This window comes from Chenopodium quinoa, unplaced genomic scaffold (assembly GCF_001683475.1).
Source record: "Chenopodium quinoa cultivar QQ74 unplaced genomic scaffold, ASM168347v1, whole genome shotgun sequence".
Taxonomy (NCBI): domain Eukaryota; kingdom Viridiplantae; phylum Streptophyta; class Magnoliopsida; order Caryophyllales; family Amaranthaceae; genus Chenopodium; species Chenopodium quinoa.
In genome coordinates this window covers 826,206-898,294 of record NW_018744620.1, presented here as the reverse complement: position 1 = coordinate 898,294, position 72,089 = coordinate 826,206, and the positions used below count along the sequence as shown (strand labels likewise).

Below are 72,089 nucleotides of genomic sequence, written 5' to 3'. Positions count from 1 at the left end.
GCACACACTCTCGCATAGCCACACGCATCAGCCCCGGCACTGTGCACCCACAACAAGAAAACAACTAATTTACGAGGGACAAATTCCGTCGGAAAACATTAAAAATCCGTCGGAAAATCCAGTTTCCGACGGAATTCCGTCGGAACTCACTGTCGGAGACCCCTTTGTAGGAAATTTGGGTAATACCGAGGGATTTTCCGTCGGAAACATCATTACCAAGGGAATTTCCGACGGAATTTAGTTTCTCGGAACCTTAGTTTGACCAGAATTTGAAGTCCGTCGCAAGCTTCCGACGGATTGGAATCCCTCGGAATTTTCCCCTTTTCCGACGGAAATTTCCGTCGGAAGGCCCCATGTTTCCGAGGGTAAATTCCGTCTGAAAAGGGGAAAGTTACGAGGGATAATTTCCGTCGGAAGGTCCCCTTTTCCGAGGGAAAACTATTCCGTCGGAAGGTAACTTGTTCCGAGGGATTTAATTTCCGACGGAAGCTCAAATTTTCCGAGGGATTAGAATTCCGTCGGAACTTTTCTTTTTTGGTATGAGATAAATTTCTATATTTGGCTATATATTTTCCTCCGGGGCAAACCTGAATTTCCTGCTTCGTATATTATATTACTCATTAAATAATTTGTGCAAAAATATATATATATATATAGATACTAATTCCAATATTTACAATAAACACTAAGTTAATGGGCTATACAACAGCGAGAGAGCCCTGGCCAGCTCCACCAAATCCCGGGTCGTCGTCCCTGGGATCTTGAAATGGAGGTCGCACGTTGGAACATGGGTCATTGGCGTAACGACCCGTCATCCTTTCTTCCAGCCTCTTCTCCATTTCTTCCATTTGGGCTTGTAGTTGGGCTTGAACTTGAGCTTGAACTTGGGAGTCTAAGGGGTACATGCCTTGAAATGCCAAAAAAAATACAACTCCCTAAGGTTTGGGACGCATTTTGGAGCCAAATTGAGCTAACTATGGCCTATATGACCTATTCCTTGCCCATTTTCTATGTTTTTGACCAAATGAACTATTTCTCTAAACATCTCTATTACAGGTAGTCTAAGGGGTACATGCCTTGAAATGCCAAAAAAATACAACTCCCTAAGGTTTGGGACGCATTTTGGAGCCAAATTGAGCCAACTATGGCCTATATGACCTATTCCTTGCCCATTTTCTATGTTTTTGACCAAATGAACTATTTATTTCTCTAAACATGCATATTTTAGGTATTATAAGGGGTACAGGCTGTGAAATCACGAAAAACTACAAGTCCCTAAGGTTTGGGACGCATTTTGAGCCAAATTGAGCCAACTATGGCCTATATGACGTATTCCATGCCCATTTTCTATGTTTTTGACCAAATGAACTATTTCATTCTCTAAACATACATATATTAGGTATTATAAGGGGTACAGGCCGTGAAATCAGAAAAACTACAAGTCCCTAAGGTTTGGGACGCATTTTGAGCCAACTATGGCCTATTCCTTGCCCATTTTCTATGTTTTTGACCAAATGAACTATTTCTTTCTCTAAACATGAATATTTTAGGTATCATAAGGGGTACAGGCCGTGAAATCACAAAAAACTACAAGTCCCTAAGGTTTGGGACGCATTTTGAGCCAAATTGAGCCAGCTATGGCCTATATGACCAATTCCTTGCCCATTTTCTATGTTTTTGATCAAATGAACTATTTATTTCTCTAAACATGCATATTTTAGGTGTTATAAGGGGTACAGGCCGTGAAATCACAAAAAACTACAAGTCCCTAAGGTTTGGGACGCATTTTGAGCCAAATTGAGCCAACTATGGCCTATATGACCTATTCCTTGCCCATTTTCTATTTTTTTGACCAAATGAACTATTACTTTCTCTAAACATCTCTATTACAGGTAGTCTAAGGAGTACATGCCTTGAAATGCCAAAAAAATACAACTCCCTATGGTTTGGGACGCATTTTGGAGCCAAATTGAGCCAACTATGGCCTATATGACCTATTCCTTGCCCATTTTCTATGTTTTTGACCAAATGAACTATTTATTTCTCTAAACATGCATATTTTAGGTATTATAAGGGGTACAGGCCGTGAAATCACAAAAAACTACAAGTCCCTAAGGTTTGGGACGCATTTTGAGCCAAATTGAGCCAACTATGGCCTATATGACATATTACTTACCCATTTTCTATGTTTTTGACCAAATGAACTATTTCTTTCTCTAAAAATGCATATTTTAGGTATTATAAGGGGTACAGGCCGTGAAATCACAAAAAAATACAAGTCCCTAAGGTTTGGGACGCATTTTGAGCCAAATTGAGCCAACTATGGCCTATATGACATATTACTTTCCCATTTTCTATGTTTTTGACCAAATGAACTATTTATTTCTCTAAAAATGCATATTTTAGGTATTATAAGGGTTTCATGACTTGAAATCACAAAAAACTACAAGTCCCTACGTTTTGGGACGCATTTGGAGCCAAATTGAACCAACTATGAAGTATATGACCTATTCTTAGCCCATTTACTACGTTTTCGACCAAATGACCTATTTCTTTCTCTAAACATGCATATTTTAGGCATTCTAAGGGGTTCATGACTTGAAATCACAAAAAAATACAAGTCCATACGTTTTGGGAGGCATTTGGAGCCAAATTGAACCAACTATGAAGTATATGACCTATTCTTAGCCCATTTACTACGTTTTCGACCAAATGACCTATTTCTTTCTCTAAACATGCATATTTTAGGCATTCTAAGGGGTTCATGACTTGAAATCACAAAAAAATACAAGTCCATACGTTTTGGGACGCATTTCGAGCCAAATTGAACCAACTATGAAGTATATGACCTATTCTTAGCCCATTTACTACATTTTCGACCAAATGACCTATTTCTTTCTCTAAACATGCATATTTTAGGCATTCTAAGGGGTTCATGACTTTAAATCACAAAAAAATACAAGTCCATACGTTTTGGAACGCATTTCGAGCCAAATTGAACCAACTATGAAGTATATGACCTAGTCTTAGCCCATTTACTACGTTTCGGCCAAATGACCTATTTATTTCTCTAATCATGCATATTTTAGGCATTCTAAGGGGTTCATGACTTGAATCACAAAAAAATACAAGTCCATACGTTTTGGGACGCATTTCGAGCCAAATTGAACTTAATGAACTATTTCTTTATCTACACCTATTCATGAATAATGAACCAAGGAAAAAAGTTTAGGGAATTTGTTACCTCCATCTGCTGAGCTGTGGGGTTTACTGGCACTGTGCCTTTCCCAGGCAATTCCTTGAAGTGTGTCTTCAGAAACAGCTCAGGAGCTGTTGGTAGCTGGCCCTTGTTCTTCGCCGCCTTTGATACAAAAAAAAAGGAATAATCGTTAACCATGTCAAACCCTTGTTACATTGAAATCACAAATATCTTGTAATATAAGATATTTTTAAACAAACTTACCATCCTTTTTGCATGTTGGGTAGCTGCCAACGAACCCTGAAAGTGGGTCCCTCGGAGGGGATTTTCCATAAAAACCGCCCCTTCTGTTCTTCTGGTTCTGCGCCGACCTCTCCTTGTAAGTTGTATCGTTAGCAACAATGTCCATCATCTGCTTGTGGAGCTCCGCACTCAGCCAACTTGGCCTGGCGCTTTTCATCTTGTGCGTGATGGTGTGGAACATGTCACGCTGGCGTGTGGCTACCCTCCTCCGGAATGTGATCCTCACTAGCTCGTCCATCTGAGGTGCCCATCTGTATTGTGCCTGCAAATGATAAAATACAAAAGTTATACACAAAACTAAATCAACTTAATAGCTAAAACATGTATTAACCAAGACCCAAAAATATCATACGTCGAACAAGTTCCACCAGTGTTCCTTCGTAGCTGGAGGAACTTCAGAGAAGTTCCTCCAAGGGCCTCGGTAGTATCCAGTAATCGTACCGGATACCGCACTCTGAACCTTAGGATCATCGAACCTATCACAAACGGGAAACAACAATGTTAAACAAGTTCGAAATATGTAATATAAAACAAATGTATTTGATCTTCCATATCATGATATTTACTTACCACAGCGTAGTAGGGTCCAAAAACGGGAGCTGTGACTCATCCCGTGGCTCGTCCTCCAACTCATCGCGATGCCCATCATCTACAGGAGTGGATGGGGACGTTTGATCATCAGCCAAATCGGCTGCCTCCGCATCGAACATCTCCTCATCCTGGTCGTCGGTGAACAGGGCGCGGGCGGTCTCTTTCTCTTTCCCCCTTGCCGTTATATGTTACTTAACTCCACACCTTCAATTACATGATACTTCGTACAGTGTAGAGCTTACATTTTAGGAATATGTTTCAATGTTCACCCTTCACTTCCCTCGACCAATAAACTACACTTGTAAATTGTAATAGAGAAATCGAGAATTACATGGACTGAAGGAAATTGGGAATATAACCCTCTCTTTTACAAAGGTCTTCAATTGACAATCTAAATACTACGTATCTAAACTGTAAATAGAGTCTTGATCTATAATGATACACAATCACTAAGGCTGTTTCAGCTTAATTGCTTCAATGCCCTCCATTATCATTCATGGATTAGGAATATAATGCGACGGGATATTGTTGAGATAGATCTTCAATTATTAGATGAGGGAATACTACCATCAGAGCGATCAGATACATCTTTGTAATGCTTAAGAACTCGATTGGAAAGTTCAACATCAGGTGGAATACAATATGCCAAATTGGGGTTATGATCAACCTCCTAACTTCTACAATGTCACACAATAGGCCTCAGTTTGTGGCTTAAAACCAGCACTTAACATTATGGCTTGAAACTTATTCAGAAATGTTGAGCATGTTGCATTGTTCAGCTTGACAGAATACGAATCAGGATCCAGATCGCCTGAGGGCTACAATAACAACAGCTTCTACTGAATTATACAAATTATGCATGGTAAGCAAAATGGTACAGCAAATTACAAACACAATAACTGCAGCATGCTCATCATTTCTAAACTGAAGAGATTCACCTCATGTTTACGGATAAATTTTTGGAGCGCTATACCCCGCTCTTGGCACTGTCGAGACGTGATTTGGTCATTACCAATCTTTTCACTGCAAAATTATGATGTCGTTGATGATGTTTTGAAAGTGTTCATAATTTTACTGCAAAATTATAACCATTGAGAAATTCATCACATTTTTAGCAAAGCAAAAATAGAAGCGAAATAGATGGCTAACATACAACATTTTGTAAATGCTTCTAGGGGTAACAATCTGCAAATCCTCTCGATTACCAGCTAGTTTCTTACCAAAAAAGTAAGACATTATTGTAGATGAAAAATTACTAGTTTACACACAGATGAGGCCCTCGGAACTTTGAATAGCCATCCAATTGCAGCAATTGTTGTTTCACTAACCCTACCCTTCAAATTGATTTTGAGCACCTTCAAGTTTATGGCATTGTTCAACAGATATTCCAGCAGTATCTTATCAGCATTCACCAAATTAAAGAAGTTTATGTTGATAACTTCAAGTGTTGGTATTGGACATTTGGGCAAACAAGTTGGAAGTACTGGAGGCTCTGGACAGTTGCATAAGTAATCAAGGGTGAAGAGATTAAGTTCTAGAGGACCTTGTCCTACCGAGTAATCAAGATAGACGAGATTAGGGGCACGCTGCAAGATCCATAACACAAGATACCGCCATGAAGAGTTTAAGCATTTGATCGAACACTGGTAGCCACTTACAATCAAATGGTTCAAGTGTGGAAACAAGGGCAGTTGATCGTGCTTAGTTCCTCCAAGAGTAGCCTTAAAGTTGATGAGATGCAAAACAAAGGTAGAAATATCATTAGATATTGAAAGAAAAACAGTGAAAAATTCTAAGTAAGAAGTAGTAATATTAGCTCATACCTCTATTGTATCAACTTGTAATCGTAAAGTCATCAAGCTAGAAACTTGTTGAAGGATTTTAAACAATTGTACACAGAAGTAATCACGGTGTCGGATGATAAGTCTAGCTTCAGCTAGTGAGGGCATGTTGCCAAACTTCTAGTCTGATAAAAAACTTTCGATACAAAGATATTCAAGACTTGGAGCACCTACAATTGTAACTTCAAACTACAAGTGTGGAAACAATTGTAACTTCATTTCCTCTGGAATATGTATCGAGATTTAATCGCTTTAGAGATGAAGAATGAATACATATATTTTGTAATCCTCTGCAATGCTGAATAATTAATTCTTCAAGTCGAGGCAACCTCATCAAGATATCATTCAAAGAAAAATCATCTGAAAAATTAATGTGTGTGAAGTGTAGAAAGTTAACAGATTTGGTAGATGAATTGGATTTCGAAGAGGGGAATCGAAACCCGTCAACTTTAACACCATAAGTTTCTCATTCGAAAAAGTCTCTGATGGTAGTATTCCCTCATCTAATAATTGAAGATCTATCTCAACAATATCCCGTCGCATTATATTCCTAATCCATGAATGATAATGGAGGGCATTGAAGCAATTAAGCTGAAACAGCCTTAGTGATTGTGTATCATTACAGATCAAGACTCTTTTTACAGTTTAGATACGTAGTATTTAGATTGTCAATTGAAGACCTTTGTAAAAGAGAGGGTTATATTCCCAATTTCCTTCAGTCCATGTAATTCTCAATTTCTCTATTACAATTTACAAGTGTAGTTTATTGGTCGAGGAAAGTGAAGGGTGAACATTGAAACATATTCCTAAAATGTAAGCTCTACACTGTACGGAGTATCATGTAATTGAAGGTGTGGAGTTAAGTAACATATAACGGCAAGGGGGAAGAGAAAGAGACCGCCCGCGCCCTGTTCACCGACGACCAGGATGAGGAGATGTTCGATGCGGAGGCAGCCGATTTGGCTGATGATCAAACGTCCCCATCCAATCCTGTAGATGATGGGCATCGCGATGAGTCGGAGGACAAGCCACGGGATGAGTCACAACTCCCGTTTTTGGACCCTACTACGCTGTGGTAAGTAAATATCATGATATGGAAGATCAGATACATTTGTTTTATATTACATATTTCGAACTTGTTTAACATTGTTGTTTCCCGTTTGTGATAGGTTCGATGATCCTAAGGTTCAAAGTGCGGTATCCGGTACGATTACTGGATACTACCGAGGCCCTTGGAGGAACTTCTCCGAAGTGCCTCCAAACGAAGGAACACTGGTGGAACTTGTTCGGCGTATGATATTTTTGGGTCTTGGTTAATACATGTTTTAGCTATTGTGTTGATTTAGTTTTGTGTATAACTTTTGTATTTTATTGATTAGGGGATTTTGCTCCCACCAATCGGAATGCGCCACGTGGGCCAATCAGGTCCTGCCAAGTGTCCCCCAGTTGGACCTCTCAGGGCTTGCCACGTGGCACACGCTTATTCGTCCACCCTGGACCTATTATGTCATGACACGTGGCATACTCCATGCCTAATGGAGAAGTCGGCCACCTAGGCCCAACTTTCGAGGGAAGCCCAATCAGCCCAAGGTTAACCTAAACCTAGGATTGGCACGTTTCCCGAGGTTATAAATACCTCCCTTAATCCTCATTAAGGGGGATTACGCAGATTACACACATTAAACACTCTCACCTAGAGAGACCCAATCATTTTAATTTCCGCATTAATTACTCCTTAATCAAGTACTGACTTGACCGTCGGAGGCGGATCTCCAATCATCCGGAGCATCCGTTTGTTTTGCAGGTACAGGCGTCCGATTCCAGTCTCGGAATTGTAACTCTCCCGCAGGACATCAGAAAACCCCGAAATATTTTTGGCGCCGTCTCTGGGGAGAGTACTTCTGAGATGGCATCCACGTTTGTACTGGCTCCTGAAGAGAGACGTCCCCTGGACGACCCTCTAGTTCAGTCGGACCACGATACTGAGAATGAATTTGAAGTTGAAGCTCACACAGCTTCAGACGGGACCCTAAGGGCCCGACGTACCCGTCATACCGAAAGGAGGGAACGGGAACATCTTCAAACTGGAAGTGAGCCAGCAGGCGCACCGCCTGTTCGGCAGCAGCCGACTGATGGGTCTGCTCCCATCACAAGGAACAAACTCATGATCTTCATGAGGGACTTCAAGGGAGAAATTCAAGAGTTGATCAACAAGAAGCCGCCTGCTCTGAACAAGGAGCAGTCGGCTAAGAAACCCTCCACTTCACGGAAGAGGAAGCCAGTTCAAGGGCGAGAGGCGACCCCTCATCCTAAATCTAGGAAGTGGGAGCCGCCTGCCCTTGATTTCACAAAATACCGTTTTCCTACTTTAGGAAAGAGGAAACCTGTTCGTCATATTCAGGCGGACGGGTCGAGGAAAACATACACAGATGCTCGGCTACTGCTAGAGCAGAAGAAGAGTGACCGATTGTCAGAGTCGGCCTCTACTTCAAACTTCCAAGACAGTTTGCGCAATACCTCGATGAGGCATACTCAGTCGTATCATGAGAGTCAGTCAGGCGGCACCTCCCGTCAGTCCGGCTTTCATAGCGACCAGGCGGTACCAAACTTACCGTTTGTACCGCAACAACATTATTTTTTGCAGCCACCTCCGTTTGGTGGGCATGCAGCAAAAAATGTCCAACCTATGGACTGGCAGCTACGGTTGCTTAGACTTGGCGAACAGCCGTCGACCTTCTCCAAGGAAATTACTGAAGCCGCTCAGCCGGCCAAAGTGAAAAATGTATTAGTAGGCGCCTATGACGGCACTACTAACCCAGAAGACCATCTGATGACATTCACCAACCTGATGTACCTTCAAGGGTTGGATGATCCCACTTGGTGCAAGTGTTTCCCAGCGACTCTCAAAGGAATCGCACAACAATGGTTCGGCAACCTGCCGACTGGTTGTGTAAATAACTTCAGGACGCTTGCTTACTTATTCACCTCCAACTTCGCCATGAACATCCCTGCGAAGAAGACGACCCTTGATTTAGAAACGATTCAGCAGGGCGAGAAGGAGGGGCTTCGTTCTTACATCAGGCGGTTTAACCTGATGAGAATACAGATTCAAGGGTTACCGGATGAAGTAGCCTATACTGACTTTTTCAGAGGTCTCAAAGACGGGTCGACCTTCAAATTTGATTTGGTCCGAAAGAGGGTGGCGACTCTTCAAGAGGCCTTGATTGAAGCGGAAGCCTATATACAGGCAACTGATCTTTGTAGTACGGTAAAACAGTCAGACGGGAAAAGGTCCGACAAAAGAGAAGGACGACAGAAACAATCGTCAAACAAAGATGAGAAGAGAAAAGAGGTCTGGGCGGCTGATTCCTCTAAACAGCCGGCCCAGAAGAAGAAAAAAGAATTCAAACCATACTCCCCAAAGTATGCGTTTAACAAGGATAGCCAATTTATCCTAAAGGAAATCAAGGGACGGATCTCAATTGAGAAGCCGGTCCCCATGAAGGGTTCTGCAAACAACCGGAACCAAGAAAAATTCTGTGATTATCATGAAGATGTTGTTCATCACACCAATGAATGCATCAGTCTCATGCGGTATCTGGACCGCCTGGCTGAGCAAGGTGATCTTGACACTTATGTCAAGAAATCTACGGGGAACACTTCCTCGAAAAAGCAGTCGGCCAAAAAGAATCAACAGGCCGACAGCTCCGATACAGATGATGCAGTCGTCTACACCATTGCAGGCGGCTTCTCAGGAGGCGGGCCCACTATTAGGGGCAACAAAGACAATATCAGACGGCTAGATGTAAATTCCGTTCACCAAGAACGACCCTCCAAATATTCATTTCCTGAGATTGTCATCACTGAAGAAGATCTAGGAGGGGTAAGAGGGCCGCATGACGACCCTATCGTTATTGAATGTAAAGTGGCCAACCAAAGAGTTGGCCGAATCCTCATAGATACCGGAAGCTCCTCAGATCTCATCAGTAGCAAATGTCTGTCGAAACTAAAATATCAGACTGATTGCATACATCCGGCACCCCACCCTTTAGTAGGGTTTGGAGGAGGAGTCGTCCACCCAGTGGGACGAGTGGATTTACCCATCCGCCTGGGTGAAAAAGGGGAAGGACGACACATGGTAGTCCGGTTCCTGGTAGTAGAAGAACTCTCGGCCTACAACATGATTCTGGGACGACCAACCTTGAATAATTCCAAGGCTATTATAATCCCATCTCTTATGTTGCTCAAGTTTGAGAGGGATAATGGAACAGTCAGGTCCCTAAGGGGAGATCAGAGGATGGCCCGAGAGTGCTATCTCTCGGATGTCAAGCCCACTGTTATGGCCGCTAGGTCGAGTGGTGGAAAAATAGACCTTGACAATGTCAAGGAGAGTGCGCCTGTTCAAGAAGCAGGCGGCAAGAAGAGAAAGGCATCCCAGACGGGGGCCGCAAGAAAAGACAGAAAATAGCAATCATTGGCAGAGGAGCGGTCGGATGAATTCCGCCCTCAGCCAGCTGGTGAGCATATGGACCTGATCTTAGATGACTCGCGTCCTGACAAAACAGTCAAAGTTGGGACGACTGCTCTAAGGGTCCTGGGTGACGACTTTCACAAACTATTGAAAGAATACAAGGACATCTTTGCATTCGAAGTCCATGAAATGCCAGGCATCAGTCCTGATCTGGCGGTACATAAACTGGCTGTGGATCCGAAAAAGAAGCCGGTAAGGCAGAAGAAGCGGAACCATGGCGAAGAAAGAAGTCAGGCGGCAGCCGCCGAAGTTAAAAAATTACTTGATGCAGGGTTCATCCGGCAATGTCACTTCCCAGACTGGGTTGCAAATGTGGTGCTTGTTAAAAAGCCGAATGGCACCTGGCGAATGTGTGTAGACTACACAGACTTAAACAAGGCGTGCCCCAAAGACAGTTACCCTTTGCCTAAAATTGATAACCCGGTCGACTCAACAGCCGGCCATGCTTTGATGAGCTTTATGGACGCCTACTCTGGTTTCCATCAAATTCCTTTATGGAAGAAAGATCAGGAGAAGACGGCCTTCGTCACTGATCAAGGGTTATACTGTTACACGGTCATGCCGTTTGGTCTTAAGAATGCCCCGGCCACTTTCCAGCGAATGATAAACACTGTGTTCTTTGATCAGATTGGGAGAAATGTCGAGGCATATATTGATGATATGATTGTCAAGTCTAAACTTCAGAAAGATCATATGTCGGACCTCCGAGAAACTTTCGCCACACTCATGCGGCACCATGTCATGCTCAATCCCAAGAAATGTGTCTTTGGAGTTGAGTCTGGGAAATTTCTCGGATTCCTTATCAATCAGAGAGGAATAGAGGCGAACCCTGAGAAGGTGCAGGCGGTCATCGACATGCAGTCGCCTCGTACCATCCGAGAGGTTCAGAAGTTAACAGGTTGTCTGGCGGCCTTGGGAAGATTTCTAAGCCGATCAAGCGACAAATTCCTATACTTTTTCCAGGCAATTAAGAAGAAGGCAAGGTTTGAATGGGGGCCGGATGCTGAGGCGGCCTTCCAGAAATTGAAAGTTCACTTACATTCCTTGCCGAGGCTGGTCATCCCTTTACCCAAAGAAGTACTTTACATGTACCTGGCCGTCTCTGATCATGCGTTAAGCGCTGTTCTTCTTGCTGAAAGAGACGGCTGTCAGCTCCCGGTCTACTTTGTCAGTCATGTACTGAAAAATGCCGAGTTGAGGTATCCCTTAGTGGAGAAATTTGGTCTTGCACTCTTCATGGCTGTTAAAAAATTGAAGCCCTACTTTTTGGCACATGCAGTCGTCGTGTATACAGATCAACCTATCAAGCGGCCACTGACCACCATGGAGTCGTCAGGCCGAATGATCAAATGGGCCATAGAAATACAGAGCCTCGAAGTTACTTTCGAGCCTAGAAAAGCAGTTAAGGGGCAAGCCTATGCTGACTTTATTGTTGAGATGACTCGTCCCCCTGATTCTCGAGATCTAGACCAAGTCTGGAAGGTATATGTGGATGGAAGCTCTACATCAAATGGTTGTGGAGCAGGCGTCATATGTCAGTCGCCAGAGGGTGACAGGTACGAGTATGCTCTACGCTTCAGTTTTCAGGCCTCAAACAATGAGGCAGAATATGAAGCTTTACTAGCTGGAATCCGCATGTGCAAGGCGGCAGGGGCACGAAAGATAGACGCCTGTTCCGATTCACAATTGATAGTGAGTGAGCATAATGGCGAATACGAAGCAACCCTTCCGGCCATGATCAAGTATTTACAGGTGGTACGACAGGCGGTTGGATCCCTTGAAGATTTTCGTCTGACTCAAGTGTCGAGATCAGAAAACAACCAGGCGGATGCACTTTCAAAATTAGCATCATCCGCTTCTTGTGATACTCCTCGAACTGTTTTTTGGGAATTAATGGAGAAGAGAAGCATCGAGGAAGACCCTATTGGAATCCTAGACAGAAGCTCAACCTGGATGGATCCAATCAGGGCATATCTGACAAACGGTACCCTGTCGGATGATCATCAACAGGCGGCAGCACTGAAAAAACGAGCAACCAGTTTTGAAATGATAAAGGGAGAACTTCACAAAAGGGGGTACCTTCAACCCTTCTTGAAGTGTGTTACTCCAGAAAAGGGGCGAGAGATACTAGACGATCTTCACTCTGGTTACTGTGCTTCCCATATAGGCAGTAGGACGCTTGCTCAACGGGCAAGGCGGCAGGGCTACTTTTGGCCTACTTTAGAAGCAGATGCAATGGAGATGGTGAAAAAATGTGACAAGTGCCAAAGGTTTGGCAAACTAATTCACCTTCCGGCTACTGACCTCACTACCATTCACAGCCCACTACCGTTTGCTAAGTGAGGCATGGATATTCTGGGTCCATATACGCCTGCTACAGGCGGAAGGAGGTACATACTTGTTGCAGTCGACTACTTCACTAAATGGGTAGAGGCGGAGGCTGTAAAGGGAATCAAGACGAAGGATGTAATTTCATTCATTTGGAAAAATGTCATCACTCGGTTCGGGGTTCCCATGTCTATGGTTTTTGATAATGGTCCCCAATTTGAGATGCCTGTTCTCAAAAGCTGGTTGGGTGACCAAGGAATTGCACACTACTTTGCATCTGTCGGTCGTCCACAAGCAAACGGCCAGGTAGAAGCCTTTAATAAAATCATCTCAGACGGTCTCAAGAAAAATATTGAACGAGCAGGCGGTCTATGGGCGGATGAATTACCACATGTTCTCTGGGCCATTAGGACGACTGAAAAAGGGGCGACTGGAGAAACTCCATTCCTCCTAACTTATGGTGCGGAAGCTGTTCTTCCAATTGAACACTACGAGCCGACTCTTCGAGTAATGCTATATGACGAAGAGGCAAACTGGGAAGCCATGCGCCTGACATTAGACTCACTCCCTGAAAGGAGGGGCAATGCTGTCTTGCGCCATGAAATTTACCGCCTGAGAATGACTAGATCATACAACAAAAAAAGTACACAGGCGTCCACTCAAAGTGGGGGACTTTGTACTTAGAAAAATGGAAGCAGTTGGTAGGGCTAATGAGTCTGGCAAACTAACTCCCAACTGGGAAGGACCCTACCGAATCTGTGAAGAGGTCAGGGACGGTACCTACCGTCTGGAAACACCAGACGGCCAACCGATGCCTCGAACTTGGAATGTAGATAATCTTAAGAAATATTTCTTTTGAATGATGTAAATAGTCAAGGGCTAATTAATAAAAGTTTGTTGTTTCATTCAATTTTGTACCAAGAGGGGCACGCCTACTAACAAACAGTCGGCTACTCTCCATATTTAGTTTTCATTTTTACCTAAGAGGGGCATGCCTACTGACAAACAGTCGGCTACTCTCCATATTTAATTTTTATTCTTACTTAAGAGGGGCACGCCGCTTGTTTCACTCAACCGGCTACTCTCCCAAAATACAGTTCACCAAGAACTATCAAAGGCTCATGGCTAAAATGATCAGACCAGGCGTCAAGCCAACTGATCAAATTATGAAAATTCAATTCGACCTGTCCCAACGTTATAGCAGGCGTCCGACGGCATCCATCCGGATGAAATTCGTCGCAGAGAGCAGCTCCTTTTTGGGTGGAACATTGTTCTATAAAATCATTACACGGCACCTATACGACTGTCTAAACAAGACAACCACGTAGCTGTTTCCCGGACAAGGATACCTCTCACTTAACTGACTAATCAGGTCAAACAACTGTTCGCAGTAACCATCCGTGTCAACCAACCGACTGGACTACTTAGGATAAGAACAGTCGGTATCTTATGAGTTGATAGCCAACAAACATTGGCGAATAAAGGGGAGCAACTGGTACCCACCGCTTGAAACCTCTACTACTCAGTCACTCGGCGACTAGGTAACAATCATGTTTACTTGGTCACTCCTTAAAAATTTAGTATGAAACTAAAAAGGTGTTCATACAGCACCTGTTCACACTAGATTAAATGTCGCGGGGAACAGTCGGCCTAGATTGCCTAAAGTCTCTAGCCTAAAAACATGACAGGTACGAAATCACTTTCCTACTTGGTTAATTTTACAAATGACAGGACCGCCTGCCTAAAGGGGATCCAGTCTTTAAAATGGGTCGAATACCGATTGGATAAATGGCCGACTGATCGCCTAGCCTGGAAACAGACAACCAGTCGTCCAAGGGCATAGGCAGCGTGACTAACTATCCGTACTTGTCTGCAACTATCGGCCATGTAAAACAGTCGGTATAGTGTGCAATTGGATATCAGAATATTCAATACTTAAACAAATTTGAAGCAAAACAAAAATATTCATTAAAAGGAAGCCGGTCATTAAAGACCGGCCAAATATTCAGAGCCCCGGCCCCCTGGCCGGGTAAATACAAACAAACGGCACGCAGGCCGTGGAAAGAAGACATAAAGCTTAAGAAGGGGGCAGATCTTCAATATTAGCAGCTGCCGCCTAGTCAACACTCTTTTTGCTGGACTCGGCTTCAGCTGCATCCTTCTTCGATGCATTACCCCCAAGCGGCACAAGCGCCACTACCGACTGCTCCTCCTCCTCCAACGCCTCGTCCTCAGTAGCTGCCAAGATCTCTTGATTATATCTATCAGAACACTGGCGGTACGTTTTTTCCCAGGAGGCAAAGTCGGCATTGGGGAAGAGGCGGCCCCAAGTCATGCGCTGGATTTGATCAGAGTCTTCCATCATCTCCTGGACCAGCTCTTTCTTTTCTTGCTCGGCCTTTTCCGAGAGCTCCTGAGTAAGACTCTTCTCCTGGGTCACCAGGCGTTCCTTAACAGCCGCCAAGGATTTCTCCAAGGTGTCGTATGAGGACATCTTTTGGCGAAGAGGTCTCAGCTCGGCCTTGAGATTGTTGATGGTCGCCTCCAGCTCGCTATTCCTCTTCTGGGCCGCCTCTAACTGAGCCCGGATAGCGGCGGTAGCCTGCGCCTGATAATAAAGAATATCAATTGTCAGAACCTCATTTTGGGCAATTTGAAACATTGCCTTATCACAGTCAGAGGCGGCCATAGCTTTTGCAGCCTTTACCTCTTTGTTCTTCCTGTCAAGCGGCTTACGGAGGCCGTTTACTCGGAGCAGGGACTAAGTAAAAAGGGGAACAGGCGTCAGTTTCCAAACAAAAAAAAAATAAAAAAATAAAAAAAAGGCGTCCTGGAATTCAAATACTCAAAAATATGTTAAGTATACCTCAGCAAGGACTCCTACAATCCCGTCTAGGTTAAGGGTGCCGACACCCCTGACCGCCTCCCTTTCAGCTAGAGGAACGGCCTTGATCATAGACTTGGCGACCTCGACCAAGTCAGGCTCCTGAGGGCCGGCTGCATTAAGCATAGACAAACGGATTAGACCTAGTAAAGAAGGGAGCAAGTCTAAAATTTACAAGGACAACTTCATACTTCTAGGCGGCCCAATTGGAGTTTTGGAAGGAGTGGCCGACTGTTTCTCAGCCGCCGCATGTTTCCTGGCAGAACCAGGAGAGCTCGCAACAGTCGTCCTCCGGGCCTTGGAGTCCGGCTGTTGGGAAGAAGAAGCTCTTGGAGCGCCCGTCTAAAAAAGAAGAAAAGAGTCAGTATATGCATAAACACAACTCCAAAAAGAGAGTGAAAGGTTCGAAGCCCACCAAGGGTGCCCCCTTGTTGGGGGAGTCGGTTGAAGACTGTTGCATGATGGAGGCCCGCAACATGGCCGCCGCAGTCTTGGAGGCGGTAATTTTGCTCATGGCGTCCGCTGCAAAAACAAATAGCAAAGTTAATAAAAGTCATAACAGAAATGCATGGAACAACAGAGTATTCGACAGGCCGGCTACCTCTTGAGCACCGACTTCTGAGGTCACAGGCGGCCAAAAAGTACTCGTCGTAGAGCCATTTGAAGCTCGGGACGCAGTGCAGGGGTACTTGCTCTCGTACCCCTGAAGTAGAGTTCACCTTCGACTCTACTTTGAAGAGTCCTTTATCTAGGATCTCTTTCTTAGACTTGGGGGGAACATGCGGCATTCTGCGGCCGCCTGCAAGAAGGGGCGGATTCCTGTTCCACCTGTTGAAGCGCTTGTTCAGCTCTGTGTCTGAACTCTCAATGATAAGGAAGGTGCTCCGCCAGTCCTTCCATTTGTTTGCTTTACCTCTTGTCATGAGGTAGCCCCTGTGGCTCGTCAATTGATACCAGCCGGTACCGCCTGCCTTAGGGGTCCGGCTGAGGTAGTTCATGTGGGCGAAAGCCTCGAAGTTCGGCTCCACCCCGTGCAGTTCGCACCCGGCCACATAGCCGAGTACGTTGACCCAGGAGTTCAGGGCTAACTGCCATAACCCCAACTCATACCCATCCAAGATCCGCTGAACAGCCGGATGTAGTGGGAAGCGCAGCCCAGCCTTGATGGCCGCCTCGTAGCAGCCAAAGCAGGCGCCATCATAACTAGTACCAGCCGGCCAGACGACTGTGTCTTCTGGATCCGGCACGAACACTAAAAAGCCGGGGCCCATTGTGTGGTTTGCGATAAAGCTCCCCACTTTCTCTTGCATGGCCGTGATCCGGCCCCGAGGTACCGTGCAGTAGTAGGGGGTATTTTGCTCTCGGTGAGAGGCGGATGGCTCCGCCCAATTGTCCCCCTTCTCAACTGCGTGAGAAAGCCTCGCCTCTTGTAGGCGACTTTTTTTCTCTTCTGTGTCCAGAGAAGCATGGCCAGAAGAGCTAGACTCGGATTCGTCCTCTGATGAGTCCGAAGAGGACGACTCCTCCCCTCTCCCAGAGGGGCCCGCCTCCTCTCCTTTAAAAGGAGCAGGAGAGAATGTAGAATTGTCAACTGTAAAATGGGAAGGGGTCACTTTGACTCCTCCCTCAGAACTGCCGGCTTTCAAGCCGCTTTGTTTCACTTCCACATCTGGCGCCTGGTCAGATGTTTCACTAATTGGCACCCTGTGGGAGGAGTCGTCTGAGTTCGAGATCCTGGCAGTCTTTTTTGTTCTGGCCATCATGTTCTGCATAGACACAGATACAGTCGGACTTTGTATAAAGGGCAAAGATGGGTCCAGAAAAGGGCAGGCGACACTCCTAGTCCTAGATTCAGCCGTCCCCGGTGACCGGCTGATCACTAACCTAGGCCGTGTCGTGTGCTTCCGTGGTGCCATTTCAAAAAAGAATAAAGTAAAGAGAAAATTAAGAGTAAGAGAACCGACGGTTACCTGAACGAGTGACGATTGATGAAGTTCTAAAAATCCTTTGCAGCAGGCGGTAGGCAGAAAGGGTCCAAAATGTCAGAGCAAGTTCAGGGGTCCGAATGTTCTCTCACAAAGTTCTCAAGTGTGAAAATGACGGAAGACAACACTCCCTTATATAGGCGAAGTGAGAAGGCGAAGGGTCACTTCCGGAATTCAAAATTTGGGCGGGAGAATCTCTCGGCCTTTCGCCGAGTGACACCTGTAGCAGGCCGTCGCCTGTTACAGGGCGACACCTGTCACAGGTAACACGTGACCAGTCACGTGCCACCTGTGAGGGGCAAATGATTAGGGGAGTTTGCTCCCACCAATCGGAATGCGCCACATGGGCCAATCAAGTCCTGCCAAGTGTCCCCCAGTTGGACCTCTCAGGGCTTGCCACGTGGCACACGCTTATTCGTCCACCCTGGACCTATTATGTCATGACACGTGGCATACTCCATGCCTAATGGAGAAGTCGGCCACCTAGGCCCAACTTTCGAGGGAAGCCCAATCAGCCCAAGGTTAACCTAAACCTAGGATTGGCACGTTTCCCGAGGTTATAAATACCTCCCTTAATCCTCATTAAGGGGGATTACGCAGATTATACACATTAAACACTCTCACCTAGAGAGACCCAATCACTTTAATTTCCGCATTAATTACTCCTTAATCAAGTACTAACTTGACCGTCGGAGGCGGATCTCCAATCATCCGGAGCATCCGTTTGTTTTGCAGGTACAGGCGTTCGGTTCCAGTCTCGGATGTGTAACTCTCCCGCAGGACATCAGAAAACCCCGAAACATTTATCATTTTCAGGCACAATACAGATGGGCACCTCAGATGGACGAGCTAGTGAGGATCACATTCCGGAGGAGGGTAGCCACACGCCTGCGTGACATGTTCCACACCATCACGCACAAGATGAAAGGCGCCAGGCCAAGTTGGTTGAGTGCGGAGCTCCACAAGAAGATGATGGACATTGTTGCTAACGATACAACCTACAAGGAGAGGTCGGCGTAGAACCAGAAGAACAGAAGGGGCGGTTCTATGGAAAATCCCGTCCGAGGGACCCACTTTCAGGGTTTGTTGGCAGCTACCCAACATGCAAAAAGGATGGTAAGTTTGTTTAAAAATATCTTATATTAAAAGACATTTGTGATTTCAATGTAACAAGGGTTTGACATGGTTAACAATTATTCCTTTTTTTTTGTATCAAAGGCGGCGAAGAACAAGGGCCAGCTACCAACAGCTACTGAGCTGTTTCTGAAGACACACTTCAAGGAATTGCCTGGGAAAGGCACAGTGCCAGTAAACCCCACAGCTCAGCAGATGGCAGTAACAAATTCCCTAAACTTTTTTCCTTGGTTCATTATTCATGAATAGGTGTAGATAAAGAAATAGTTCATTAAGTTCAATTTGGCTCGAAATGCGTCCCAAAACGTATGGACTTGTATTTTTTTGTGATTCAAGTCATGAACCCCTTAGAATGCCTAAAATATGCATGTTTAGAGAAATAAATAGGTCATTTGGTCGAAACGTAGTAAATGGGCTAAGACTAGGTCATATACTTCATAGTTGGTTCAATTTGGCTCGAAATGCGTCCCAAAACGTATGGACTTGTATTTTTTTTGTGATTTCAAGTCATGAACCCCTTAGAATGCCTAAAATATGCATGTTTAGTGAAAGAAATAGGTCATTTGGTCGAAAATGTAGTAAATGGGCTAAGAATAGGTCATATACTTCATAGTTGGTTCAATTTGGCTCGAAATGCGTCCCAAAACGTATGGACTTGTATTTTATTGTGATTTCAAGTCATGAACCCCTTAGAATGCCTAAAATATGCATGTTTAGAGAAAGAAATAGGTCATTTGGTCGAAAACGTAGTAAATGGGCTAAGAATAGGTCATATACTTCATAGTTGGTTCAATTTGGCTCCAAATGCCTCCCAAAACGTATGGACTTGTATTTTTATGTGATTTCAAGTCATGAACCCCTTAGAATGCCTATATGCATGTTTAGAGAAAGAAATAGGTCATTTGGTCGAAAACGTAGTAAATGGGCTAAGAATAGGTCATATACTTCATAGTTGGTTCAATTTGGCTCCAAATGCGTCCCAAAACGTAGGGACTTGTAGTTTTTTGTGATTTCAAGTCATGAACCCCTTATAATACCTAAAATATGCATGTTTAGAAAATGGGCAAGGAATAGGTCATATAGGCTATAGTTGGCTCAATTTGGCTCATAATGCATCCCAAACCTTAGGGACTTGTAGTTTTTTGTGATTTTATGGCCTGTACCCCTTATAATACCTAAAATATGCATGTTTAGAGAAAGAAATAGTTCATTTGGTCAAAAACATAGAAAATGGGCTAGGAATAGGTCATATAGGCCATAGTTGGCTCAATTTGGCTCCAAAAAGCGTCTCAAACCTTAGGGACTTGTATTTTTTTTTGGAATTTTAAGGCATTTACCCCTTAGACTACATGTAATAGAGATGTTTAGAGAAAGAAATAGTTCATTTGGTCAAAAACATAGAAAATGGGCAAGGAATAGGTTATACAGGCCATATTTGGAACAATTTGGCTCAAAATGCGTCCCAAACCTTAGGGACTTGTAGTTTTTTGTGCATTCATGGCCTGTAACCCTTATAATACCTAAAATATGCATGTTTAGAGAATAAAATAGTTCATTTGGTCAAAAACATAGAAAATGGGCATGGAATAGGTAATATAGGCCATAGTTGGCTCAATTTGGCTCAAAATGCGTCCCAAACCTTAGGGACTTGTATTTTTTTGTGATTTCACGGCCTTTACCCCTTATAATACCTAAAATATGCATGTTTAGAGAAAGAAATAGTTCATTTGGTCAAAAACATAGAAAATGGGCTAGGAATAGGTCATATAGGCCATAGTTGGCTCAATTTGGCTCCAAAATGCGTCCCAAACCTTAGGGAGTTGTATTTTTTTGGCAGTTCAAGGCATGTACCCCTTATAATACCTGTAATAGAGATGTTTAGAGAAATAAATAGTTCATTTGGTCAAAAACATAGAAAATGGGCAAGGAATAGGTCATATAGGCCATAGTTGGCTCAATTTGGCTCAAAATGCATCCCAAACCTTAGGGACTTGTAGTTTTTTGTGATTTCACGGCCTGTACCCCTTATAACACCTAAAATATGCATGTTTAGAGAAAGAAATAGTTCATTTGGTCAAAAACATAGAAAATGGGCAAGGAATAGGTCATATAGGCCATAGTTGACTCAATTTGGCTCAAAATGCGTCCCAAACCTTAGGGACTTGTAGTTTTTTGTGATTTCACGGCCTGTACCCCTTATAATACCTAAAATATGCATGTTTAGAGAAAGAAATAGTTCATTTGGTCAAAAACACAGAAAATGGGCAAGGAATAGGTCACATAGGCCATAGTTGGCTCAATTTGGCTCCAAAATGCGTCCCAAACCTTAGGGAGTTGTATTTTTTTGGCATTACAAGGCATTTACCCCTTAAACTACCTGTAATAGAGATGTTTAGAGAAAGAAATAGTTCATTTGGTCAAAAACATAGAAAATGGGCAAGGAATAGGTTATACAGGCCATATTTGGAACAATTTGGCTCAAAATGCGTCCCAAACCTTAGGGACTTGTAGTTTTTTGTGCATTCATGGCCTGTAACCCTTATAATACCTAAAATATGCATGTTTAGAGAATAAAATAGTTCATTTGGTCAAAAACATAGAAAATGGGCATGGAATAGGTAATATAGGCCATAGTTGGCTCAATTTGGCTCAAAATGCGTCCCAAACCTTAGGGACTTGTAGTTTTTTGTGATTTCACGGCCTTTACCCCTTATAATACCTAAAATATGCATGTTTAGAGAAAGAAATAGTTCATTTGGTCAAAAACATAGAAAATGGGCTAGGAATAGGTCATATAGGCCATAGTTGGCTCAATTTGGCTCCAAAATGCGTCCCAAACCTTAGGGAGTTGTATTTTTTTGGCAGTTCAAGGCATGTACCCCTTATAATACCTGTAATAGAGATGTTTAGAGAAATAAATAGTTCATTTGGTCAAAAACATAGAAAATGGGCAAGGAATAGGTCATATAGGCCATAGTTGGCTCAATTTGGCTCAAAATGCATCCCAAACCTTAGGGACTTGTAGTTTTTTGTGATTTCACGGCCTGTACCCCTTATAACACCTAAAATATGCATGTTTAGAGAAAGAAATAGTTCATTTGGTCAAAAACATAGAAAATGGGCAAGGAATAGGTCATATAGGCCATAGTTGACTCAATTTGGCTCAAAATGTGTCCCAAACCTTAGGTACTTGTAGTTTTTTGTGATTTCACGGCCTGTACCCCTTATAATACCTAAAATATGCATGTTTAGAGAAAGAAATAGTTCATTTGGTCAAAAACATAGAAAATGGGCAAGGAATAGGTCACATAGGCCATAGTTGGCTCAATTTGGCTCCAAAATGCGTCCCAAACCTTAGGGAGTTGTATTTTTTTGGCATTACAAGGCATTTACCCCTTAAACTACCTGTAATAGAGATGTTTAGAGAAAGAAATAGTTCATTTGGTCAAAAACATAGAAAATGGGCAAGGAATAGGTCATATAGGCCATAGTTGGCTCAATTTGGCTCAAAATGCGTCCCAAACCTTAGGGACTTGTAGTTTTTGTGATTTCACAGCCTGTACCTCTTATAGTACCTAAAATATGCATGTTTAGAGAAAGAAATAGTTCATTTGGTCAAAAACATAGAAAATGGGCAAGGAATAGGTCATATAGGCCATAGTTGGCTCAATTTGGCTCAAAATGCGTCCCAAACCTTAGGGACTTGTAGTTTTTTGTGATTTCACGGACTTTACCCCTTATAATACCTAAAATATGCATGTTTAGAGAAAGAAATAGTTCATTTGGTCAAAAACATAGAAAATGGGCTAGGAATAGGTCATATAGGCCATAGTTGGCTCAATTTGGCTCTAAAATGCGTCCCAAACCTTAGGGAGTTGTATTTTTTTGGCAGTTCAAGGCATGTACCCCTTATTATACCTGTAATAGAGATGTTTAGAGAAATAAATAGTTCATTTGGTCAAAAACATAGAAAATGGGCAAGGAATAGGTCATATAGGCCATAGTTGGCTCAATTTGGCTCAAAATGCATCCCAAACCTTAGGGACTTGTAGTTTTTTGTGATTTCACGGCCTGTACCCCTTATAACACCTAAAATATGCATGTTTAGAGAAAGAAATAGTTCATTTGGTCAAAAACATAGAAAATGGGCAAGGAATAGGTCATATAGGCCATAGTTGACTCAATTTGGCTCAAAATGCGTCCCAAACCTTAGGGACTTGTAGTTTTTTGTGATTTCACGGCCTGTACCCCTTATAATACCTAAAATATGCATGTTTAGAGAAAGAAATAGTTCATTTGGTCAAAAACACAGAAAATGGGCAAGGAATAGGTCACATAGGCCATAGTTGGCTCAATTTGGCTCCAAAATGCGTCCCAAACCTTAGGGAGTTGTATTTTTTTGGCATTACAAGGTATTTACCCCTTAAACTACCTGTAATAGAGATGTTTAGAGAAAGAAATAGTTCATTTGGTCAAAAACATAGAAAATGGGCAAGGAATAGGTTATACAGGCCATATTTGGAACAATTTGGCTCAAAATGCGTCCCAAACCTTAGGGACTTGTAGTTTTTTGTGCATTCATGGCCTGTAACCCTTATAATACCTAAAATATGCATGTTTAGAGAATAAAATAGTTCATTTGGTCAAAAACATAGAAAATGGGCATGGAATAGGTAATATAGGCCATAGTTGGCTCAATTTGGCTCAAAATGCGTCCCAAACCTTAGGGACTTGTAGTTTTTTGTGATTTCACGGCCTTTACCCCTTATAATACCTAAAATATGCATGTTTAGAGAAAGAAATAGTTCATTTGGTCAAAAACATAGAAAATGGGCTAGGAATAGGTCATATAGGCCATAGTTGGCTCAATTTGGCTCCAAAATGCGTCCCAAACCTTAGGGAGTTGTATTTTTTTGGCAGTTCAAGGCATGTACCCCTTATAATACCTGTAATAGAGATGTTTAGAGAAATAAATAGTTCATTTGGTCAAAAACATAGAAAATGGGCAAGAAATAGGTCATATAGGCCATAGTTGGCTCAATTTGGCTCAAAATGCATCCCAAACCTTAGGGACTTGTAGTTTTTTGTGATTTCACGGCCTGTACCCCTTATAACACCTAAAATATGCATGTTTAGAGAAAGAAATAGTTCATTTGGTCAAAAACATAGAAAATGGGCAAGGAATAGGTCATATAGGCCATAGTTGACTCAATTTGGCTCAAAATGCGTCCCAAACCTTAGGGACTTGTAGTTTTTTGTGATTTCACGGCCTATAACCCTTATAATACCTAAAATATGCATGTTTAGAGAAAGAAATAGTTCATTTGGTCAAAAACATAGAAAATGGGCAAGGAATAGGTCACATAGGCCATAGTTGGCTCAATTTGGCTCCAAAATGCGTCCCAAACCTTAGGGAGTTGTATTTTTTTGGCATTACAAGGCATTTACCCCTTAAACTACCTGTAATAGAGATGTTTAGAGAAAGAAATAGTTCATTTGGTCAAAAACATAGAAAATGGGCAAGGAATAGGTCATATAGGCCATAGTTGGCTCAATTTGGCTCAAAATGCGTCCCAAACCTTAGGGACTTGTAGTTTTTGTGATTTCACAGCCTGTACCTCTTATAGTACCTAAAATATGCATGTTTAGAGAAAGAAATAGTTCATTTGGTCAAAAACATAGAAAATGGGCAAGGAATAGGTCATATAGGCCATAGTTGGCTCAATTTGGCTCAAAATGCGTCCCAAACCTTAGGGACTTGTAGTTTTTTGTGATTTCACGGCCTGTACCCCTTATAATACCTAAAATATGTATGTTTAGAGAATGAAATAGTTCATTTGGTCAAAAACATAGAAAATGGGCATGGAATAGGTCATATAGGCCATAGTTGGCTCAATTTGGCTCAAAATGCGTCCCAAACCTTAGGGACTTGTAGTTTTTTGTGATTTCACGGCCTGTACCCCTTATAATACCTAAAATATGCATGTTTAGAGAAAGAAATAGTTCATTTGGTCAAAAACATAGAAAATGGGCAAGGAATAGGTCATATAAAGATAAATGCCCTTCAAATTCTTTTGATATACGTATTTCTTGTGGCATTAGGTGGTAGACAAGGCAAAACCGTTGCGACCCCAGGCAGGTCAGGGCTACCCGCTATCGGTGGACTGAGTTTCCTGAAGAGACGGGCATATCAATAAGCGGAGGAAAAGAAACTTACAAGGATTCCCCTAGCGAACCTGCTTGAAGGGACGGGCATATCAATAAGCGGAGGAAAAGAAACAGTAACGGAGAGTGAACCGGGAACAACCAGCTTTTAAAATCGGGCGGCTTCTGGAGAATCGTCCTCGGCGGCGGACTTGCTTTGAGCACTGTAATTTCTTCAAAGTAGTAGTACCTGGGGTCGAACGGTCAGATATTGAAGTTTGAGAAAATGGAAAGCCAGCTTAATCATACCCTTTGAAGGAGGAAAAGGTGGTGTGGTCGGCATAGGAAAAGGCTTCTGTTGAATTATTTTTCCTTCTTCTTTGTTACTCTAAGATTTTGAAGGGCATTTATCTTTTTTTTATCGGATATTGAAGTTTGCAAAAGAAAATGGAAAGCCAACTTAATCTATTGGTTGAGGAAAAGAATTACCTTTCCTTCTTCTTTGTTACTCTAAGATTTTGAAGGGCATTTATCTTTTTTTGATCAGATATTGAAGTTTGAGAAAGAAAATGGAAAGCCAACTTAATCTATTGGTTGAGGAAAAGGAGGAGCTAGCAATGGTATCTTAATTTCTGATTGAATTTAGAATAATTATATTTACTTTTCTTTGCATTTTATGTGTATCTACTCTGTATCTTGATTTTCAGCAACTCACAAATACCCTTTGGAGGAGGAAAAGGCGGTGCGGTCAGCATAGGAAAATGCTTCTGTTGAAGTCATTAAGGAAAAAGCAAATTCTTATAATGATGAGCTCACTTCATTGTCAAGTGAATTATCAAAGGTAAAAATCATATCATTGGTAACTCTAGGTAACTCTTCCCCTCACAATTCATGGAAGCAAACGACAATCAAAACGATGATGAAGCACTGTTAAAATTTGAGCATTTGATTCTCTCAAAGTCCATTTGATTCTCTCAAAGTCCATTTCATCTTTCCCTCGCGGTATTTGTTTGCTATCGGTCTCTCGCCAGTATTTAGCCTTGGACGAAATTTACCGCCCACTTGGGGCTGCATTCCCAAACAACCCGACTCGGCGACAGCGCCTCGTGGTGCGACAAGGTCCGGGCACGACGGGGAATTCACCGTCCACTTGGGCCAAGTCTGTCGCAGAGGACGCTTCTCCAGACTACAATTCGGACGACGTGGCTGTTCCCGGTTCGCTCGCCGTTACTAGGGGAATCCTTGTAAGGGGAATCCTTGTAAGTTTCTTTTCCTCCACTTATTTGATATGCTCGTCCCTTCAGGAATGAAACTCAGTCGACCGATAGCGAGTAGCCTTGCCTGAACTGGGGTCGCAACGGTTTTGCCGAAGATTATCCTTCCCACGTCGTAAAATTATTAACTAAATTTAGCTCTCTAATTTAATTAATTAATTAAATTTAGGTTAATCTTAGGTCAATGATTAAAGAAAAAGGCTTTGAGAAAGCTCAGAAGCCCCTTTGAGATTTTAAGGAACTAAGCCCCTTTGAGATTTATAGTTTTTACATTACCTTATATATAATCTATCTTGTATATAATCTACTCTTAAATACTCTTGTTGATTATCAATCGACGAAGAAGGGAAGTGGACGTGGAGAAAACAAGAACATTATATGATTGATAATTGATAATCTGCAGTTGAATTTGGAGGTTTGGTATTGGCAGGGATTTTTTGGTTTGGTCAGTTAGTGTTGATTGGTATGGATTTTTGGTTTGGTCAGTTTGAATGATTTTATTCCTCTCTTTCTAGCTACGCCCAGCAAAAAAACGAATACGAAAACGAAGACAATGTGCTTTAACCGGTGACCTTTTTAAAGTAAGTTTGGAATAATACCTAAATGAGTCCATATTTTAATAAATGAGTCCATCTATTTGAAAAGTGATATTTTTCTGGTGTAGATGGCTTGGGATTCTGCTTGGGACGAAGCCTTGGTGAGTCTCCTCGATGGAATATGTACAGATTCGACTGCTTTAGGAAGTAACAAAAGTCTGTGGACTGACGAATTCTGGAGAAGATTCGCCTTAAGGTTTGGTGAAAAGATTGGTAATGACCAAATCACGTCTGGGTAGTGCCAAGAGCGGGGTATAGCGCTCCAAAAATTTATCCGTAAACATGAGGTGAATCTCTTCAGTTTAGAAATGCTGAGCATGCTGCTGTTATTGTGTTTGTAATTTGCTGTACCATTTTGCTTACCATGCATAATTGGTATAATTCAGTAGAAGCTGTTGTTATTGTAGCCCTCAGGCGATCTGGATCCTGATTCGTATTCTGTCAAGCTGAACAATGCAACATGCTCAGCATTTCTGAATAAGTTTCAAGCCATAATGTTAAGTGCTGGTTTTAAGCCACAAACTGAGGCCTATTGTGTGACATTGTAGAAGTTAGGAGGTTGATCATAACCCCAATTTGGCCTATTGTATTCCACCTGATGTCGAACTTTCCAATCGAATTCTTAAGCATTACAAAGATGTATCTGATCGCTTTCTAAGAGTAACCTTCATAGATGAAGGAATGAGAATGTTGTATGCTAGTGTCCTTTCCTACTATGCTCCACCTATTGTGAAGATGCTTACATCGAATACACATCCTCAAAGGACATCAATTTTCAAGAGGATGTACACCTTAGCATTTTGTCCGTATATGTTAATCCTCTTGAAAATTGATGTCCTTTGAGGATATGTATTTGATGTAAGCATCTTCACAATAGACATTCTCATTCCTTCATCTATGAAGGTTACTCTTAGAAAGCAATCAGATACATCTTTGTAATGCTTAAGAACTCGATTGGAAAGTTCGACATCAGGTGGAATACAATAGGCCAAATTGGGGTTATGATCAACCTCCTAACTTCTACAATGTCACACAATAGGCCTCAGTTTTTGGCTTAAAACCAGCACTTAACATTATGGCTTGAAACTTATTCAGAAATGTTGAGCATGTTGCATTGTTCAGCTTGACAGAATACGAATCAGGATCCAGATCGCCTGAGGGCTACAATAACAACAGCTTCTACTGAATTATACAAATTATGCATGGTAAGCAAAATGGTACAGCAAATTACAAACACAATAACTGCAGCATGCTCAGCATTTCTAAACCGAAGAGATTCACCTCATGTTTACGGATAAATTTTTGGAGCGCTATACCCCGCTCTTGGCACTGCCCATACGTGATTTACTCATTACCAATCTTTCCACCAAACCTTAAGGCGAATCTTATCCAGAATTCGTCAGTCCACAGACTTTTGTTACTTCCTAAAGCAGCCGAATCTGTACATATTCCATCGAGGAGACTCACCAAGGCTTCGTCCCAAGCAGAATCCAAAGCCATCTACACCAGAAAAATATCACTTTTCAAATAGATGGACTCATTTATTAAAATATGGACTCATTTAGGTATTATTCCAAACTTACTTTGAAAAGGTCACCGGTTAAAGCACTTCGTCTTCGTTTTCGTATTCGTTTTTGTGCTGGGCGTAGCTAGAAAGAGAGGAACAAAATCATTCAAACTGACCAAACCAAAAATCCCATACCAATCAACACTAACTGACCGAACCAAAAATCCCTGCCAATACCAAACCTCCAAATTCAACTGCAGATTATCAATTATCAATCATAGAATGTTCTTGTTTTCTCCACGTCCACTTCCCTTCTTCGTCGATTGATAATCAACAAGAGTATTTAAGATTAGATTATATACAAGATAGATTATACAAGGTAATGTAAAAACTATAAATCTCAAAGGGGCTTAGTTCCTTAAAATCTCAAAGGGACTTCTGAGCTTTCTCAAAGCCTTTTTCTTTAATCATTCATTGACCTAAGATTGACCTAAATTTAATTAATTAATTAAATTAGAGAGCTAAATTTAGTTAATAATTTTACGACGTGGGAAGGATAATCTTCGGCAAAACCGTTGCGACCCCAGTTCAGGCAAGGCTACTCGCTATCGGTCAACTGAGTTTCATTCCTGAAGGGACGAGCATATCAAATAAGTGGAGGAAAAGAAACTTACAAGGATTCCCCTTACAAGGATTCCCCTAGTAACGGCGAGCGAACCGGGAACAGCCACGTCGTCCGAATTGTAGTCTGGAGAAGCGTCCTCTGCGGCAGACTTGGCCCAAGTGGACGGTAAATTCCCCGTCGTGCCCGGACCTTGTCGCACCACGAGGCGCTGTCGTCGAGTCGGGTTGTTTGGGAATGCAGCCCCAAGTGGGCGGTAAATTTCGTCCAAGGCTAAATACTGGCGAGAGACCGATAGCGAACAAATACCGCGAGGGAAAGATGAAATGGACTTTGAGAGAATCAAATGGACTTTGAGAGAATCAATGCTCAAATGGCATTTATGGTAAATATTTTTTTTTGCTAATTTTGACCTCAAATTCGAGCCCTAAGAGCCAAAATGAAACCCAAACTTTACATGCCCGGGCGACTTTTTAGGCATGAAAACAACGGCAAGCAAAATGAGGTGTTGCATGCATGCCACACAAGGCATTTACGGTAATTTTGCGCTAAATTTGACCTCAAATTCGAGGCTTAAGGGTTAAATTGACCTCCTAGAACTTTAATTAATCAGTTTTCTCACATACTGATCATGACACGCAAAACGAAATATTTTGGCATGCAAAATGAGACATTTTAAATTTATTTTTTTGGGAAATTCTCTTTGGTAAAACTTTTTTTTTTCTTTCTTTGGTAAATTGTTTAAAAAGTTATTATCTATACGTGGTAGTGTTGTATTATTGTTATTAAATTAATCATAACATTAATGACATTTTTTATTCATTCCTTAACCGTGGTTAAGTTGTTAAGAGCATCTACAATGGTTGCATAAAAGGACTTGCTTACAATTTCTAAAAAAGTTAGAGCTACATGCTGATAAGGATTGACTATGTCAATAATAATCCTTGAATATACTGTAATTATCTTAGGGATTATTCTCCTATAATTAAGCAAGAATTATATAATTATATTCTTGTAACTGAAATATGCTGACTTCTAGCGTATTACTTTAGCTTGTAAATGTTATATACACTTTCCAAGTCAATGAGAATAACATAACTTCTCTCAATATCTTTTCTTATTTTCTTTACATGGTATCAGATTCTTTGATCCTAAAACTCTATCCTCCTCCTCCAATGGCCCAACCCCAAGCACTTACTACAAATGTTAGTATCTCCCCCTCTCCATCTACATGGCTTCTTGACAGTGGTGCATCCCACCATGTCACAAACGACCTCGACAATTTAGTTGTGCATTCTCCCTATAACGACACTGAAGAATTAATCATTGGTGATGGTACAAGTTTAAAAATTTCTCACATTGGTTCACTTTCTTTTTCTCATTCATCCTTTTCTCTCAAACTGAATAATGTTCTTTATATTCCTTCCATAGCTCGTAATATCATTTCCATCTCTTAATTTTGTATTGACAATAATGCATCCATAGAGTTCTTACCAACATCTTTTCTTATAAAGGATCTCAAAACCGGGGTATGTCTTTTCCAGGGTTCGGTAAGGAGTATATGAAATCAAATCCACCCAACCTCAAGTTTTCACGAGCATTAAACTTAATTCACTTGATTGGCACCATCGCTTAGGGCATCCATCACAAAGAGTATTTAGACAACTTATTTCCTCAAACAATCTAAATGTCTCTAGCATCTCTACCTTGGACTGCAATTCTTGTGCTTGCAATAAGAGTCATCAATTACCATTTTCTGTCTCTTCTATATCCTCTACCGCCCCTCTTCAATACATTTATACTGACTTGTGGACTGCTTCCATTTATTCCCTTGATGGATACAAATATTATGTGACTTTTGTTGATCATTATACCAAGTATATTTGGGTATACCCTTTGAAACAAAAATCAGACACTAAAAATATCTTCATCCGATTCAAAGCCTTGGTGGAAAAATATTTTTAACTTCCTCTTATCACATTATACTCTGACAATGGGGATGAGTACGAAGCATTAAAAGACTATGTGGTCGTTGATGGGATTTCGAGACTAACCACTCCACCTCACACTCCCCAACATAATGGTTTTTATGACAGACGTCATAAACATATAGTTGAGACATTTCTTTCCCTCCTTACTCAAGCGAATATGCCACTAGAATATTGGTCAAATGCGTGCGTTACAGCCGCATATTTGATAAATCGTCTACCTATACCTACTTTAAAGAATGAGTCACCTTACTCAAAGTTATTTAGGATTAAGCCTAATTATCATAAGTTAAGGAGTTTTGGGTGTATTTGCTATCCTTGGTTAAAACCTTATACTAAGCACAAACTAGAACCAAAGTCGACTCCATGTGTCTTCATTGGGTACTCTTCTACTCAAAGTGCTTATTATTATCTTGATCTTAAAACACAAAGTATTCACATCACGACATGTTCATTTTGTTGAGCATAAATTTCCTTTTTCTGAATTAGTACAGCATAAACATTTTCTTCCAACCTTAATTGAAGAATGGTGTCAAATTTCCCTGCCTATTATTACCAAGCCTACTCATGAACCAACACCACCTATTTCCGCTACTTCACTCCCCACTCCAAATTCTCTCACTGTCTCAAATCACAAAGCCCACCAAATTTATTAAGCTCACAAAATTCTCCAATATCGTCATTCAATGACATGGACAGTAGTCCCTCCTCATAATCTAACTCCCCTACACAACCCTTTCCCTCAAATACTCCCACTTGTCCTCAACCAACACATACAATGACCACAAGACTCCAAAACGACATTTTAAAACCAATTAGTAAAACTAATTTGAATGCGGAGGTTAAGGAAATAGAACTAAAAAACCATAGCACAAGCACTAAAAAGACCGGTTTAGCGCAAACCAATGGATGAGGAAATTTTAGCCTTAACTCGGAATAAAACTTGGGATCTTGTTCCCCCCTCATCATCACATAATGTTGTTGGTTGTAAATGGATTTTTCGAATTAAGAAGGATAAGGATGGGAATATTATTCAATACAAGGCTCGGTATGTGGCGAGGGGATTTAATCAACGCTTGGGTGGTTGACTATAATGAGACACTTAGTCCCGTAGTCAAACCAGCCACGGTTCGTCTTATACTCTCTCTTGCAGTCACTCAAGGTTGGCCTTTACGGCAACTAGACATTGACAATGCCTTTTTTACAAGGTACTCTCACTAATGAAGTCTACACTATATAACCTCTAGGTTATGCTGATCCACAATATCCAAATTATGTGTACAAATTAAACAAAGCTCTTTATGGCTTGAAACAAGCCCCAAAGGCTTGGTACAAAGAATTACGACAACATTTGATTACTTTGGGGTTCAAAAATACAGTGTCAGACTCTTCTTTGTTCACTCTACATACTAATGATTCAATTATTTACTTGTTGGTTTATGTTGATGACATTATTGTTACAAGTAATGACCCTAAATTCCTTGAAGGATTTGTGCAAAAGCTCTCATCTCGTTTCTCGCTAAAAGACCTCTGTGACTTGTCTTACTTTCCTTGGAGTTGAGGTCATGCCTCACTCAAATGGGTTATTTTTAAGTTAGAGGAAGTATATTTATGATATTTTGTGCAAAGCAAATATAAAAGATGCTAAACCTGTTGCTACTCCATTGGCAACTCATCCTCCTTTAACAATGCATGTTAAATTGTTAACGGATCCTACTGAATATAGAACATTGATTAGTAGTCTACAATACTTGAGTCTTATGTGTCCCAACATTGCCTTCACTGTAAATAAGCTCGCTCAATATATGCAAAGTCCAACTGAAGACCACATGTAATCTCGATGACGTCTTCTACGCTACCTCAGTGGGACATCCCACACGGGACTTCTTTTACACAAAGACTCCCCTCTCACATTACATGCTTACTCTGATGCGGATTGGGCTCGAGATATGGATGATTATATTTCCACAACAGCCTACATTGTTTACCTTGGAAAAAATCCCATCTCTTGGACATCTAAGAAGCAACGTACTTGGGCTTGTTCCTCCACTAAAGCTAAGTATATATAGAGCCGTAGAAAATGGTACAGCAGAAAGCCTATAGATGCGTAACTTATTTCTGGAGCTCGGTCAAAAGTTAACAGAACAGCCTGTGATCTATTGTGACAATGTCGGAGCAACCTATATTAGTGTCAATCCTGTTTTTCACTCGAAAATGAAGCATCTAGGCTTGGACTATCATTTTGTACTCGAAAATGTTCAATCTGGTCAGCTCCGAGTGGCTTACATCTCTACTAATGATCAACTTGCTGATGTATTAACAAAACCGCTACTGAGAACTACGTTCACCAACTTGATCCGCAAAATTGGTCTTTATTGCTTGCCGACCATTTTGAGGGGGCGTGATAAGGATTGACTATGTCAATATTAATCCTTGAATATATTGTAATTATCATAGGGATTATTCTCCTATAATTAAGCTAGAATTATATAATTATATTCTTGTAACTGAAATATGCTGACTTCTAGCGTATTACTTTAGCTTGTAAATGTTATATATACTTTCCAAGTCAATGAGAATAACATAACTTCCTTCTCTCAATATCTTTTCTTATTTCTTTACACATGCTAACCATTGTGGAGCTACATGCTAGCCATTATGGAGCTACATAGGTTGTAGCTAAGGCCACAGCTCTACCCAATGCACATATATTGGTGTATTTGTTTAACATGTCATCAAGTGGGACATACTAAATTACAAAATGAAGTAGCTTGCCATTGTGGAGGTTATAGCTTAAATGGTATGGCTAAGAGAATAATGATGTGGCTACTGTTAGCTACAAAGTCATGCAGCTAGCCATTGTGGATGCTCTAATGACAAAGTAAAAGGTGAAATGACATAATTTCCCACATTATGTTATTCATACACCCACCTCCACTAACTTCATCAATCATCATTATTTCATCTCTCTTCTTTTACCAGAGTCACCAATTCACCATTCACCACCAACCTCCACTACTCACTCCCTCCCTTCACCGTCGTTACCTAACCGGAACAAAGCACCCAAATGTAATAAATGTAATAAACCTAAGCAAAGCTATTAAGCTAATTTCATTTATACAATTTCTTCCACAATCAAACATTTATCAACAAATATATAAATTTAAGGGGTATGGTTTTGGGCGTGAAATTTAGGGAGAGGTTCATATTCAATTGTAGTGTATTCAGGAAACAATTCAGTGGGAAAATTATTGTCAGAAATCAAAGCGTAATTAGGTGGAAAGTGATTTCGATTGAAACAAAATGGGCAAATCCTGATTTTGGCTACATTAGAGAAGAGAGTAAGGAAGAGTTAAGAGATTAGGGAAGGGTTTTAATTGAGTGTAGAGGAGAGAAATTGAGATTACAGAAGTGCTTGATTCTTGTTTTGTACCTGGGAGTACGTTCCAGGAATTCGAACTCCATCTGTTGTTTCTAGGTTTAGGAATTCCGCCATTGTTGAAGCTTCAAGGTCAAGAAGTGATGGTGAATGGTGATTATGAAGATGAAGATGGTGATCTTAGAGATTGGTTGATTTGAAAATGATTGTGAATTTGACCAATGTGAACTGTGAAGGAAACCTAGAAATTGATGAGTGTAAGGTGAATTTCTTCTATTTATGTTCAGATATGGTGGCAAAGGAGAGACATGGAAGGGATGGTAGGGAGGTGGAGGTGGGAGTGAGGGTGGGGTAGAGGAGAGAGAAAGAGAGAGAGAGAGAGAAATGGTCAAAAAGGATGTTTTTGAGATGTTTTACGGGGTGATGGTGAAAGCCACGGTGGTGGAGAGGTGTCAGCTTGAATTTGGTATTAAAAGGGTGAAAATTCTAAGGCTAGGCCACAAATAATTAAAGTGGTCCCTCAAAATTATTTATTTTTTACCAAAAATCATTTAAATGATTTTCTAAATTGTTAAAAATCATTTATGGAAATTAGAAATTAATTTTAGAAATAAAAAAACATCCAAGCCACCCTCTCCACCAGCCCCCACCTTGTCACGACCACCGCCACCGCCTCTGACTGTCGGAGACCAATGACGACCGTCACTGACTGCCGGCGACCACCAACTCAACACCCTCACACGCCAGCGACCCAGTTCTGTCCCTTTCCCCTTACCGCAAAACCGCCGGCGACACCCAGCCCAAACCCTATCTCTAACCCGAAATCAGCCCCCATCACTTACCTCCACCCCGAAAACGACGTCCCTCGCCATTTCGGGGTGGGGGAAAGGGAATGAGTCTGGTTTCGTGGCTGGGGGAAGAGCTTGGTGGGGTTTCAGGCTACTGATGTGGTCACCAGCCGTGGGTGAGTTCGCCACAACATCGGGGTTAGTGAGAAGACTGGAAGAGAGGTTGAAGCAGTGTCGGCCGGCGAATTGAAGCAGGCAGGTCGCCGGCGATTGGGGAGAGGTTGGCTGGCCAGTGGTGTGGGTGGTGGTGGTGGTGGTTTTTGCATTTTTTATTTTATTTAATTTATTATTATTGTTGTTTTTTTTGGTGTTTATTTGTTGTTATTGTTATTTATTTATTTTTGAAGAAAGTTATTATTATAGTGTTTTTTTCACATAAGCTTAGTTATTTATTATTAGATTTGTTATTATTATTAGTAGTAGTGTTATTATTATTATTATTATTATTATTATTATTATTATTATTATTATTATTATTATTATTATTATTATTATTATTATTATTATTATTATTATTAGGGTTTTTCTAAGCTATGCCCCTAAGGTAGTCGAGTTTCTAAGGTGTACCCATACTTTTTCAAATTTCTAAGTTGTGCCCCTCAACTCACTACCATTAATGAATGGTACCCTCCTTAGAACTTCCACGTCACCTAAAGTTAACTATAAATTTAATAAAAAGATGATAAAAGGTAAGGAAATGATAGGAGAAAAAAATCTTAGCCACCGCAACCCTAATAACGGAAACTGAAGCCACAAAATCACACTTTCAATTAACTTTTAAACAACTAATAAGGGTACATTTTAGTATTGATAAGCAGTTGAAGGGCACAGCTTAGAAACTTGAAGAAGAATGGGTACACCTTAGAAACTCGACTACCTTAGGGTATAGCTTAGAAAAACCCTTATTATTATTATTATAAACAAAAACCTACAAAGTCAATTCATTTACAAGAAATTAGTGGGGAGCCGAGATACAATGTGGGCCCCCACCCCTCTAGCTATAGCGAACCCGATCTTGTTGAAAATGTGAGCAGCTGCACGAGCACCAATATCTTGAATCCTAGCGAACTCCTGAACCCGCTTCAGCAATGCAACAACATCCTTCTCTAATTCCCCCAAGGAAGAAAAGGAGAAAGGAAGAAAACCATAGTCAATAGCCCTGCAACGCGCCCCATACTTGTCTCGCTTTCGCTAAGCCGCAACCGATACAACACGACCAGGAACGAAGGCAGACAACTCAGATTGCTTCAAAGGGGAAGACCCCGTCAAGTCAACACATACATTAAGTATTATTATTATAATTTTAAATTTCAATGCTTCATGTATTATTATTATTATTATTATTATTATTATTATTATTATTATTATTATGACTCGTGTCATACACGGTTATTTTAATTACTTCATGTTATATCTTTTAATAAATTTATTTATTTATAGCATAAGAAATAAAAATTGTTTAAAATGTCTTGGACATAATTGAAGTAACATGGAAAATCACGTTAATTTAACTTAATATTCTATGTTTCAAATGTATAAGAGAATCTATATTATCTTAATAGGGAAATGATTGATTCATTACAGACTCTATGGTTTATTAAATGGAGAAAAAAACATATTATATAAGACTTATTTTTTTAAAAAAATAAATAAGAAAAGTATAGTTCATTTTCGTTATTGAATTATATTTTGATAATTTCTCAATTTATATAGTATAGATATGTCTAGACAAAATATAAATTGAAATTTTGTAAATATTTATTGGATACTTGATCAAGATTATAATGTTAGAAAATATTCCACTAAAATTATATCTTCTTAAATAAATTTATTTATTTCCTTGTTATTCCGTAATTAATTGCGTATCAATATAAGAAAGGTAAATATTTTTGCTCATTTATATGATTGACAAAAACAAACTTATTTAAAATAACTTCCTTAAATAAAATTTACTAAAAATAAGATAAAGTACTAAGGACATACCAGAAATTGACACATATCACTTCTGGTGTGTCTTTTAATACTCCGTATGTAGTTATTGATTGATTATTATTATTAGTAGTAGTATTGTTAATATTATTATTATTATTATTATTATTATTATTATTGTTGTTGTTGTTGTTGTTGTTGTTGTTAACAACTAACATTACTAATACTATATAATTTTCTTTAAGCAACCAATATTATAAATACTAAGGGCACTAATCAAATCGAGCAACTCGAGATCGACTTGGTCAACGCTTGGTCAAAACACGACTCGAGTTGTCTCGACTCGAACTCCTAACCTTAACAATCACAAGTTGAGCATGCTATAACTCGGCTCGACAAGCTTGTAGAATTTAATTTATGATGATCTTTATAGAAGCATTTGTAGAACTTTTTATCAATTTATCATGATGTTTAACGTATGATGATCGATTCCACTATGATGTTCGACTTTGTGAGCATATAATTTAAGATCATAGACTTACTTATAATTTAAGTCCACTTATAATTCATACACTTGTGTGATTTTATAATGCCGTTTCTGTACTATGAAAAGATACACCACTAGACAAGGTAAATATACCCCTCCAAATAGAAAATATTAAACGATATGTAACAGTGTTGAAAAACCAACAATAATAGTATTTTTCAAAGAGAGAGCCCCAGTTTATTCATAGTGAGAAACAAAATTTGTTTCTCACATGATATTTTTGTAAATAAACCAACAACTTTATTCAACTTTATTCAATTGTGGAGCCCACAATAATGAAAAAATTATTGATTTATTCATGAAAATGCCCCCATGAAAACTATGAAAAATAGGGAATTTCCCTTTTTCTCAGCCCCCAGTGGTACTTTATATTGAGTGCTATAGTTTTATTCGAATTGGCATTTTTTGAAAGTCAGTTGAACCCTTCTGTATTGCAGTGGCATATATTTGAAACTCAGTTGAACCTTTTTACATTGCAGTGGTATCTCTGTAGTGTATAATCATTCATCGTCCAAATAGATATAAGGGAATGGTACAATGTAGTGGTACCCTAAACTACAGTGGCTCCCTTCTCCTTTACAGAAGAACCTTTTTAAAATAAAGTAGAACCCTTGTAATGCTTAGTGGTACCCTATATACTATGGTTTCCCTTCTATACCGATTCAGAAGAACCCTTTTAATATACGGTACAACCCTTCTAATGCTTAGTGGTAATCTAATATAATGAGTGTATAAATTGATTATGATTGTAAAATAAAGTTCTTAAATACAATTCTATTTAATTGTGGGAAATTTTCAAGACCCCTAAATTCTGCTACGCACCAATGGTCACCTCCCTTTTTTTTTTTTTATTATACAAAATGACCCTAATTAAGAAATTTATCTCACATATAACATTAATGAGTGTTATTTATTTTAAAAAAAAACTAACTATGGTTAACTTTGAAAATAAATAAATAAATAAAAATTAAAAATAAAATCCACCAACCCAGCCACCACCTTCACCCTCATCCCCACCAGATGTAGCCAGCACCACCTCCACCCTCACAGGAGCCACCATCTCCCTACCTCCACCTTCAACCCATCATCGCACAACCCCAGCGCAACAACTCCCTCGCACAGCAGCGGCCCGCAACCGAGCAGCCGCTTCCCACGAGACAACCACCGTCAGCCGCCGAATATTCACCCAACCACCAAAAACCGACCACCCCCACCTGCCAGCCACCATCTCCCTTTCCGGAGAGACCACCTCGACCACTCCCAGACTGCCGAACCCAAATCACGACCACCCCAGATCGCCGAACTTAGAACCTCGACCACCCCGACCACTCCCAGATCCCCGAACCTAAACAACGACCAGCCTATATCACTGAACTTAGAACCCTGACCACCCTAACCACTCCCAAATCACCGAACTTAGAACCCCGACCACCCTCAGACCGCCGAAGCCAAACATCGACCACCCCGGATCACCAAATTACCTAGAACCGACCACTGATCCTCCTACTCTCTCTTTCTTCTCCGCCTTCTCCTCCACCCTCTCTCTCTTTATCTTCCACCTTTTCCGATCCCCGCCCAGAAATGAAACCTCACGACGAAGCGGCGAGAATCGAAGTTCAGAGGAGAGAGAGTTGTGAGGTTAGGGTCGGTTCGGGTGAGAATTAGGCTTGGCGGTGGTCGAGGTGGAGTTAGCGCAGTGTCACCGGCGGTCAGGGGAGTCTGGGTAATGTCGGCGGCAATCGATGGAACCTGGGGTAGTGTCGCTGAAAGGGAGATGGTGGCTGGGCAGGTGGTGGTTGGTTTTTGGTGGTTGGGGTTAATATTTTTTAATTTTTTTTTTAAATAGAAATCTAACCATAGTTAATATTTAATGAAATAAGGTTATGAGTGAGATGAAATTTTTAACTAAGGTCATTTTGTATAATAAAAAAAAAGGGAGGTGACCATTGGTGCGTAGCAGAAGTTGAGGGTCACCGTTGAGAATTTCCCTTTAATTGTATAAAATATAGAATTATAGAATGGAATTGAATTTCTTGCTTTCTTTCAAACCAATGAGTCAAGATTAATGAGCTTCTCATCTTCACTCATGTACATTTCGAGTCGAAGTCACTCGGAGTCGAGTTTTGATCAAGCTTGTGTGAGCTCCAGTTGACCGCAAGCGAAATATGTAATTTGAATACCGAACAACATTGTTCTCTTACAATGCTACAATGGTTCCTTTCTCATTTGCACCCCAAATAATGTGTACATAATGAAATGATCAAGTCGAATGTCCATCATTCTATTCAATTTATGTTCATAATAGAGTACTCATAATAATCTATATGTACACAAAAACTACAAGTGAACTGCTAAATGTCGCTCCCAATTTACCAGGCGTCGCTCCCATTTTAAGATGAAATGACCATTTTGCCCTTTTTTTTAATTTGGGCTATATAAGGCTCCACCACTTAGTTACAAAGATTCCCGAGCATTTTAATATTATTCCCGAGCACTTTGACCCACCACTTGCTTTAAAAAATTTCCGAGCCCCAAAATTCCCGAGCCCACCACCAAAAATCTAATTTTTTTTTAAAAAAAATTATTAAGCTTTAGCGACGGGTTTTGGACGATGAACGACGACAACGATCGTACACCGGAGGCATCATCGGAAGAATCTTTAAGTCGTAGAATTTTTTTTTTTTTCAGAAAAGGATACATCCTCCTAGAATTTATGGATCTTCCATGGTGGATCCGGAAATCTTAGGCGGATCCTCCATGGAGGATCCGGATTTTCTGGGCGGAAGTCCATTTTCCAGAATTTTTTTTTTTTTGTATTTTATTGATTATTAGTATTAGTATTATTCTTATTATTAGAGTTATTATTATTATTATTATTATTATTATTATTATTATTATTATTATTATTATTATTATTATTATTATTGTTGTTGTTGTTGTTGTTGTTGTCGTTGTTGTTGTTAATTAGTATGTTGCGCAAAATATGTGGTTTATAATTGTTATTAATATTGTTATTATTGTTATTGTTATTGTTATTTTTATTGTTATTGTTATTATTAGTTATTTTTGTTAATATTAGTTTATGTTAATGTTAGTTAATATTAGTTAATGTTGTGATATTAGTTAATATTAGTTAATGTTGTGATATTAGTTAATGTTAGTGTTAGTTGATGTTAGTTAATATTAGTTAATATTAGTTAATGTTATGATATTAGTTAATGTTGTGACAATATTGTGATATTAGTATTATTATAAATATTGTTATTAATATTATAATTAAAATAATAATATTGGAGTATTTTGTGTGTTTTCTTTTATTTTTATAGGATTCGGAGTTTATTTGAAGATGGCGGTGACGGTGTGAATTATAGTGCGAATTTTGTCACGGACACGTTTTTTCCAACGTTTGATGATGCAGTTAAATGGGCGGATGCTGTTGCCGTAAATCTGGGATTTATTTTGGCTAAATTGTCTTACAACAAAACCAGAGATGGTCGGCCGTATCAATATTTGATATGTGATCGGGGACGAAAGAGCAAGCCGAGAGATCTTGAGAACGCAATTCGGAAGGACACAAAAACCAAAGCTAATGGTTGTCCTTTCTACATCAAGATATATTATGAGTTTTTCACAGACAGTTGGAAGATCCGGGCAAAAAATGATGCAACTGGGACCCATAACCATCCAATGATTGTGTATTAGGAGGGTCATCGTAAAATCAGTGGCTTGAACCTGGATGCAAAGAAGGTTGTGTGTGACATGACAAAGTCCAAGGTTGCACCGCGTAACATCATAGCAACTATTGCAGAGCAATTTCCTGATGATCATCCAAACATCAGACACATTTACAACTGCCGGAATGACTTGAGAACGGAGATGTCTGATGGTAGAGGAGTTGTTCAGCAATTTCTTCATTTGGCGAGACAGAGTCAATATATTTACTGGGTCATGGCCGATGACCTCGGCGTTCTACAACATGCATTTATGGTGCACCCAGTCATGGTAAACATACTACGCACGCACCCACATGTGATCGGTATGGATTCGACATACAAGACCAACCGATACGGGATGCCGTTCTTTGAGATAGTAGGTGTGACACCGACAAATCAGAATTTCCTCGTCGGTTATGTCTTCATGCGCAACGAGTGCACGGAAAGCTATCGGTGGGTGTTGCAGAGATTAAGGGAGTTGATTGGGTATGATAGAGAACCGTCGGTATTTTTGACAGACCGTGAGCTTGGCCTCTGTGCGGCATTGAGAGAAGTGTTTCCAGGGACGTCGCATTTACTGTGTCGATGGCACATCAACAAAGATGTGGAGGCTAGGGTGACTGATATGTTCAAAAACAAGAGGATCGGTGCGAGTTTCAAAAATGGAAAATGGAAACGTATCATGGATGCTACAACCGAGGCGGATTATAATGCTGCTATAGATACAATGAAAGCTCAGTGGGTAAGTTATCCGGCAGTGATTAGTTACGTTGAGAAAACATGGTTTTTTCATAAAACCAAATTTGTGACATTTGGGACGAACCAAGTTCTTCACTTGGGTAACACGAGTACTTGTAGAGTTGAGAGTCAACATTCAGCCGTAAAGACGTGGTTTGAATCATCGACAGGTTCATTGTTATAATGTTGTAGTTGTTGCATTTACTTCGTCTTTGTTGTTTTAATTATAAATCGTAACGTGTTTTTATAATTTGAATCAACGGCAGGTTCTTTGGATACCGTATGGGCCCGAGTACATTTCCATATTGGTAATCAGATCATTGCAATTCGTAATGGTTTGGAGGCATCAAGGTCGAAGATGGGTGAGAAGTACATACAATTACCACTGTCACGTCGTATTAATAGTATACTAAGACATAATTACTTACGTAATCCGTGTTAGTCCTCTCAGGTAGACTGCTACTCCCAGCTGATGACCCCCCAGGACATAGACGAGGATGAGAAAATCTGTACAGCCACTGCATGTAACCAGGGGCGACCATAGGAGCTCGACCACCAAGTCTGGTGAGGGCATCTAAAACAACACTGAAAGACGAACCAGGGACAAACCGAGTCCACATCACAGATGTCATCTTGGTCGAAAAGTCTACCCGATACATCTTCAAGTTCGTCGGTCTCTTGGTCTTCTCAGGCTTGATAATGGTCCTTGGAATGTCCTGGACGAATCCAAGTTGTCGAACCACTCGATCAGGCATGTATGGCTCAATGATGCAACGGTACTAGATGCAGCCAATAAATAGAGTGGGTGGCATGTGTCGTGCAGGATCAACTCCGTACGGGAGCCAGATAACCTCAAGGTCCGTCAGCTGATCCAATCTAGGACGAAAAGCGAGTAGGCGCTCCATGCTCTTGTTAGGGCACCCCGGCCCAACATCCCACGCAGCCGCACAAGGAATACTAAGCTCCCTCATCAAGGTACCTTGCTGAGGCCGAAAACACGAAAAGTACTCGTAGATCCACGCTTGCAGAAGCGTGAGACAATCAGCGATCGAATCGGCATCTTTTCGCGATGTCGTACCCAACTGCCGATACAGATAGGCTAGAGTAGCTGAACCCCAAGAGTACTCATTAATCGGGAGATCAACAACAAGCTCGTGGAGAAAGGAAGGATGAGTGCGGTTACCACTCTTGTCCAAAAACAGTGCTCCGCCTAGTACTAACCACATGTAGGCACTGTAATGGACACTGAAGGGCCTCTGCGCCTCCAAAGTCGTATCCAAAATCCTCTCGGTCAACACTACACTACCTTACCAAATGGTTTTAGTACCGCACTTCTCATTCAACTCTTCCGCAGTCATATCCATGGTAACCGAGCACGCGTCCCGTATGACGTCCGTGCTAGGAGTATTGGAAACCATGGAACCATCAATCCGAAGCCCAAGAATATGATACGCATCGTGCAGCATGATCGTGATCTCCCCAAATGGAATATGGAACGTGTTCGTATTTGGCTGCCATCTCTCAACAAAAGCATAAATCAACGGCCAATCAAAACGCCTAAACATGATTCCCGGGTAAGTGAGACAAACCACTGCCATCAATCAATTCCAGGTGCTCCTGTGCAAGACGACCTCACCAGTTCACCAATTCAGAACACAACTGTGTCCTGATCAAACAGCGCAAAATATTACACTCCTGTCCACCCCATATATATGATGCCACGTGACCACCAAAACTAGGGATGATAGTACCATCCTCAGAACCACCTGGCATCGGCTGCTGGACTAACCATGTCTCTGCTGAGCTGGTAGAAGGTTGACTCGCTTGACTACTACTAACAAATCTCCCATGCTGACCCCTATATACCGTATGATAATCCTAAGGGTCATACTCTTCATCGATCAGCATGACTTGCCCGCTCTTCGTCCTCATCGTGAGATGTAGGCACTCCACCCGACGAGTACATGGGGAGGCTCCCTTGTGACTGATGCTCTCCCGACCAAGTACCATGAGACCCATATTGCTGCTCATGATGTAACGATGCCCCCGTACCTACCGAACGACCTGACTCCCTCCTCACAAACGCATTCAAATGTCTTGATATTGCATGATGAGCACCCGAACCCTCAATCTACATTAAATAAGTACAAAATCAAATATCAGTAATAATTACAAATAAAATAATACTAATATCAATGATAATAATAACAACAACAATGATAATAATAATTATAATAATAACAACAACAATAATAATAACAACAACTAACAATAATAATAATAATAATAATAATAATAATAATAATAATAATAACTAACAACAACAATAATAATAACAACAACTAACAACAATAATAATAATACTAATAACAATAACAACAACAATTATAATAAAAGTAATACTAATAACAATAACAATAATAACAACAAGATGATAATAACAACAACAATTATAATAATAATAGTAATAATAATAACAATAACAATAATAATAATAATGATGATAATAATACTAATAACAATAACAAGATAATAATAACAACAACAATGATAATAATAATAATAATAATAATAGTAATACTAATAATAATAATAATAATAATAATAATAATAATAATAATAATAATAATAACATTACTAATAATAATAATAATAATATTTTCTAAAAAAAAATAAAAAAAAACTGGAAAATTGGTACATCCGCCTGAAATTTCCGGATGTACCAAGGAGGATCCAAAAATTTCAGGCGGATCCTCCTAGGTACATCCGGAAATTTTAGACGGATGTACCCATCCGCCTAAAATTTCCGGATGAACCAAGGAGGATCCGCCTGAAATTTTCGGATCCTCCATGGGACATCCAAAAAGTTCAGGCAGATGTACCAAATATCCGAAACTTTTTTTTTTTGAATTAAACTTTTTAATTTCTGTAATTACCTGTTCGCCAACTCCACTGTCGCGCGCCACGACAACCGTAAGTCACCCTGATTCACCGCGCGTCTGTCATCGTCGGATTTCTTCTACCCTCCTTGGATTGGTGGTGGGTTGTGGGTGTTTGTGTTTTGAATTTTCTTTTTTTTTCAGATTTTTTTTTCAATAGAACCCTTCTAATCCTTGGTGGAACCCGGTAACTACAATACTTTACTGTCATTTGCATAGTAGAACCCTTCTAATGTAGTGGTACCCCTTACTACAATGGTTCCTTGTCATTTGCAGTTGACATTTTTTAATACACAGTAGAACTCTTCTAATCCATAGTGGTACCCGTTACTACATTGCTTTACTTGTCATTTGCAGTAGAACCCCTCTAATGCACAACAGTACCCTTCTAATACACAGTATAACCCTTCAACGCACAGTAGAACCTTTTTAATACATAGTATAACCCTTCTAATGCTTAGTGGTACCCTTTCCTACAATGGGTGTATAAATTAATTGTGATTGTAAAATTAAAGTTTTTAAATACAAATGTATTTAATTTTATTGAATATAGTATTGAATACAAATGAAATTCGAGTTTCTTGCAAGCTTTCGAGTCGAGTAATGAGCTAATGGACTTAAAGTGATTGACAATTCGAGTGTTTCGTGTGTAAATCATGTCTTGCTCTCTCTTGTAATTTGATTGAAACGATTGTCCTCTCCAATATTTGTGTTTTCATTTTCAGTTGACATATGATAGTTTATTATATTACCATTAATGTCAAGTGAATAAAGTAGTTCTTTGCCCGAACAACACTCTAATATTCACGCTCGGATATGAGAGTTTACTATATTAACATCAATATTATAGTGAATGAAGTAGTTACCACTGGGTATGTAAATATTATAGTGAGTGTTACCACTAGGGGAGGATATAAAAATTAAAGTACACATTTTTACCACGTAGCAGTACCACTAGATATCAAGTTTTCGAGCCAGAGAAAAAACAGGAAATCGAAAGCACATCAATATTGCCACTAGGTATGCAAATGTTACCACTGGGGAGGATATATAGCCCTTAGATCATGTTAATCGGATGTTCCACATGCTTCCCGTGTCATTAATGTCATTTTCGTAATATTTCAACTTTACAAAATAGTTTCCAGTTCCAATTATTCACCTTTGTTCTCACATGATCTCAATCGAGCTGCCGTAAGAAACTGAGAACTAGGAAAATAATAGAAACTAAGAACTAATACCGACCGCTCGGTTAAATAGAAATGGACGGCTAGGATTTAATCTGGCATATTAATTGTTTCAAGAATTGAAAAAAACTAAGAGGTCGTTGTCTCTCTCCTCCATTGAAGACATTCAACCACCTCTTTACCTCGATGAAGATCAAATTCTTCTTACTTGAACATGAAATCTTGAAATTCATGTTGCTAAAGATCATTTACGTCTTGAAATCTGCATCTTGAATCCAATTTTATGTCAATTTTTGACTCAAATTAAATTAGGTTTAACTTGTGTGAATTCGAAAAATTTATGCAAATTCGAAGTTTCTCGGTGCGATGCTGAAATTTCTTTATTAGGATCTGCAAAATTGATGTCTAATTAAGGTATTGTTTACAATTTTTTATGTTTATAATTGGGATTTAGAAAATTTTAGGTCTAAAATCAACGATTTTTCCAGTTTTATTTAGTGATTATATTTGTTTGTTTTAGTGAACATAGTAGCTTGAAGTTGTGTAAAACTGCAGAGATGTCTTAAATTATAATGTCTGAACTGTTTTTTTTATGCAATTACTAACTTATTTTAGTGTTTTCAAGTTGAATTTTGCTAAAATTTGAAGTTGTTCAAAATGAGGTTGCGAAAGATTGAGGTTGGACGTAACTGAAGGTGTTTGAAGCTGAAATTATATGCGAAATCAGGTAATATTTCTGAATATTTCTATATATTTTTATTTTTTTTTATTGTTTTGTTAAATAATTTTATTAGTATAAACAAGTTCATATTTTGTAACTTTGCATATCAACTGTTTGATGAAATTCCTATGAGGGATCACATATATATGTTGTCTGTTAATGGTGATTAAAAGTCTCAAACACAATTGATGTTCTATCTGAGGTCCATTTTGTTTCGGGGTTTTCTGATGTCCTGCGGGAGAGTTACAATTCCGAGACTGGAACCGGACGCCTGTACCTGCAAAATAACGGAGACTCCTGAGAGCTCCGCCTCCAACGGTCAAGTTAGTACCTGATTAAGGAGTAATTAATACAGAAATTAAAGTAATAAGGTCTCTCTAGGTGAGAGTATTTAATGTAGGTAATCTGCTTTGCTAGCGAGATCAGCCGGTTATTAGTGTGTTCCGTAAATTATTCGGTCCCTTGATTAATGAGGATTAATCGAGTATTTATAGCCTTGGGAAGCGTGCAACTCTCTAGGTTTAAGGTAAACCTAGGGCCGAACGGGCTTCTAGACTGAAATGGGCCTTGATGGCCGGTTGTCCCATTTGGCATGGGTGGACACGTGGCGTGTCTTAAGTGGTCCGTGGAGGACGCGTGGCGGAACCTGGTTGGTCCACTTGTCAAACGGTGCTTGGTGGATAAAAATCCCCTAATCATTTGCCCCTCACAGGTGGCACGCGACTGGTCACGTGTCGCCTGTGACAAGCGTCGCACGGTGACAGGCGACGGCCCGTTACAGGTGTCACCTTGTAGACGGCCGGGAGACTCTCCCGCCCAAATTTGAATTCGGAGGCGACCCTTCGCCTTCTCATTTTGCCTATAAAAGGAAGTGCTGACTTCGGTCATTTTCACATTTGAGAATTTTTGCGAGAACATTCGGACCCCTGAACTTGCTCTGACATTTTCGGACTTTTTCTGCCTACCGCCTGTTCTGACAAGCCGACTGACCCGAACTTTCAGGACTTCATCAACTGTCATCCGTTCAGGTAACTCAGTTCTCTTACTCTTAATTTTCTTTTTATTTTTTGAAATGGCACCATGGAAGCACACGACACGCCCTAAGTTAGTGATCAGCCGGTCACCGGGGACGGCTGAATCTAGGACTAGGAGTGCCGCCTGCCCTTTTCTGGACCCATCTTTGCCCTTTATACAAAGTCCGACTGAATCTGTGTCTATGCAGAACGTGATGGCCAGAACAAAAAAGACTGCTAGAATATCAAACTCAGACGGCTCCTCCCAAAGGGTACTCCTCAGCGAAACATCTGACCAGGCGCCAGATGTGGAACGAGGCGACTGTCAAGCTGACAGTTCTGAGAGAGGGACCAAGGTGTTCCCTTCTCATCTAACCGTGGACATGTCCAATTTACCTTCTGCTCCTTCTATGGGAGAGGAGGCGGGCCCCTCTAGGAGAGGGGAGGAGTCGTCCTCTTCGGACTCGTCAGGGGACGAGTCCGATTCCAGCTCTTCTGACCATAGTTCTTCTGACTCAGAAGAAAAACATAACCGCCTACAAGAGGCGAGAAGTTCCCATGCAGTGGAGAAGGGGGATAATTGGGCAGAGCCGTCCGCCTCTTACAGAGAGGAAAACACCCCCTACTACTGCAGGGTGCCCCGGGGCCGGATCGCAACCATGCGAGACAACGTGGCGAGCTTTATTGCTAACCACAAAATGGGCCCGGAGTATTTACTGTTTGTGCCGGATCCAGAAGATACTGTCGTCTGGCCGGCTGGTACCAGCTATGGTGACGGCTGTTTTGGCTGCTATGTGGCGGCCATCAAAGCTGGTCTGCGCTTCCCATTACATCCGGCTGTTCAGCGGATTTTAGATGGGTATGATCTGGGGTTATGGCAGTTAGCCCCCAACTCTTGGGTAAACGTACTCGGCTATGTGGCCGGGTGCGAACTGAACGGGGTGGAGCCAAGTTTTGAGGCTTTCGCCCACATGAACTATCTCAGCCGGACCCCTAAGTCGGGAGGTACCGGCTGGTATCAACTAACAAGCCACAGGGGTTACCTCATGACGAGAGGTAAGGCAAACAAATGGAAGGATTGGCGGAACACCTTCCTTATTATCGAGAGTTCAGACACGGAGCTGAACAAACGATTTAACAAGTGGAACAGGGATCCGCCTCTTCTTGCAGGCGGCCGCAGCATGCCGCCTGTTCCCCCAAAGGCTAAAAGAGAGATCCTAGACAAAGGACTCTTCAAAGTAGAGACTAGGGTGAACTCTACTTCAGGGGTACGAGAGCAAGTACCCCTACACTGCGTCCCGAGCTTCAAGTGGCTCTATGATGAGTACTTCTTGGCCGCCTGTGGCCTCGGCAGTCGGTGCTCTAGAGGTAGCCGGCCTGACGAATACTCTGTTTTCTCACGCCTTGTTTACTTGGGATTTTTACTAACTTTGCTGTTTATTTCTTTCAGCCGACGCCATGAGTAAAATAACAGCATCTAAGACTGCGGCGGCCATGCTGCGGGTTTCGCTAATGAAGCAGTCGTACGCCGACTCCCCCAGCAAGGAGGCACCCTTGGTAAGCTTTGAAAACTCTTCCCCTTTAAGTTGTATTATGCATATACTAACTCTTTTTGTTTTCAGTCTGGCACTCCAAGGGCTTCTTCCTCGCAACAGCCGGACCCCAAGGCCCGGAGAACGACTGTTGCAAGCTCTCCTGGGTCTTCCAGGAAAACAGTGGCGGCTGAGAAGCAGCCGGCCACTTCTTCAAAAACCCAGGCGGGGCCGCCTAGATGTATGGACACTTGCTTGTAAAAACTCACTCTTGCTTCCTTCTTGATTAGGTCTAACTTGTTTTTCCTTTTGCTTAATGCAGCCGGCCCCCAGGGACTTGACTTGGTTGAGGTAGCCAAGTCAATGGTTAAAGTAGTTCCTCCCTCTGACAGGGAGGCGGTCAAGGGTGCCGGCACCCTTGACCTCGATGGAATTTCGGGGATCCTAGCTGAGGTATACCCTTTTGAAGTTCCAGGACGCCTGTTAACCCTTTTGATTGGAAACTGACGCCTGTTTTTCTTTGTACTTAGGCCCTGCTCCGAGTCAACAGCCTTCGCAAGCCGATTGATCGGAAAAACAAAGAGGTAAAGGCCGCAAAGGCTATGGCCGCCTCCAGCTGTGATAAAGCAATGTTTCAAATTGCCCAAAATGAAGTACTGACCATTGATCTTCTTTATTATCAGGCGCAGGCGACCGCCGCTGTTCGGGCTCAGCTAGAGGCGGCCCAAAAGAAGGTTGACGAGCTGGAGGGGACCGTCACCAAACTTAAAGCCGAGCTGAAGCCCCTTCGTCAGAAAATGCACTCTTACGAAGCCATGGAGAAATCTTTGGCTAACGTAAAAGAACGCCTGGTGAACCAGGAGAAGAGTCTTACCCAAGAGCTCTCGGACAAGGCCGAGCAAGAGAAACAAGAGCTCGTCCGGGAGATGGTGGAAGACTCCGCCCAAATCCAACGCATGACCTGGGAACGACTGTTCCCCAGTGCCGACTTTGCCTCATGGGAAAGAACGTACCGCCAGTGTTCGGAAATATATAATCAACAGATCCTGGCGGCTGCTGAAGAAGAGGCGATGGACGTTGCGTTGGAGGAGGAAGAGGCTGTTGTGGCGCTTGTGCCACTTGGGGGTAAGGCATCAAAAGATGATGCAGCTAAGGCCGAGTCCAGCAAGAAGAGTGCTGACCAGGCGGCTGCTGCTGATACTGAACTGCCCCCTTCTTAAGCTTTAAGTATATTTTTTCTTTTCACGGCCTGCGTGCCGTTTGCTTTGTAATTACCCGGCCAGGGGGCCGGGGTTTTGAATATTCTGCTGGTCTTTTATGGCCGGCTCATTTTAATCAAATTTTTTGTTTTTGTTCAAATTTGTCTAAGTATTTGAAATTTGCTCACTAGACAGACTGTTGTGTATGGCCGAACGTTAAGACAGGTACAAATAGTAAGTATGCCGCCTATGCCCCTGGACGACTGGTTGTCTGTTTCCAGGATAGATGATCAGTCGGCCATTTAATCAATCGGTATTCGAACTCTTTATTCAATTTGACCAAGTAAATAGAATTACCAAGTAGCCAAGGAATTTAAGTAGGAAAACAAGCGGCGGGTACCGGTTGTTTCCCTTTATTGCCAATGTTGGCCTCTAATTTGTTATTTGTTAACCTAGCAAGAGTATTGGTTGAGGGCCTTTGTTTATTAAAAACAAGTGGACGACTCGTACCTTTTAGGCTCAGTACTAAGTTTGAGTGACTATTAAGTTAACATAGGAGTTACTTAGTCTTCGTCACAATCTTGATTGAGTAGTAAAGGTATCAGGCGGCGTAGGCCGGCTAGACCCCTTGATTTACCAATGTTTGTTGGCTATTTACTCAATAGGTTATCCAGTAGGAATAGGGGTTCGAGTGCCCTTGTTTGTATAAAACAGGCGGACGACTCAAACTTTTTAGGTTCCATACCAAATTTGAAGGAGTGACTATGAGTTAACTTTGGAGTTACTCAGTCGCCGTCACTTTTGTTTGAGAAGTAGAGGTACCAGGCGGCGTAGGCCGGCTAGACCCCTTGATTCGCCAATGTTTGTTGGCTATTAACTCAATAGGTACCCCCTGCATTTATCCCAAGTAATACAGGCGGTCATCTGACTCAGATGTCAACTGCTACCACTGGTTTGGTTAGTGATAGAGTTATCCTTGTCTCAAAAACGGCTACGTGGTTGCCCTTTGGGACAGTCGTATAGGTGCCGTGTAATTAGTTTATAGAACAATGTTCCACCCAAAAGGGAGCTGCTCTCTGCGACGAATTTCATCCGAATGGATGCCGCCGGACGCCTGCTATAATGTTGGGACAGGTCGGATTAGTTTTTAAAAGTTAGATCAGTTGACTAGGCGCCTGGTCTGATCATTCGGCCGGTGGCCTTGATAAGTTCTTGGTGAACGTAGGTGCTAAGTCAAAGAAGGGTAGCCGCCTGTTAGGCACAGGGTCGGCCAGGCCCTAATCTTTTTAGCTAAGTATTGTGAGTAAAATACTCAATGGAGAGTAGCCGACTGTAAAGGTACAGACGGCATGCCCCTCTGAAGATAGAGTGAAAAAACTCAATGGAGAGTAGCCGACTGTAAAGGTACAGACGGCATGCCCCTCTGAAGATAGAGTGAAAAAACTCAATGGAGAGTAGCCGTCTGTAAAGGTACAGACGGCATGCCCCTCTGAAGATAGAGTGAAAAAACTCAATGGAGAGTAGCCGACTGTAAAGGTACAGACGGCATGCCCCTCGTAATACAAAATTGAATAGTAAGTGCCAACTTTATTAAGTAGCTCTTTACTTTACATCATTCAAAAGAAATATTTCTTAAGGTTATCTACATTCCAAGTTCGAGGCAACGGTTGTCCGTCTGGTGTTTCCAGACGGTAGGTACCGTCCCTGACTTCCGCATAGATTCGGTAGGGTCCTTCCCAGTTGGGAGTTAGTTTGCCAGACTCGTTAGCCCTACCAACTGCTTCCATTTTTCTAAGTACAAAGTCCCCTACTTTGAGTGGACGCCTGTGCACTTTTTTGTTGTATGATCTAGTCATTCTCAGGCGGTAGATTTCATGGCGCAAAACAGCATTGCCCCTCTTTTCAGGAAGTGAGTCTAATGCCAGGCGCATAGCTTCCCAGTTTGCCTCTTCGTCATATAGCATTACTCGAAGAGTCGGCTCGTAGTGTTCTATTGGAAGAACAGCTTCTGCACCATAAGTTAGGAGGAATGGAGTTTCTCCAGTCGCCCCTTTTTCAGTCGTCCTAATGGCCCAAAGAACATGTGGTAGTTCATCTGCCCATAGGCCGCCTGCTCGTTCAACTTTTTTCTTGAGACCGTCTGAGATGATTTTATTAAAGGCTTCTACCTGGCCGTTTGCTTGTGGACGGCCGACAGATGCAAAGTAATGTCCAATTCCTTGGTCTCCCAACCAGCTTTTGAGAACAGGCGTCTCAAATTGGGGACCATTATCAAAAACCATAGACATGGGAACCCCGAACCGAGTGATGACGTTTTTCCAAATGAATGAAATTACATCTTTCGTCTTGATTCCCTTTACAGCCTCCGCCTCTACCCATTTAGTGAAGTAGTCAACGGCAACAAGTATATACCTTCTGCCGCCTGTAGCAGGCGTATATGGACCCAGAATGTCCATGCCCCACTTAGCAAACGGTAGTGGGCTGTGAATAGTAGTGAGGTCAGTAGCCGGACGGTGAATTAATTTGCCAAACCTTTGGCACTTGTCACATTTTTTCACCATCTCCATTGCATCTGCTTCCAAAGTAGGCCAAAAGTAGCCCTGCCGCCTTGCCCTTTGAGCAAGCATCCTACCACCTATATGGGAAGCACAGAAACCAGAGTGAAGATCATCTAGTATCTCTCGTCCCTTTTCAGGAGTAACACACTTTAAGAAGGGTTGAAGGTGCCCCCTCTTGTGCAGTTCCCCCTGTATCATTTCAAAACAGGAGGCTCGTTTTTTCAGTGATGCCGCCTGTTGAGGATCATCCGGCAGTGTACCGTTTGTCAGATATGCCCTGATTGAATCCATCCAGGTTGAGCTTCTGTCTAGAATTCCAATAGGATTTTCCTCGATGCTTCTCTTCTCCATTACTTCCCAAAACACAGTTCGAGGAGTATCGGAGGAGGCGGATGATGCTAATTTCGAGAGTGCATCTGCCTGGTTGTTTTCTGATCTCGGTACTTGGATCAGATGGAAATTCTCAAGGGAGCCGACTGCTTGTCGGACCGCCTGTAAATATTTGATCATGGCCGGATGTGTTGCTTCGTATTCGCCATTGTACTGACTATCAGTTGTGAATCAGAACAGGCGTCTATTTTCCTTGCCTTTCTGGCGGACTCTGTCTGGGACGCCTTTCTTTTTCTGTCGCCTGTTTCTTGAACAGGCGCACTTTCCTTGACATTGTCAAGGTCTGTTTTTTCTCCACTTGACCCAGTGGCCTTAGCAGTGGGTTTGACATCCGAGAGATAGCACTCTCGGGCCATCCTCTGATCTCCCCTTAGGGAGCCGACTGTTCCATTGTCCCTTTCAAACTTAAGCAGCATAAGTGACGGGATTATAACAGCCTTGGCACTATTCAGGGTTGGGCGACCCAGAATCATGTTGTAGGCAGAGAGTTCCTCTACAACTAGGAATCGGACTACCATGTGTCGTCCTTCCCCTTTTTCGCCCAGGCGGACGGGTAGATCAACTCGTCCCAGTGGGTGGACGACTCCTCCTCCAAACCCTATTAAAGGGTGGGAGGCCGGATGTATGCAGTCCGTCTGATATTTCAGTTTTGACAGACATTTGCTGCTGATGAGATCTGAAGAGCTCCCAGTATCTATGAGGATTCGACCAACTCTCTGGTTGGCCACTTTACATTCAATAACGAGAGGGTCGTCATGCGGCCCCCTTATTCCTCCTAGATCCTCTTCAGTGATGACAATCTCAGGAAATGTATATTTGGACGGTCGTTCTTGGTGAACGGAATTTACATCTAACCGCCTTATATTATCTTTGTTGCCCCTAATAGTGGGGCCGCCTCCTGAGAAGCCGCCTGCAATGGTGTAGACGACTGCATCATCTGTATCGGAACTGTCGGCCTGTTGATTCTTTTTGGCCGACTGCTTTTTTGAGGAAGTATTCCCCGTAGATTTCTTGACATAAGTGTCAAGATCACCTTGATCAGCCAAGCGGTCTAGGTACCGCATGAGACTAATGCAGTCGTTGGTGTGATGACCAATGTCATCATGATAAGCACAGATTTTGTCTTGGTTCCGGTTGCTCGCAGAACCCTTCATGGGGAGCGGTTTCTCAATTGAGAGCCGTCCCTTTATTTCTTTTAGGATAAACTGGTTATCCTTGTTAAACACATACTTTGGGGAATATGGTTTGAATTCCTTTTTCTTCTTGGCCGGCTGTTTAGAGGAATCAGCCGCCCAGACCCCTTTTCTTTTTTCATCTTTGTTGGACGACTGTTTCTGTCGTCCTTCTCTATTGTCGAACCTCTTCCCGTCCGACTGTTTCATTGTACACAGATCAGTCGCCTGTATATAGGCTTCTGCTTCAATCAAGGCCTCTTGAAGAGTCGCCACCCTTTTTCGAACTAAATCAAATTTGAAGGTAGACCCGTCTTTGAGACCTCTAAAAAAGTCAGTATAAGCTACCTCATCCGGTAACCCTTGAATCTGTATTCTCATCAGGTTGAACCGCCTGATGTAGGAACGAAGCCCCTCCTTTTCACCCTGCTGAATTGTTCCCAAATCAAGGGTCGTTTTCTTCGCAGGGATGTTCATTGCAAAGTTGGAGGCAAATAAGTAAGCAAGCGTCCTGAAACTGTTTACACAACCAGTCGGCAGGTTGCCGAACCATTGCTGTGCAATTCCCTTGAGAGTTGCTGGGAAACACTTGCACCAAGTGGGATCATCCAACCCTTGAAGGTACATCAGGTTGGTGAATGCCATCAGATGGTCTTCCGGGTTAGTAGTGCCATCATAGGCGCCTACTAAAACATTTTTTACTTTGGCCGGCTGAGCGGCTTCAGTAATTTCCTTGGAGAAGGCCGACGGCTGTTCACCAAGTCTAAGCAGCCGTAGCTGCCAGTCCATAGGTTGGACGTTTTTTGCTGCAGGTCCACCAAATGGAGGTGGCTGCATAAAATATTGTTGTTGCGGCACAAATGGTAAATTTGGTACCGCCTGCGCACTATGAAAGCCAGACTGTCGGGAGGTGCCGCCTGACTGACTCTCATGGTACGACTGAGTTGGCCTCATCGAGGCATTTCGCAAACTGTCCTGAAAATTTGAAGTAGAAGCCGACTCTGATAATCGGTCACTCTTCTTCTGCTCTAGCAGGTGCCGAGCATCTGTGAACGTTTGCTTTGACCCGTCCGCCTGAATATGACGAACCGGTTTCCTATTTCCCGTAGGATAACGGAGTTTTGTGAAATCAAGAGCAGACGGCTCCCGCTTCTTAGATTTAGGATGGGGAGTCGCCTCTCGCCCTTGAACTGGCTTCCTCTTCAGTGAAGTGGAAGGTTTTTTGGCCGCCTGCTCTTTGACTGAAGCAGGCGGTTTTTTGTTGATCAACTCTTGGATCTCTCCCTTGAATCCCCTCATGAAGGTCATGAGTTCGTTCCTTGTGATGGGAGCAGACCCATCAGTCGGCTGTTGCCGAGCAAGCGGTGCGCCTGCTGGCTCGCTTCCCGTTTGAAGATACTCCCGTTCCCTTATTTCAGTATGACGGGTACGGCGGGCCCTTAGGGTCCCGTCTGGAGCTGTATGAGTTTCAACTTCAAATTCACTTTCGGTATCATGGTCCGACTGAACTTGAGGGTCGTCTAGGGGACGCCTCTCTTCTGGGGTCGGTACAGACTTGGATGCCATCTCTGAAGTACTCTCCCCACAGACGGCGCCAAATGTTTCGGGGTTTTCTGATGTCCTGCGGGAGAGTTACAATTCCGAGACTGGAACCGGACGCCTGTACCTGCAAAATAACGGAGACTCCTGAGAGCTCCGCCTCCAACGGTCAAGTTAGTACCTGATTAAGGAGTAATTAATACAGAAATTAAAGTAATAAGGTCTCTCTAGGTGAGAGTATTTAATGTAGGTAATCTGCTTTGCTAGCGAGATCAGCCGGTTATTAGTGTGTTCCGTAAATTATTCGGTCCCTTGATTAATGAGGATTAATCGAGTATTTATAGCCTTGGGAAGCGTGCAACTCTCTAGGTTTAAGGTAAACCTAGGGCCGAACGGGCTTCTAGACTGAAATGGGCCTTGATGGCCGGTTGTCCCATTTGGCATGGGTGGACACGTGGCGTGTCTTAAGTGGTCCGTGGAGGACGCGTGGCGGAACCTGGTTGGTCCACTTGTCAAACGGTGCTTGGTGGATAAAAATCCCCTAATCACATTTCATTTAGATAATTTATTTAATTATGTATAAATCTCATAAAAGTAAACTAAATTTCTCTTAAAGTATACTAATCATCTCTTAAAGTAAACTAATGAGGACTTTTTGATATTTGTGTCTTCGGTGTGGGGTGCGTGGTCTAATAGGAATTCTATCGTGTTTAATGAGTAATGGCAAAATTGGGATATTGGAGTCATGAGGTCTGTTTGACTTGTTGGGGATTATTAAAACTACATTGATAGGTATTTTCTCAATTTCAATTCAAAAGTAGATCGAAACCAAATAAAAGTAAACCAATTATATTTTAAAGTAACATGGAAAACTAAAACTACTCCGTATGATTTATAATGTATGAGCAATAAGAAAAATGTAAATTGTATTTGCTCTTATCGGAGAAGAAAACTGAAATGATAGTTCTGTGTAGTACTCTGTATGTACCTTGACAGAGCAGATCATAATCAATCGGTTTATGGAGTGATTTACCGCCTAATCTCTAGTTGCATTACAATTATTGATAATCTTATATATCCTCTTAAAGTAGATAAAATTTAATGATAGTAAACCAATTGGATTCAAAAGTACATAATGATGTCCTATTTTTCGATTTAAATGCTCAATCAAATGCTAAATATAAAATCCCGAGTTTTTGCTAATTGATGCTAAAGAACTTTGGTGTGAGTTAATATACTTTTGATAATGTACTTATCAATGATTTAATTAACTAGACTGTGATGCTAAAGAACTTTGGTGTGAGTTAGATTGGTAATATACATCTCCAGCACCTGAGCCTGATTAGCCTAAGCCATCTCCCGAGAAGAACCCGCCACTGATGTAGAAAAATGGCTCCAAGAACGGCTCCAAGACACCTTTTTATGCATGTATAGACAGAGTATACCTTATTATGCTTAGAAATATACAAGTATAGACAGAATATTTGACAGTAATGGACCAAAAAAGATGATATAATAGCATTGAGGCAACATCTTCTCCATTTATTACTAGGTATAGAGCATTATGCATATGCATAGGAGATGTAGGTTCGATTCCTACATAGGTTGTCTTTAGAAGTAACTAAAAAAACTCAATAAGTAAACCAAAACATCTCTAAAGTAAATCATAATAAGTAAATATGGAGATCAAAGCTTATGTTTTCAAATTAGCTCAAAATGATAAATGACTAAAAACTTTGTTATAACACATAAACTCTAAGTCGTTGACTTTCATATCTTTACAAGATGGATGAAGTTATAAGAAACAAGTATATTGAGTTCAATGTAGAGGTTTTCTTATTAGAAGTAAATAAAACTATATCAAAAGTAAACTAAAAAAAGAAGAAATCTTGTAAAACATACAAATAAATTAAACTTTAATGCGAAGTCTAATCTTTAGATTACACAAATGAACCTACGTGGGATTTGAACCCACATCTTTTGTGCAATTGCACAATGCTCTAGCGGTTGAGCTGGTAGGTTAGTGTATATTTCACATACGATTTTTTTTTTAAAAAAAAAACCTCAAAAATAAATGAAAAAATATCAAAAGTAAAGGAAAAAATATCAAAAGTACATAAAAACATCTATACAGTATACGTAGCAAAATCATCATGAGGGGTTTGGAACTTTGGATCATTTCAAAGTGCTGAAATAGCTAGACAAATAGACCAACATACATAAGATACTATTCCAATAGAAAGAAATTCAAAATTTACAATCTCGATTACTCATTTATCCATTCAAAGTAAAGCTAAATAACTCAAAAGTAAATAAAAAAAACCTCAAAAAGTAAGTAAAAAATTACAGAGTATATGTTCTGTTCATTGTTGGTTGATGTTGTAGCTTCTGCATCTAAGGTGGATTATTGAACTAGTGTAGGCATCCTAGGATAGAAACCTTGTTGTGTAGCCATTGCAACAGCTTTTTTTTTGCATGATGCTCCTTGCATTATTTAATGGAAAAACGTGGGCTACATACATGTAATGTTCTATACACGAGCATAGTCAGTTAAGCAAACTTGGGTAAGTACTGTTTTCTATTGCTATATGAGGTTGAGCGTCAATAATTACAGTGAGATACATCAAGTATTTTTGAAGTTGTCCTTGATATTACATAAATTAAGCAGGATTAAGCTTCATAATTTAGACTATGCAATGCATGAAAAAGATGGTAGGGTACTTACATTCCTCAGCCATTAAGACATTTAACTTCTGAAGCAGGGCTGGCAGGGGTTGCATTTTCTTAAAGTGGTAAACTAAAAGAAATTGCAGTAGTAATTATTGAATTAAAGTAGACTTGATCATCCGATAATGAAAAGAGCATAAAAATGAAAAATCAAGAAAATAAGTTTAGTTACATCCCAAAATAAAGGGAGTAAAGATCACCACGACAGAACAATTTTAAGCCAAGAACAAGCATCTCAAGCTGTCAAGTATTCAAATAATACAAAAACCAAGAAAACTAACAACTTTTTTAAGAAAATATTAGAAGCCAAAGACAAATCAAAAGTAGTTCAAATACTATGTATCAATTGCTTTCCCACAACACTTAAGAGCTTGTCATATAGCAAATTTTTGAAAAAAAAAAAAAAAACAAACCATATCACAACAAGTCCTATAACGATCATTTAGTAGCTTGTTAGCAAACTAGCATTACATTCATTCCTTTAAGTCGGGCATTTCATCGAACACTTGGCGTGCAAAAAATTCAAGCATTAAATAAAATCCAACAACCTTTCTGATATTCATATTCGTATTCAAGATTAAGGACAAACACTAAAATTAAGAACAAACACTAATCGAAACCCATACATCTTTCAAAATTTACAATAATACTATATTAAACCCTAATAAACTGAAAACCTTATAAATTATCATGAATATTAAATTAACAATTAAGCATCAACAATACACTAATTTGAAGAGAATATATAAAATAAACAAAACCCAAATTAAGCGAAATTGCAAATTGCTAAAACTTAAAATAGCTAAAATTCCTAATTTCAAACTCGAAATCATTCAAAAACGAAAAAATTTAAAACTAAATGAACAAAAATAACAAAAAAAAAAAAAAAACACAATAAAAAAGCTTACTTGTTAAGAATTAAGATGCAACGAAAAGCAAATAAAATCGGCTGTCGAAACCATTAGAAAGAACGCAGCAATATCGCTGAAGAGAGGGAATTAATATGTAGAGAGAGAAACTGTACGAAGAGAGAAAAAATGAAAATAAAATCGGGTTAGATTAAAGGTAGTCATTCAAAGCTCAAAATTACCAGTTTACCCTTAATGAGGCGGGTGTGATGTAAATTGCCTGATCAAATAGATTTAAGGGTTAGGATGAGTTCCTAGTTCCTATTATCCACCTTGGTTCTCACATTATCTCAATTATATATATAACCTAGTTAAGGTGAGAACTAGCCGAATAATAGAAACTAAGAACCAATTTTGACCGTTAGATCTAACACAAAAGACGCATGATCTAACGGCCCAAATTTGTTGAGACAAATTAAATGAACACGCAAAGTTAAGCTCCATTTTCTGTCTCTTCTCTCTCTCCTCCACCATTTTCTCTCTCTTCAAAATCTCTCAAAAACCTTCGAAAAACCGCTCAAAATCTTCGAAAAACCGCCATAACTGCCAATTTCAATTGTTTAATTATGCTATATCAGAACAATTCAAGTTCTATTATCTACATTTCTTCAGTTTCGAAACAAAAATTGTCAAAAATTAGCAAAAATTGGCGAATATTAGGTATTACTTCGAAACTTTGATGTTCATACTCTTTCATTTAATTTTGTTTCAATTTCTTACTTATTTTTCTGTTTTTTTGTTTGAATTCGTTGAATTTGAAGTAGCAGAAGTTAAATCGAAGTTCTATTTCTGTGTTTCAAAGTTTAATTTGCTTGATATTCAAGTATTTTTTGATTTTTTTTTTTGTTTTTGCTCTAATTTAATTTGATTTACTTTTAATTTTTGGTTAAATTTGTTGTAATTTAGTTTAAAATTGGTTAGAAGTTGAATCAAAGGTTTTATTTATTTAACTATTTACAAATTTTGTTATAAATTTAGATCAGTTCTTTTTTTTAAAATTTTTTTTTTTTTTTTTTACGAAATTTGGTATAAATTTAAATCAGCTTTGTTTTTACGAATATTGGTAAAAATTTAGATCTATTTATTTTTACGAATTTGAATAATTTTGGTTCTATTGCGACTAATTTTGAGTAAGTTTTGAGTCATTTTAGTTAATTTTTGAGTAATTTTTTTATAATAGCTAAAAGAAATTAGATAAAAGTTGATATAAAATAATTAAAAGTCAATAAAATACTGTATAATTTGTTTGAAGTTAAGCGATTACTAATTTTTATCTTACTTTCATTAATTTGGAGTAGTTTTTTGTAATTTTCGGTAGTTTTCTTTGATTTTGAATGGTTTTAAATACAAGTTGATAGAAATTGGCTAAAAGTAACTTTAAATTGATTAAAAGTTAAACAATTAATGTATGATCTGTAGCTATAATGGCTTTGTATATATAAAGAAATTGATGTGGTTGAAATGAGGATGGATTTTTTGTTTCGTAATGTTGCATATATAGAAACCATTTGTTGTTGTTATTATAATTACAAGAATTGATCTGAAAGTATATGTCAGGCAGCATGATTCAAACAAAACACCTTGCTAGTTTAATATTTTATCACTCTGTATTTTAAGTCTTGAAGTATAAATCCGTAAACAAAAAAAAACCATCAATCTATATTATAAGTTTAAATTTTACTTAATTTTACTTTTGGCATCTTAAAATTATATATCAAAAAGCATGTTTCATTTATGTTTTGAATTGCATGATGATTAAAATGACGAAAAGTCCAAAGAAAAATGTTGCAAATAAACCTCCAATAAAACCTGCTGCAGCAACCAAAAAATCTCTAAAGAAACCTGTTGGAGATAAAAAGAAACCTCCAAATACAAAGAAACCTCAAAGGGAAGATCCTGTAGGAAAAAAAGCTTCTGCAACAAAGGAAGCTCCTAAAGCAAAGAAGATATCTCCAAAGAAACCTGCAGATTCAAAGAAATATTTAATTAAAGGTATATTATTTTAAAGTAAAAGATGCAATTTATAAAGTAAATAGAAAATTTATAAAGTAAATAGAAACAGTTATAAAGTAAACCATTTGCCTTTATAAGTCTATGCTATCAATATAAATATTATGATGCATACAATTAAATGATTGAATATAAAAAGTAAATGATAACTTTAATAAAGTAAATAGAAATGCTTTTTAAGTAAATATATATGTTTTTAAAGTTATTTAACATGGTTTTGTGTTTATATACTAATTGTATTAACATAAACTCATTGTTAAACTTAACTGTATTAGGTGCTAAACTTCAAAGGATTTCAAAAAAGCAAATATTAATAAAGAGAAAGCTTAAGGAACTTCAACCTTCAAAAGGTTTATAAAATTTTATTGTATTAGGTGCTAAAGTTAGATTGATATGTTGTGAATTAGGTTGTTTGTTCTTGAATGTTTTAATTTTAAAAGTAAATGTTTAATATCTTCTAGTTTAACAAAATATAGGGGAAAAAAAAAGAACAAAAGCTGAAGGTAAAGATAGCAATTATGAACCAAAAGCAGATAACAATGAAGAATCTGATGGATCATCAGAAGAAGACAAGAAAAATACAAAAGCTCATTTAAAAAAAGAAAATGAAGCTTAACAATTTAGATAAGGAGGTACAAGAAGTTATAGACGTAGAAGATGGAAGTAACAATGATGATGGTGATCTGGACATCAAGAAAACACACTGTAGACCTAATGCAGTATTCGATATTATCAAGACATTCAGTGAAAGACAGAAATTAGATGTTATAAGTATTGGATTTGAAGGTTTACTTGAACTAAAACTGACACAAGTTCTAACAAAGATGCTTCCATGGCTTTGTCATCATTTCAATGAAAATAGTTGTATGTTCAAAATTGATATGCTCAAGGAGTTCTTTGTAACCTCCTATGATGTTCAAGATGTTTTCTTGCTTCCAAATTTAACTGAGAACAAGTTGACTTATCAATTAAGGAAGCAACCTTTAGCAAACATCACAATTCAGAATGAGTGGAAGAAGAAGCTAGGAATTGTAGAAAAAGATGACATTTTTGTGAAAAATTTGGAGAACAAAATAAAGTCTCTACAGGAAGGAGGTGATGATTTTAAAAGGTTCTTTATGATTTATGTTTGCAGCACATTCTTGGCCCCTATTGCAAACACAGTGATAGATTACAAGATAATCAATGTAACTATGCAAACAGTGTAAAAGAAATACGTAACCTAGATTGGTGTGGTTATGTACTCAATAACTTGTGCAAAGCAGTTTGAAGTTTCAAGAAAAACAAGCATAAGGAATCAAGATCAAGAATAAGTGGATGTGTCCTGATTTCTTCAAATTGCGTACTTTCATCACTTTTCATTTAGAGGGCAGCTTGAACCAACAACATTACCCTTGATAAGATATTGGACAGATAAGAAAGTAAGAAAAAGAATTGCAAGTGAAGCAAAAGCATCATTTGGTCAAGGAGAAATCCTAAAAGATGTATATCTAGTTTGTAGAAAAGGAGGTCAACAATCATACTTAAGTGATGTTATTGAGACTGCATCCAAGAATTTTGCTTACAGAGAGAAAATATTAGTCTCTTTCAAACTTCCAGATGGTGTGATGACAAACAGTGAGATACATGAGGTTGCACATGATGTGCGTATATTTCTATCTTATATTTAAATTTTAATAAACACAATTTCATATTTTATATTTATTTGTTCTGCTCCTATATTATATTCATAGTTGTTAAGTGAAACGTAGATTTTAAGTAAAGACAGTAGTAGTAGTAGTAATAATAATGTTTAGTAAATGATAAACAAAAAAATAAATAAAATAGACTGCAAAGTAAACAAATTAACATTAAAAGTAAATAGTACCATTTATCAAAAGTGATCTGTGTGTAGCTGTTGATGCAAATATTACAAACCAGGCATCAGAAAAAACATTCAACTTTTTGAACGAATTTGCTTCTAAGATTCAATGTTCTGTGAATTGTGGGAAAACAGGAACTGCAGTGAATATGTATGCAAGTGTATAAAGAGCAACAAAAGCAGAATGCAAGAAATACCAGAATTGCATCAAGTGGTGGCTGACTATTGTTTTCTGAAAAACAAATCAATGAAAAGGTAATATTATTCTTTTACTTTTAGCATTGTTTTATTTACTTTATTTCAAATTCCTTTTACTTTATAAATATTAATAAAACAACTTGTTTTTGTTTAATTATACAGTGAACAACTTATAGCATTTGAAGCTCCAATTGCAATACCAAGGGATGATATGATAACTTTAGCACCAACAGTCCCTAATCAATTGATAAATTCAAGCATTGTTCAAGCATGGTCATTTTTAATGAATAAATCAAGTTTGATGGCCAAACCATCATGCTTATTTTTTGGGATTGACCACAATGTAAGTTATACAATGAATAAAGAATAGAATACATACATAATATATACTAAATATATGATGTGTTTTGTGTTTTCATGAATATGCAGAGACCACTAAAGATTTCTCTCGCGTCTCAGAAAACTTCTCAAGAGGCTAAAGATCGTTCTCCTAAATCAGTTTTGGCTGGACTAAGCCAAACTTGGTTAGATTGGCTCCAATTGTGCAATGTAAAAGACCAGTTTATGGGGGTTGATTTGGTAAGTTTTCAAAGTAACCAAAAAACTTGATGTGGAATATGAGTTTTTAGAGTTGAAGGAAATGATATATGTGTCAGATTTCTTGAAAGAAAACAAGGATTGTATGGAAAACATGAGCTTGAAGTTTTACAAAGTGATTAACTATGTCACTATCAATTATGACAACTTACTTAACAACAAGTATGTAATTATTTCAATTTGTTTTCTTCATATTTGCAAATAAAATTATTCTAATGATAAACACATTACAGTGAAGTTGTAGGTTGGTTTGGTGAATCAATTGAACTAACAAGAGAGGATTGTAATTCATTGCTGGATGAATGGAAAGTTATAAATAATTTGATCACTGTTATGAAAAAGAGAGAGAAAGGCCCGAGAATCTTCTACTTTAGATTTGACTTCATGGTAAATGATACAAAAATACAATAATACTTTGAATTTAACTTCATGTTTACAATACAAAAATACAAAATATATAAATATACAAAATTTGTTTGGAAAAAAATGCAGGAAGCATTATCTGTTTGTTTGAGAGCAAATGGGAAAAGGGGAGTGACCACACTTCAAAAGATATGGGAAGAATGGACAAAAACTCAAGCATTGGACTTGGATGCAGCTGAATTTGTAAGTTAAAGAGAACCTTTTTAAAGTAAATAAATCATTGTTTAAAGTTAAAGAAAATAGCTTAAAAGTAAATAAAGAATTCTTTAAATCTAAAGAATAAATAATTTGTTTTACAGATAATTCTTCCTTTGAAGATGGAAGATCATTATTTTGTTGCAATCATAAACTTAAAAAATGAAACAGTTGATTACCTGGACATCACAGAGTACGAGGATACTACTGAATGGGTATCAATCAAGAATTTTATTAAAGAGACAATAAGCACAATAGTAGTTACATCTTTTCTGATTAATATTACAAAGCATATGGAGTAGTAATTACATGATTTTACCAACTCTACCAATCTTCGTATATATACCAGTTCATGTCTTCTTTCTAGCCACATACAATTGTTAGTTTAATTCCAGCCTTAGTTATCACTGTGTAGATAACTGTCAATTATATTATGTTGGTTAACAGGAGTGGTTTTCATGGATGGTGCTTATTGTAAAATGAAGGAAGAAAAGTCCCATTTTTATGGTCAGGGTCCGTTAGTGGCTGGTTTGAAACGACAACAAAAGGGAGCATGGAATGGTGTGTGTAAGTGGTGATGTTGTGTAGTGCAGGTTAAGCAATTGGTGGGGTGTACGATAATGAGTAGTAGCAGGGGAGGGAAAAAGTAGGGTATTGGGGGAGTAAGGAATGTGGATTTATTTCTACTTTTGCTCTGTTTTATAACAGAGATAGTAAGCACAATAATATAAGTTAAATTTTTGCCAGTAATTCTGTTTCAATGTTATCTAATAACAATATATATGTTGCAGGTATTTCAAATTCCAAAATTTTTGAAGAAAAGAAAGCATCCAAAAGCAGAAGAAATGTTGAACTTTAATCTGGGATTAATAGAACTTCCTTTTCTAAAATCAAGGCAAGACAATTACTCTGGAAGCTATCTATTTCCGCACATGAAGGCTTATGATGGTATAAATGGATTAGGATTGGGATCTATCAAAGATGTGAGTTGACATTCCTAATTTTATAAGGTTTAAAAATTTATATATGCATTACTAGAAGCATTGTCTTAAGTTTTGTGAGCTTTTTGTTTCTCTTTGGTTTTTTATCCAAGAAATTAAAAGATTGAAACACCATCATGTAAAAACACTGCTTATAATTCTTCTCAATGAAGAAATTCAAATGCAAACCAAACTACTTGCAAATGTTGAAGAATGGGAATTAAAGACAAAAAAAAAGTAAGAATTATGTTTTTTTTTCATATAAAATATAATGATTTTTTTTTACAACCTTCAACTAAATCTTTAACTTCATTAATATTTTAGGAATCAAAATAAAACAAAGATAACAAAGGGAAGAACAAGAAATATATAGAAAGGGTGTTGATGAAGAAAAAGGAGATTTGGACAACATAGATATTCTATTAGTATGATGTTTATATTAAGGATTTGATTTATGTGATGTTTAATGGATTCATATGATGTTTGGAAGAAGGATTTGTATTTATATATATATATATATACATACATATACACATATATATATATATATATATATATATATATATATATATATATATATATATATATATATATATATATATATATATATATATATATATATATATTGAAGCTTAAGAGTTTTGATGATGATGAATAAAAGCAAACTTCAACTAATGTGATTTTTCTAAGTGTTGTAATAAGTAGAACAGATGAAGTCGTCTTTGGAAGTGGAAGAGTAATCTGTCTATGGAGACACAAGTAGAATCCAAGGAAAGTTAAAGAAAGTAGAAGAAGAGTTCCTCACTGGAACTAACTGAGTTCCTTAACGGGAACATGATAAGAAGCTCTCAAACAGGAGCTTGATAACAAGTTGAGAAGATTGACTTGGTCTACGTTGAAGACAGCAAGTTCCATAAGAACTTGGCCTGCGAAGTTCAAGCAAGGAGCTGGAGAGTGAAGGACAGCAGGAACTCAATCCTGGTTTGCGTAAAGCCCAAGTATCCTTAACGTACAACGATTGATGAGATAATCTAACTAGAGAATAATGTAAGTCTTTTTGTTAAGTTTATTTATCTATGGATTATTGTAAATATGTTAGGTTAGTTTATGCATGGAATTTATTAGAGGCGTGACAAAGCTTGGCAAGCTTAAAAATGGAAAGTTTATAAAAGATAAGTTTTCAATTTATGAAAAAGATTTTCTAAAAAGATTTTATAGAATCTCGTTTTACATGATATTATTCTTTTCATAAATTATATCTTTGATAAATTTTCAAAATAGATTTTCTTTACAAAAGATTTACATAAAACGTGTTTTATGAAATTGGTAGTTTTATAATTTCTATCTTTTTGAAAATCCTACTTTACATATAAGTACTTCTTGTATATAAAGTAGACTTCATAATTTACACAACTCGTGAGTTTATGCGTGAAGAATCTGAAGAGAGCGTTTAAATGTAAGTTTGCTAAGTCTAAACTTTGTCATATTAGTTTTGGATTCCATGTGTAGCTTTCCTATCACATATTAGAGTAAAAGAGTTTGTATTGTTTTGGTTTGGGTGAGTGTTTAGCTTATTGCATACAGATTGTAAGCTTCTAGGTTGAAGCTGAGTGAGTAGACATTCAGGGAGTGTCGAGTTGAATCTAAGTCTGGGATTGGGTAGGATAGGGTCCTATTGTGTAGTAAGTTCAGTTAGGAACTTGTGAGAAAGGTCTGATTAAAATAGGTTGTAACTAGGAGAGTTTTCCCTATTATAGTGAAGTGTTTTGGTGTTTGAAATCCCTTGGAGGGTCGAGGTTTTACTTCTAGTTGGGCCCTGGAAGGTTTCCTCGTAAAATCTTGTGTGCTTTGCTAAGTTCCTTTATATTCTATTTTAATTCCGCAAAAGTAGTCAATAGGAACTCACATACAATTTAACCCCCTCTTGTACTGTTCGTCTCAACTAACAATTGGTATCAGAGCTTTGGTTCTCGTGTTGAAGAAAATAACTTTGCTAAGTAAGTTCCTGAGGAGAGATGAACTATCGAGAGAAGCTTGAAGAAGGGTACTCTACCCAACGTCCACCTATGTTCAATGGTAAGTTCTATACCTACTAGAAGAACAGGATGTAGATATTCATCAAGGCTGAAAATTACCAGGGTTGGCGCGTTATTAAGTCTGGTGATTTTGAGGTAACCAAAACTAATGAGAAAAAAAAGGTAGTTCCTAAACCGTTATCTGATTTTGAAAAATAGGATTTTCAAAAATATGAATTAAATGCTTTAGCTATTTAATTGTTGCACTGTGGACTTGGACCCTATGAGCACAACAGAATCATGGGATGCAAGTCTGTTAAGAAAATATGGGATCTACTGGAAGTTACTCATGAAGGTACAAACGAGGTAAAACATTCCAAGATTGATTTATTGATGTCTAAATATGAAAGATTTGAAATGCTACCTAAGGAAACCATAGAAGAAATGTTTAGTAGATATAATGATATAATCAATGAGCTGGGTTCCCTTGACAGGTATATTCCTATAGATAAACAGGATAGAAAGGTGTTCCTCAAGATGAACGTAGGAGATCTAAGGTGTATGCATTGCAAGAAACCAAGGACTTCACAAAGTTCAACATGGAACAGCTGGCTGGATCTTTAATGACTCATGAACTTCACTTAGGTTCCAATGCAAAAAGTTCTAAGAACAAGAGTCTTGCTCTGAAAGCCCAAGACTCAGATGAATCTGAAGTTGATGAAGATGAGATGGCCATGTTAGTGAGAAGATTCAAGCAGATGATGGGTAATAGGATGTTTAACAAGAACAAGAAATTCTCAAGTTCCAAAGAGACTACCTGTTTCAAGTGTGGTTCAAAAGATCACTTTATTAGAGGCTGTCCTCTGAAGGAAACTGATCAATCAAAGTTCAAAGGCACGGACCAAGCTAAGGATTCCAAAGCGTACAAGCCATCCTTCTCAAAGGAGAATGTGAGAAAGGCTATGACAGTTTCCTAGCTAGGGAGACTCGGATTTAGAAGAAGAAGAACAATAACCCTCAGAAGAATCAGCACACTTGTATCTGATGGCCAAAACAGATGAAAAGGTTAAAGGAGCTAGAGGCTGAGGTATGGTTTACTTCTAATGAATTAATACATTTCTCTAAAGAAAAACTGATTGACGCTGTTTTGGAAGTTCAAGGTGATTTAATGGATCTTTATGTTGAAAAAGCATAAAGTGACAATGCACTTAAAACTTACAAAGAACACAGTAAATGGATAGATAAGATGAAACTTGATTTTCAACAAAGATTCTTTTACTTGTTTGACGATAATGTGAAGTTAAAAGAAACCGTTGAACGTCTAACACATGATAACATACTTATGAACGTGGAACCCTCCTTATTGAATTGAGTGGTGCTACCCCTAACTCTAAAGTTCCTCTTCTTGATCAATATCCAAATTTTGAAAAATTAAAGTCTGATTTAGAAGAACTAAAAGTGGATAAAGCAAGACTTGAGGGGGAACTTTAAAGAGCTAGGAAGGGAAAACAACCCATAGAGTACTGATTAGGGAATTTTTCCCTACCAATCACCATCTGACAAGTGGACCAATCAGGTTCTGTCATGTGTCCGCCGCACGGGCCAATAGGAGCCTGCCACGCAATAGGTGCTGATCAGTCCACCATGGACCAGTTACGACATGACACGTGTCCTCCCCCATGCCAAATGGACAAACCGGCCACCTAGGCCCAACGTCTTGTGGAAGCCCAATCGGTCCTAGGTTGACCTAAACCTAAGACACGCACGCATCCCAAGGCATATAAATACCCTCATTAATCCTCATTAAAGGGGGTGAAGCCAATTAATTACTCTCTCCGAGAGAACACACTTTACCTTTTTTCCGCATTTATTACTCCTAAAGCAAGTACTAACTTGATCGTCGGAGGTGGAGCTCCCACCACCCGGAGTCTCCGTTGTTTTGCAGGTACAGGCGCACGGTTCCAATCCCGAAATTGTAACTCTCTCGCAGGACACCAGAAAACCCCGAAACATTTTGGCGCCGTCTGTGGGGAGAGTACTTTCGAGATGGCATCAAAGTCTGTACCGAATCCAGAAGAGAGACATCCAGTGGACGACCCTCAAGTCTACTCAGACCAAGATACAGAGAATGAGGTCGAGGTTGAAGCACACACGGCCTCAGACGGGACCCTAAGGGCCCGACGCACCCGTCACACCGAAAGGAAAGAACGGGTAGATTACCAAGCTGGACCCAGTAATCCAGCCGGCTCACCGCCTGATCAGCAACAGGCGGCTGAAGGATCTGCTCCTATTACAAGAAATGAACTCATGACTTTCATGAGGGGGTTCAAGGGAGAGATCCAAGAATTGATTAATAAGAAGACGCTTGCTACCTCCAAGGAGCAGTCGGTTAGAAAACCTTCTCAGTCAGGAAGAAGGAAGCCTGTACAAGGTCGAGAGGCGACCCCCCACCCTAACTCTAGAAAGTGGGAGTCGCCTGTGATCGACTTAACAAAGTATCGTTTTCCCTCACCAGGGAAGAGAAAGCCCATTCGTCATGTATAAGCAGATGGGTCAAAGAAAACATACTCAGATGCTCGACTGTTGCTAGAGCAAAAGAAGAATGACCGACTGTCAGAGTCGGCCTCCACTTCAGATTTCCAAGATAGTCTGCACAATACCTCTATGAGGTATACTCAGTCAAATTATGAGAGTCAGACAGGCGGTACCTCCCGTCGGTCTGGATTTCATAAAGAACATGAGGTACCAAACATGCCATACGTACCGCAACAACAATACTTTTTGCAGCCTCCTTTGTTTGGAGGACAGGCGGCAAAAAGCGTCCAACCTTTGGACTGGCAACTACGGTTGCTAAGACTTGGAGAACAGTCGTCCGCCTTCTCCAAGGAAATTACAGAGGCCGCCCAACCGGCCAAAGTTAAGAATGTGCTAGTAGGCGCCTATGATGGCACTACTAACCCTGAGGATCATTTGATGGCGTTCACCAACCTAATGTACCTTCAAGGGTTGGATGATCCCACTTGGTGCAAGTGTTTCCCAGCAACTCTCAAAGGAATAGCACAACAATGGTTCGGAAACTGATGAGTGACATTTATGTCACTCTTAGGGGTAGTATTTAGGTTTTTTTTCCTCTTATTTTTCTTAGGTTTTTCCACCTCATTATCCTCTTATGGCTTCTTTTTGTGTTGATGAAAAGTAATGCTTATTTGCGCTTATTTTGATAATCTTTATGCATTATTTTATCATCCCCATGCTCTCGTGAACTTTGGTATCTTCTGCAGGTTCCGTGACAGTCCTATGCACGGTGGGAGGCCCCTTGGCCAAGTATGGAAGCCATGGACAAAGGCAAGAGGAGCAAAAGGGAAGGAGAGGAAGCAAGAAAAGGAAGTGCAAGAGGAGGTGTGGCCGAACCTCTGAAAGGTCCGGTCGAACCTTGGTGTGGTCAAACTTTTGAAAAGTTTGACCGAACCTCCAGGGTGCAGTGAAGGCGGTGTCAAACCAGTTTTCAGCAATTTTGCAGGAGAGGTCGAACCTCAAAAGTTCGACCAAACAAGGATCAGGGAGGTTCGACCGAACCTACACAGGGTTCGACCGAACCTACCCTGAGTCCGACCGAACCTACCCAGAGTTCGGTCGGACCTTTTCCCGATCTCAGCCAATTTTGTACGGACTATTTAAGGTCCTTTTGAGATCGTTTAAAAAAAAGAAGAGAAGAAGGACAGTAGCCTAGTTTTCAGAAACCTCTCTTAGTTTGAAACATTCCTTAGGATTAATTTAGCTTAGTTTTCATCAAATCAAATCATTGTATTAGTGAAATTCAAGAATTATTCTCAAAGTTTGGCAATTT

General features: G+C 39.8%; 2 protein-coding genes across 8 annotated transcripts; both read left to right on the top strand.

Annotated features, from left to right (window-relative positions):
• Nucleotides 1-46,333: 46,333 nt before the first annotated feature.
• Nucleotides 46,334-71,583, top strand: LOC110700143. Of its 7 annotated transcripts, none has more exons than XM_021877638.1 (8): nucleotides 46,334-46,618; nucleotides 46,830-46,931; nucleotides 63,970-64,089; nucleotides 64,195-64,375; nucleotides 64,462-64,611; nucleotides 65,122-65,235; nucleotides 66,039-66,230; nucleotides 66,918-69,848. In XM_021877638.1, exons 3-8 carry the CDS (start codon nucleotides 64,019-64,021, stop codon nucleotides 66,930-66,932), a joined length of 723 nt encoding a protein of 240 aa, XP_021733330.1. In that variant the 5' UTR covers nucleotides 46,334-46,618; nucleotides 46,830-46,931; nucleotides 63,970-64,018; the 3' UTR covers nucleotides 66,933-69,848. The 7 variants fall into 7 exon arrangements, 4 of the variants coding, with proteins under 4 accessions (XP_021733330.1, XP_021733331.1, XP_021733332.1 ...); XR_002507140.1 differs by lacking the exons at nucleotides 46,334-46,618; nucleotides 46,830-46,931 and adding exons at nucleotides 63,198-63,616; nucleotides 71,524-71,583 and having other exon boundaries at nucleotides 66,918-67,274; XM_021877639.1 differs by lacking the exons at nucleotides 46,334-46,618; nucleotides 46,830-46,931 and adding an exon at nucleotides 60,509-60,623.
• LOC110700201 (histone H1-like) lies at nucleotides 61,724-62,331 on the top strand. The gene is made up of 2 exons (XM_021877708.1): nucleotides 61,724-61,955; nucleotides 62,249-62,331. The coding sequence occupies exons 1-2, from the start codon at nucleotides 61,724-61,726 to the stop codon at nucleotides 62,329-62,331; spliced, it is 315 nt and encodes a 104-aa protein (XP_021733400.1).
• Nucleotides 71,584-72,089: the final 506 nt, after the last annotated feature.

Bases quoted from the DNA above. Each gene is read 5' to 3' on its own strand.
- LOC110700201 (XM_021877708.1), top strand. From the start codon at position 61,724: ATGACGAAAAGTCCAAAGAAAAATGTTGCAAATAAACCTCCAATAAAA. The intron at 61,956-62,248 runs GTATATTATTTT...TAACTGTATTAG, and splicing joins AAAGAAATATTTAATTAAAG to GTGCTAAACTTCAAAGGATT.
- LOC110700143 (XM_021877637.1), top strand. The intron at 64,376-64,461 runs GTAAGTTATACA...ATGAATATGCAG, and splicing joins TTTTTGGGATTGACCACAAT to AGACCACTAAAGATTTCTCT. The intron at 64,612-65,121 runs GTAAGTTTTCAA...AAAAAAATGCAG, and splicing joins AGTTTATGGGGGTTGATTTG to GAAGCATTATCTGTTTGTTT.